The following is a 65,078-nucleotide window of genomic DNA, read 5'->3' as shown; positions in this document are numbered from 1 at the left end:
TGGTGAGTTCTACAAATACGTAAATAAATATCAATTCCTCACAAACTCCCCTAAACTTTAGAAGAGGAAACACTTCTTAACTCTATGAGTCCAATATTACCCTGCTATCTTAACCAAAGATATCACAAGGAAAGAAAACTACATACTAAGAATCATGTATGGATATGAATGCAAAATCCTCAAGACAATACTAGCAAAACTGAATCCAGCAATTTGTAAAAAAGTATTGTACGCCGTGACCAAGTGAGGTTTGTCCCAGGATCCAAAGCTGGCTCAGTATTGCCACTTCATGTCTATAGCACCACATGCTGTAGCAACAGGAAAAAGGACAAAATGACAAGATGAGCTCATTAGACACAGAAAAGGTATTTGACAAAAGTCTGCAATCCTTCACTTAAAAATAACAAAAATGCCAAGCTAGGAATGCAAGAACTTCTTTAACCTGATAAAGGCCATATAGAAAGAACCCACAGCTAACATCCTACTTAGTAGCGAAAGACAGAAGGATTTGCCCGAAGATGAGAAAAGAGACAACATGGCCACTTGCCACGTCTACTCAACACTGTACCGGGAGTTCTAGCCAGGGAAATTAGGCCAAAAAGGGAAATAAAAGGTATCCAGCTTGGGAAAGAAGAAGTAAAACTATTTGCAGATGACATGACCTTGTACCTAGAAAATTCTAGGTAATCCATTTGCCAGAAAACTTATTAGAACTAATAAGTGAGTTCAGCAAGTTTAGAGGATATGAGGTCAATACATAGAAATCAATCATTTACTAGCAATGAACAGACCAGAAAAAAATTAAGAAAACAATTTTATTTGCAATAACAGAGTAAGTACTTGGAAATAAATTTAATAAACAAAAACAAAACTTGCACCCTGAGAAGAATAGGACATTGAAAGAAGATGTAAATTAATGGAAAGACATTTCATGTTCACGGACTGAAATGCTTGATATTATTGAGATGGTGATACTGCCCAAATTAATCTATAGGTTCAATGCAATACCTCTCAGAAGCCCTGCTGGTCGGTCTTCTGTTTGTGGCAGAAATTGACAAACTGATGTTAAAATTCATGTGGAAATTCAAAGCCCCTCCCCCAAATAGACAAATTTTGAAAACACAAAGTTGAAGGATGTAAACTTCTTGGTTTTAAAATGTATTTATCAGAAAGCCACAGTGTTATATGACCATGTGATATTGGCATAAGGATGTTGTATGGATAAATGGCATTGAATTGAGAGCCCAGAATAAACCCTTATATTTATAGCCACTTTACTTGTGATGAAGTTTCCAAGACACTTCAATAGGGGAGAGAGTAGTGCCTTCAACAAATGGTGCTGGACAACTGGAAGTCTATAAGCAAAAGAATGAAGCTGGACCCCTACCTCATACCATATATAAAAATTCAAAATGAATCAAGAATTTAAATATAAGAGCTAAAACTTTAAAATCCTTAGAAAAATATATAGATATAAATTTTTCATGACCTTGGTTTTGGCACTAGTTTCTTAGACGAGACATCTTAAAGCATAAGCAACCAAAGAAAAAGACTAGATTACTTAGGCACTAGTTAAAAAGATTGAAAAAGACACAATGAAATGGAAAGATATTCTGTGTTTATGGATTGGAAGAATCAACATAGTTACAGTGGCCATATTATCCAAAACAAAATACAGATTTAATGCAATCTCCATAAAAACCCCAATGTCATTTTTTTTTTAAGAAATAGAACAAAAAAATCATCAGATTTGAATGGAACCACAAAAGACTCCAAATAGCCAGAGCAATCCTGAGGGGGGAAAAAAAGAACAAACCTGGAGGTATCACACTACTTGACTTCAAATTATATCACAGACCTACAATAATCAAAACAGCATGGTATTGGCAGAAAAACAGACCAATGGAACAGAATTGAGATCCCAGAAAATAAAACCACATACATATGGATGAATAATTTTTGCCAAAAATACACAATGGACAAAAGAAAGCCTCTTCAATGCATGATGCTGGGAAAATTGGAAAGCCACATGCAAAAGAATGAAACCAGATTACAGTTTGTCCCCATGAACAAAAGTTAATTAAAAATAGATCAAAGGACTGAATATAAGACCTGAAACAATAAATTACCTAGAAGAAAACAGGCACTAACCTTATGGACCTTGGTCATAGAGGACATTTTATGAATTTGACCTCAAAGACAAGAAAAGTAAAGCAAAAATAAATAAATGGGACTATATCAAACTAAAAAGCATCTGCACAGCACAAAAACTGAATGGGAGATGATATTTGCAACAGCTCCAACAAGGGTTTAATAACCAAAATATATAAAGAACTTACACACATCTACACCAAACAAACCAATTAAAAAATGGGCAGAGGACCTGAACAGACACTTCTCCCAAGAAGACATACAAATGGCCAACAGATAGATACATGAAAAGATACTCAGCTTCACTAGCTATTAGGGAAATGCAAGTGAGATACCACCTCACACCTGTTAGAATGGCTGTTACCAAAAGACAAGTAATAACAAGTGTTGGACAGGTGGCGGAGAAAAAAAAAAGAACCCTAATTTTCACTGCTGGTAAGAATGTAGACTGGTACTGCCACTATGGAAAACACTGGCAAGTTTCAAAAAATATTAAGAATAGAGTTACCATGTAACCCAACAATCCCTCTCCTGGGTACCTACCCAAAAACCTGGAAAACATGTGTTCACAAAGACTTATGTACTCCTGTGTTCATTGCAGCATTATTTACCATGGCCAAGGCATGCAGACAACCAAAGTGTCTTTTGAGAGAGGACTGGATAAAACAGATGTACATATACACAATGGAATACTACTCATCCCTAAGAAAAGACAAAATACTGTCATTTGCAATAGCATGGGTGGATCTTGAGAATATTATGCTAAGTGTAGTAAAGCCAGTGAGAAAAAGCTAACAACCCTTAGGATTTCACTCATATTTGGGATATAAAACTGAAACTCAAAGATACAGACAACAGGATGGTAGTTGCCAGGTGTGGGGGTGGTGGGCAATAAAGGGTGGTGGGCAATAAAGGGTAACTGGGGCCAAATAAATGGTGATGGAGGATGATTTGATTTTGGGTGGTGTGCACACAATGCAATATACAATGCAGTGCAGATCAGTATCATAGAAATAGACATCTGAAAACTATGTGATCCTATTAACTAACGTCACCCCAATAACTTTAATAGAAAACTGGAAACGTGTGCTTCAAAGGTAAAATGACAACTCATAGAATGGGAGAAAATATTTGCAAATCATATATTTGATAACCCTAGACTCCAGGATACATAAAGAACTCATAATTAAACAATGAAAAGACAAATAACCCAGTTTTAAAAATGGATGAAGTATGTGACTTCTCCAGAGAATTTACTAATAGGTATGGAGTTTCTTTCTGGGGTGCTAAAAAATGTTCTAAAATTAGCCAGTGATGATGGTTGTATAACACTGGATAGTCTAAAAACCTCTAAATTCCATTTGAAGAGGTGGGTGTTGATAGTATATACAGTATGAAAAAGCATACACAAACGAAATCTGTGTGTGTATCATTTTTGTGGGGGCTTGAATTATTTGGTCGATATGTTGAGATTCATTCACGTAAATGCATGAATTTGTAATACCTGTAGTTAATTTATTTTCCTTCTAGTGTGATATTGCATTGTATGAATATCCAAAATGTATCTAGCCATTCTTCTCTGCAAATATTCTTGAGTGGTTTATAATTTTCTTCCTCCTTCCCTGCCCCTTTGCACAGGATTCTGCTCAGAACCTCCTGGTGGGTGCGGTCCTGAGGGCTTCTCTGGAGTATGAATGGGAGGGTGGGGCTTGCTGGACGGTGGGGTGTGCACAGGGTGCTCTGTTGCATTGCTTCACCCCGTCCAAAGAGTGCGTCGCCTTTACTCTCCCCGCAGCAGTTCATGGGACTTTTTTTCATTGTTCCACACCTTTGCCAATGCTTGTTTCTTTTTCCGACTTAAGTTTTGGTAATCTGGTAGGTATAATAGTATTTCAATTTATATTACCCTTATTAATAAAAGGCACATTTTTTGGCTCTTTTACGTTCTCCTTATGGTTTTATGCTTCTTGAAGATTTTACTTTTTTTCCAGTTGACTCCAAATTCTTTACATTCTCAGACTACTTGTCCCTTATCACGCATGTGCATGTTTTCTTTTCATCTCTCCTTTTTAAACGTTGCATTTTGAAGTGTCTCTGACATACACCAGAGTGCAGAGAACGACTTCCTGGTGATTCCCCATTCCTCCCAAGTGGCCCCCCTGGATTCAGCCAGCCCTCCGTGGTGCCCACGCTGGGCTATTGTGAAGCAAAGTCCAGGCGTCCTATCATTTCATCTGTAAGTATTTCTGTGTATATTTCAAAGTGCTAAGCATTCTTTAAAAAATATTTACCAGTTTTCAAAATAATGGGTTGATTCCTTGTGTTCTCTAAAAATTACCATACAGATTTTATTCCCTGTATGAAAAACATGGTATTAAAAGACATGATATTTAATCACATTCAATGAACTATGGGTAAAGGATTTGCCTTATTATGTTCAAATTACCCCATCACTGGCCAGTGGGAGCTTGATTCAAACCAGTCCCTGTGTCTTTCAAGCACAGAATGGAGGGCCTCCTTCTATTCGGGTGTGAAGAAATGTCCTAGGTTCATCTTTAACATTTGCTGCTCAAGACCTGGAACTGGCCATTGCTTTAAAATTGTTTATTTGGTCTTTTATTTATTTTATTGATTTTAATATATTTTATTGATTATGCTATTACAGTTGTCCCATTCCCCACCTTATTCCCCTCTGCCCTGCACACCCCCTCCCACCCACATTCCCCCCCCCGCCCTGTAGTTCATGTCCATGGGTCATACATATAAGTTCTTAGGCTTCTACATTTACCATACTATTCTTGCCCTCCCCCATCTATCTTCTACCTACCATTTATGCTACTTATTCCCTGTACCTTTTCCCCCTCTCTCCCCCTCCCACTCCCCTGTTGCTAACCCTCCAGGTGATCTCCATTTCTGTGGTTCTGTTCCTGTTCTAGTTGTTTGCTTAGTTTGTTTTTGTTTTACATTTGGTTGTTAATAACTATGACTTTATTGTCTTTTTACTATTCATATTTTTTATTGTTCTTTTTCTTAGATAAATCTCTTTAACATTTCATATAATAAGGACTTGGTGATGATGAACTCCTTTAACTTGACCTTATCTGGGAAGCACTTTATCTGCCCTTCCATTCTAAATGATAGCTTTGCTGGATAGAGTAATGTTGGATGTAGGTCCTCCTTGCCCTTTATGGCCTGGAATACTTTTTTCCAGCCCCTTCTGGCCTACAGGGTTTCTTTTGAGAAATCAGCTGATAGTCTCATGGTCACTCCTTTGTAGGTAACTGTCCCCTTTTCTCTTGCTGCTTTTAAGATTCTCTCCTCTTTAATCTTGTCTAATGTAATTATGATGTACCTTGGTGTGTTCCTCCTTGGGTCCAACTTCTTCAGGACTCTCTGAGCTTCTTGGATTCCTGGAAGTCTATTTCCTTTGCCAGATTGGGGAAGTTCTCCTTCATTATTTGTTCAAATAAGTTTTCAATTTCTTGTTCTTCCTCTTCTCCTTCTGGCAACCCCATGATCCGGATGTTGGAATGTTTAAAGTTGTCCTGGAGATTCTTAAGCCTCTCCTCATTTGTTTGAATCCTTGTTTCTTCATTCTGTTCTGGTTGAATATTTCTTTCTTTTTTCTGATCCAAATCGTTGATTTGAGTCCCAGTTTCCTTCCCTTCACTGTTGGTTCGTATACATTTTCCTTTATTTCATTTAGCATAGCCTTCATTTTTACCTCTAATTTGTGACCATATTTAACCAAGTCTGTGAGCTTCCTGATTACCAGTGTTTTGAACTGTGCATCTGACAGATTGGCTATCTTTTCATGGCTTAGTTGTATTTTTCCTAGAGCTTTGATCTGATCTTTCATTTGGGCCATTTTTTGGGGGGTAGTCTCCCAGGCCTGTTATGTAGAAAGGGGCAGAGATTTAGGTGTTCACCAGGGCAGGGCAACCCACATTGCTACATTGTGAGGCTGTACATGGGGGTGGGTCTGAGAGGGAACAGTGCCACTTGCTCTGCTCTCTGTCAGCTTTCAGTCACTTCCCCTGCTTCCCACAAGCAAAGTGGGCCCTTCTGGTGATGATTCCCAGGTGGGTGGGCTTGTATACATTCTTGGACCCTGTGGGTGTCTCCAATGAACCTCCTGTGAGGCTGGGAGTTTCTCCTGCTGCCATCTCAACCCCCACAGGTGTTTTCAGTCAGAGGTTTGAGGCTTTATTTCTCCACTGGGATCCTGGGTTGTGGGCCTGTCTCGCTCCCCAGTTGTTCCTCCCGGTTTATCTGCACATGAATGTGGGACCCGGTCCTCCAGCTGCCACTCCAGCCTCTGCCTTGCCTCCAGTCCTCTTTGAGCTGCTGCCTGTCTCCGCCCCTCCTGCCATCTGGGTGGGTGTTCCTTCTTTAACTCCTTGGTTGTCGAACTTCCATACAGTTTGACTTTCTGTCAGTTCTGGTTGTTTTTTGTTTTTAAATGTATTGTTGTCCTTCTTTTGATTGTGCGAGGAGGCCCAGTGTGTCTACCTACGCCTCCCTCTTGGCCAGAAGTCTCTTTGGTCTTTTATATCATGTATAATCATTACATGGTTACTAAGTGAAATTAGCAAAATAAGGTATTTATTTTTAATCCTAACCTGGGGACTTTTTTTTTAATTGATTTGGGAGGGAAACAGTGATCAGTTGCTTCCCACACACGCCCCCACTGGGGATCGAACCTGCAAACTTTTGTTGCACAGGATGAGGTTTTAACCAATTGAGTCACCTGGCCAGGGTGGCAAACTATGATATTTAAATAGCTTTCTCTCCCCCATATCTCCCCTTCCCCGTGATCACAGTTGGTCTCGTCTCCTCGGGAATCTGCTGACAGTGGGATCGGCGATCGACAGTGGCAGGTAGCCTTGAGGCTTCAAACAGTGCTCCTGGTCTTCCTCTCCTGGGAAGCAGGGAGATTCCCCTCTAGGCTTTTCCTGGGAAGGCTCCCCAGGTGGCCAGTGGCTGGGCTGTCTCAGAATGGACTTTCATCTAGGCCCCAAGCCCACCAGCAGTCTCAACAGTTCCTATAGCAGACGATGTGCTTCAGTGATTTTGCTGAGTATTTTAACCCACTGCATTAACTGTGAAGCTCGTATCGGACAACCTGCCGAGAGCCCGGATGTGACACCTTGGCAGCGATGGAGAGCCAGGTCCTGTCCCTTTGCCTTCTTCCCCACAGATGCTCAGAGACCCATCTAACACTGCTGCATCTTTGTCTAGACCAGACCTTTGCAGACTCAGGACCCGTGAGAGTCTCAGGGCAATGTATGATGGTAAAATTTATTTCATTTTATTTTATTTTGAGATTTACATTGAATCTGGATCCAAGCGGCCTCCCTGTTGTAGCTTGACTATGAATATGTTAAAATGGCCAAAAATTAAATCCCTGAATTTTTTTGTCAAAATAAGGACAGAAAAAGGCCAGACCCATGCTTTAATGTAAAATAGATAAAATGAATTCAGTTTGTCCTCAGGTGTTGAGAGGCAAGACAGGGAGGGGCCTTCCCAGGAAACCTGAAGTGGATGCGTGCTTCTTACAGGGCTGTCATTTATCAGTGGCACAGGTGTTGGCTGGGGCGTGCTCGTGGGATGTGCTCCCTGAGACAGACCCCCGTGTCTGGACACCCCACCAGCACCAGGGTCAGTCAGCCCTCTGGCATAGCAGAGGGGTCGCAGCCAGGGGCTTTGCCCCTGAACGACAGGGATGCAAACCCTTGGTAGACTTCCTGCGGGCCTCAGCCCTGCCCCTTCCACGGGAGAAATCAGCAGTAAGGGAGGAAAACATTTTCACATATTAGCAACAAAGGGCTTTGTTTGTTGGGAGAGTTCTTGCCGCTCTTCAAAAGTTAGATAATTCCCGTGCTTCATAAACCATTACAAACCATAATGGCAAAAAAAATTCTCAATTTAGTTTTAAACCCAGTCTACCTTGATACTTGCCCAATCTGTCTCCTCTAATTGCTGGCTCTGCCCCATACCAGTATCAGTGGTTTCTCTCTCCCTCTCTGTCTCTCTGTCTCTCTGTCTCTCTGTCTCTCTCTCTCTCTCTCTCTCTCTCACACACACACACACACACACACACACACACACAGCCCTCCTGAGGAGTAGAGGCAGTCTTCACCCCTCCCCAGTCCAGGCCCAGGCCCAGGCTCCTCCTCCTGCAGCACCGTGGCTCCCAGCAGGGATGAAGGGGGGCAGGGGTGTGAAGGCAAGAAGGCATCAGCCCAGAGCTGCTCTTAACTATTTATTGACAGGAGGAAAGGGTGCGGGGCTGGGGCTGGTGTGGGTGCCCGGCCTGAAGGTGGCAGCATCTTGCCCCAAGGCAGGGATACTCAGCCGCTGCTCAGCCCAGGAATGTCAGGGCTCCCTGGAAGGAGAAGCCAAGAGTGAGTGTGTCCCCAGAGCAGGGAGGCCCGTGCAGCTGGGGGCTGTTGGGAGAGGCACTGCTGATGCCCTGGCCAGGTTTCTGTGGGGCTCAGGCTGCCTGCTGTGCTGGGACAGACATGGGTGGTGTCCCCTTGACGGGCGCATCCCCACCTAACCCCCTTGGGCCCTCTGCAGTGCCACATTGTTCAGATATGGTTGGTCCACCTGGTTCCCACCAGAGGCCACCGAGCTCCCGGGGGTGGGTAAAAGGCGGTCCTGTCGTGGGTTTACAGGAGTGGAGGGCATGTGTCCAGGGGGAAGGGCAGCACACACAGCGGGGTGGCAGATGCCCCCTTTACCAGCAGTGACTTCAGAGCCCCCACAGCCTCGGGGCCCAGCTCAGTTACACACTTCCTGGAGCCCTCCACCAGATGATGCACCGGGATGCCCAGATTGGTCAGCAAGAGCTTCAGGAGCATGAGGGGGCCGAAGCTGTTGAGGGAGGGAACGGGCAATTCCCCAGCCGGGGCTCCGGCCCCAGCCAGGGCCCCGGCCCCAGTCTCCAGGGCCCCAGCCCCAGCCTCTAGGGCAGGGGTGAGGACGGGCACAGCTGGGACTTCAGGCTTGATCCTGGAGCCCATGAAGAAGGCTGTGGCTGCAAACACAACAGAGAAGAGTGGCCCACCTGTGCCTGCCCAGGCCCCCAGGGGAACTGCTGAGGGCCCCTGTCCTCCGGGAGGGGACTGGGGCCTTTGGGACCTGCCAGCACTCCCAGCTACCCTCCCCCTCGCTCAATGACTGCACAGAGCTGTGGCCCAGCAGGGAGCTGGCTGAACACAGGGTCAGAGTCCCCCTGAGGGGTGCCTGGGCAGGCTTCCTGAGGAAGGCACTGGGCCTTGGAGGGTGATGCAGAGGGCAGGTGATGTTCCCACCCAGGCCAGTGCTCACACCAGCCCAAGGCTGGGAGAGCCTCTGGTTGGGGGAGGAAGAGAAACTGGGGCAGGCAGGGCCATGAGAGGAGGCCTGAGGACTCAGGCGGGGTACACCAGAGGACTGGCCTGAGGGGCCTGGTACCCCCAGTGGAGGCAACAGGGTCAAAACTGGCTGGACTGGGGCTGTGGGGCCCATGGCGAGTGGGGACCGAGGCTGGAAGACACTCACTGCACTGGCTGAGCAGGGCCACGCAGAGCACCGGCAACACGGCGGTGAGCTTCATGGTGCCAGGGGCTCAGGGGATGCTCCTGGAACCCAAGACGTTGCCCAGAGCCTGGGGCTGTGGGCTTCATATACCCCACCCTCGCCCCTCCCCAGGGCTGGGCCTCCCCCACCCAGTCCTCCTGAGAAAGGTGTTGTTTGCTCAGCTAATAGGCAAAGCCCTGGCCAACTTCCTGCTCAGTCTGGTGGGCCCTGGGAAGTTCACACCCCCCACCTGCCCGGGGTGCGGGACTTCCTCTTGGCCAGGTCCTTTGTGAGGGCAGCAGCGAGGCTGGGCTTTGTCTGCACGGGGGCCCAGCCAGGCCTCTGCCCTGCCCATGAGCTTCCTGGCCTGGCCCCACCTGGCCTCCGCAGTCGGGGGGTGGGGATGGGGGCAGTGGAGGAAGGAGCAGGGCTGTGACCCCAGACTCTCCCTGTTCTCAGGGCCTGGGAGGATCATGCAGTGGGGCCTCCCAGCTCCTGCTGGTCCTGGGGAGGCCGTGCAGGTGGGGTGCTTGGGCCTCCTGGCTGCCTCCCTGGTGGGGCCATGGGCAGCTATCAGTGCCAACAGAAAGACCTGGGACATTTTCCATCTTTGAAAGTAGTAGTTTTTTTTTTTCAGGGGCGGAGAAAGAGATAGAGAGACAAAGAGAGAGAGAGAGAGAGAGAGAGAGAGAGAGAGAGAGAGAGAGAGAGAGGGAAATGTCAATTTGTTTTGCCACTTATTGATGCACTCATTGGTTGATTCCTGTATGTGCTCTGGTGCCCTGACTGGGGATCGAACCCACAACCTTGGCCTATCAGGATGATGCTGTAATGAACTGAGCTGCCAGGCCAGAGCTGAAATCAGCCCTGGCATGATGAGTTTCACACATCTGTCTCCTGCAGAGCAAAATATACTTAACCCATGACGTGGTTCACCAGGGGACAAGCCTTTTCAGGGAGAGTCCCAGGACACACCCAACCCGGGTCACCAGGGGTCTCCAGCACCCCCGCCCCCACCCCGGCCCGGCCCACCCCAGCCCAGAACCCCTGGGGCCCGGCATTCCTGCTCTCCTGCCTGCAGAGGGCGTGGCTGACCAGTGGCCCTGGTTACTCGTGTGTGTGCACGCGCACGGGCATCTCCGTTCCTCTGGTCCTTTTTCCGTGACTGGTTTGGGAGGTTTGCGTCATAAATATGTGTTTTGTTGGCTGCTGTGGAAGTAATTTTAATAGAACACGCACTTCAACTTGTAAAAATTCACCTTCCAAGGGATTTCATCGAGGGAAGGCTGCTCACCAGGCAGGGCCAGGACGCGGCCGTGATGCAGCAGGGTGGGGGCCGGCGGTCTGGTGGCCTCACTACCCATGGTGCCCGGCCTCGTCCTCTCCAGGAGCACTTGCTGAAGGACACAGCTCTGGCCAACGCCCTCCCGAAAAACCTGAGCCAGCCTCGTGGGCTGCCGTCTTCCCGATAAGCAGGGGTTCTGGAGCCTGGGCAAGGCGAGGGCGGGGGGTGGGGGGTTCGCTGTGGCCCCTAGGCGGCAGCAGGGCTCCCCAGGGTGGAGGCTGGTTTGGGGGTGACAGGATGTCTGCACAAGGGGGATGAGGACGACATGGATGCGGCCAAGCAGCTCTTCCCAACGAGAACCCAGGAGACTGTGTCCGCCCCCTGCCCCTTCCTGTGGCAACACAAGTCTCTGAGCACCCTCGGGCCGGATGCAGGGCTACGGTGGCCCTGCACCGCGGCCCCTTCCGGAGCGCCGCCTCTGCTTGGTGGGGGCACCTGCCCTCAGGAGAAGCTGCTGGGGCAGCTGAGAATTGTAAGTTTCCTAAGTGGGTGTGTGTGGAGGTGGGGAGGGTGCCAGAATGTTCTCATTTGTCCTCTTGTCCCTTTGAAATTTGGGGACAGGGGTCTTTGCAAGGGGCATGGTCCCCGCCAGTGTGAGGTTGGGGGGAGGCAGGACAGTTCCCAGGGATGCAGCTGATAGACCTCAGACCCCTGGGGTCTCCTTTCGTTGTGGGGACCAGAGTCAGGCATTCTTCAGGAACCATGTGTGGGGGTGCTGGGTGGGGCTGCTCCCCTCTGAATCAAGTCCTGCCTGGGAGCGAGCCCCTGCATGCTGGGGCCGAAGACATCAGGGCAGGGGTTCACTGGGAGCCGACCTGGGACACCTGCCACTGAGCAGACGGAACCAGAGAAAGCTGACAGCAGGTGGGACTGACCAGGATGGAGCCAGAGGCCAGGAGGAGGCGGAGGCTGCCAGCTGTGCCTTCCTAGCAGCGCTGGCTCTTGGTCGCAAGCGCCCAGCGGTCCCCTGCCTAGCCTTCCTGGCCCTCTTCATCTCTAAAGCAACCCTCACCCCACTCTCACCCACCGTGGTTAGCGGGGGCCTGTCACTGGCTTCCCGTGAACCTGCACAGTGATGGTAAGCCTCCTCATGTGCACCCCAAATTTCTGATTCCACCAGTACACCCCTCCTCCCCGGATATCCAGCAAAGTGCATCTCATTGTGTCCCCGTTTCTCCACCAAGGAGACCAAGGGACTTGCCTCTGGCTCCTGAGTCCTGATGGTCAAGGCTGGGACTCAGTCCAGGCTGGCCCAGCCCCTTGCCCCACACCAGGCCTCCATGCTGCCCCTTCTGAACCATCTACGGCGGGGTTGGGGGCAGCTGGGGGGCATGTTGAGCCCGGGCGCCAGCCTCGTGGCCCTGGGACACCTCTGCATTTGTTTCCTGGGGCAGCTAATGACTGACCACACCCTCGGGGGCTGAACACTAAACCCACTTCCTCACCTGCAGAGCTGGAGCCAGAAGCCAGTGTCACCGGGCTGGAACTGAGGGGCTTCAGGCTTGGCTCCCCTGGGGCTCCAGCCTCTCGGCTCATGGAGGCCCCCCTCTGCTTGGCTGTGGCCATATCACTGCAGTCTCTACCTCTGTGGTCCCAGGGTGCTCCCCCCCCCACCCCTGCTCACCTTTGTCTCTGAAGTCTCTCTCAGCCTCTCTATTATCACATGTAATTGCATTCAGGGCGCACCGGATAATTGAGGCTGTAACCTCATCTCACGATAAATTACAGCTTCACCTGTGCCGAGACTCTTTGTCTGTTAACGGTGGCACAGGCTCAGGAGTTTGGTCCTGGATAGCTGTGGGGTGCTCCTAAGGCTATCCCACCCCAAGCTGGGTGGCTTCCTCCCGTTCCAGGCCAGTGGGTGGGTATCCCCACCAGCCGATGCCAGGAGCAGGTGCAGGGAGGGCAGTGGCCGCAGGGGCCCCCAGTCCCTGCTGCTCGCTTTCCTCCACTGGGGAGAGGCTGGGCTGACCCCGAGGTGCTTTCCTGCAGACTCTTGGCCAGCCCATCCTGGGCAGTGTTTGCAGGGCCTCCTTGGTGCCAAAGCAAACACGGGCCCCTGGCTTGTCCCTCCGGGAATGAGGCGCTAGAGGTAGATGAGAACATCGGCAGCCCCGGGGCATGGACCCAACACCAAACTGAGCTGTGGAAGGGCCACGGGGCTCACGGGCCCTGGGAGCCGGCCTCAGGCGGGGTGCAGCTGAGGCCCGTGCCAGCAGCTGAATGAAGCCTGGGCCTCCCGTGTGGCTCTGACGTCAGCAAGCACCTTCAGAGAGTGTGTGGCAGTTGTCCCTGCTCTGTGACACAGGCAGCAAGGCCAGGAAACCCTTTTTGTTTGGCTGGGGCCGCCAGGCATGGCACCCCCAGGTCCTGGGACTTTCCTGGTCTCTTCTCTCTCTTCCTGCCAGACCTGTGTCCCTGCCTCTGAGTCCTCTCTGTGGCTGAGGACCCCAGTTTCCCTCTTCGTGAGGATGTGGCCACTCTGGGCCACAGGTGTGGGCCCTCAGTCCCGGCAATCAACTTGGCTAGTGAGCATCATTGGAGTTTTCCTGGGGTCCTGGAGGCACCCTTCCCGGCTGCCCGCTCTGTAACTTGCCCTCATGTGATCCCCGTGCAGCCACTCGAGCTGGGGCTGGTGTGGCCGGCCCTGCGCGGCGCTGTGGTCTGGGGTCTGGCACATGTCTGCAGTGTCACTCGAGCATTATCTGCTCCTGTTTCAGTCTGTGTGGCCGAGGCCCACACAGGCCTGGAAACAGCCCCCTCAAGCTACAGGCAGTGGGCACAGAGGGGGGGCAGCCTGAAGACAGCTCCCCCACCCAGTAGCTTGTCTGGAAGAGCCCCAGTCACACGACCGCCCTCCCCTGGAAGTCCTTCCAGGCCAGCAGCACAGCAGCCAAGAGAAGACCCACCCTCCAGCCGTGAGTCATTGCCACGAGGACAGAGGGGCCTGTGGGCATGTGCAGGGCTCTCCTGGGAGCTGAGACAAGGCCATCTCCATGGAGCCTGGATGTGGCCCTGAGAGGAGCAGGCCAGGGTCAGGGCTGGAGCGGGAGGGTGGCCGGGCTCACCGGCCAGGTACAGAGTTGGTGCCCTGCCCAGGGGTCACACCATGACTTTGCCACCACCCACCTCGGTTCCTTCCTCTTCCTCATAGCTCGGTCATCTGAGCCCTGGGGCTCTGGGCAGTGTCACCGGCGTGTCCTCTTCCTGCCTCTGTGGGCACCTTCACTTGGGTCAATATTGACCTGGCTCTGGGAGCACTTCCTTCTGCCCCTTCCCTGACCAGAGCCCTGCCTCAGGGGTGGGGCGGGGCCCGCTGCTGCCCACAAGGTGTTTGCTGTGTGGGCTCCAGGTGAATGTGATTGGAAAGCATGGCTTAACTGCAGGGCAGACCGAGAGCTGTCTTCCTCAGGGTTACAGCGGGGCCGGTTCAGGCTCAGGGGAACGGGCTGCTGTCCCCAGGAGCCTCCCATGAGGTTTCACGGCGTCTCCTACTCTGAGTGGCTGTGCTGGCCAAGCCATGTCCTGCACAGTTAGGTCCAGTTTACGTGTGCGTGTCGGCCTGGGCTTGGGTGGGGCCCCACCCCCCATGGATTGGAGGTGCTGCCAGCACTGGTTCCCTAACTGCAGTGGGGCTGGGGGTGTGGGTTGTATCATCCTCCCAAAGGAAGAAACAGAGCTCAGAACATTGGTGACCTTCACAAGGTCCCCTGGGTCTCTTCCCAGGCCTGGTGCTGCTCAGGACTGGAAGACACCTGGGCTGAGAGGAGCCACCTGCCAGGTGAGTGGCGTGTGTCCCAGCCCAGACTCCAGACCATGGCCCCACTCACATAGCGATGTACTCACGGCCACCCCGAAGTGCGACCTGTTCGAAGCTGATCCTGCTCACTAAACCGCAGGGGGTAGCAGCAGCCTGCCCTGTCATTTCCATCTCTGAGAGGCCGCAGAAGGGGCAGTGGTACCTGGCTGTGTCCAGGGGGCCAGGCCCTCTGTTCTTGGGAAGAAGAGCAGACCTTTCCGAGGGGGCCACGCTCGGTGGCCCAGCTGCACAAAAGCAGCTCTGACAGACTCCGGAGGGGCACCAGGGTCCCGGGGTCCTGGAGCAGGGCTGACGTGGCCCCTGGAAGCCTTACCCACCCTGGCTCACTGCACCATCACGGAGGCTGCCCCGTTACCTCCCTGGCCCCTCGAGTCTCTCTCCTGGGGCTCTCGTGAGCTCCTCCCTCAGCCCCTGCAGTAGCCCCTTCTGATACCCCACACCCACACGCGCTTTGGGGCACACTATGCCACCTTTGCCTCCAGCTGGAGAGGAAAGGGGTCTCTCTCCCTTCAAACACGGACTCTGAAGGATAGTGGGACATGCCAGCCACTGAGACCCGGGATAGTGACACGCTGGGCAGTGCCGGCTGCAGCCAGCAGCTCCCACATCTGTGAGGAGCACAGGGGTGTTCACTTGCTTCCAGAACTCCCTGGCGGGTCTCATACAAGGAGTGCATTTTCCCTACTAATGTCACTTTAATGCGATTCCTTCTAAAAACAGGCTTCCCGCCCTGGCCAGTGTGGTTCAGTGGGTTGGGTGTCATCCTGCAGACTGAAAGGTCGTGGGTTTGATTCTCGGTCAGGGCACAAGTCTGGGGTATGGGTTCAGTCCCCAATTGTGGCATGTGCAAGAGGCAACCAATCAATGTTTCTCTACCTCTCTTTCTCCCTCCCTTCCCCTCTCTCTGGAATCAGTTAAAGAAAAAGAAACAGGCTTCTCACCTCCCCTACCTGTTGTCTTCACCGAAGACCCTGCATTAGCGGAGAACGCCTCTTTCCTTATCATCAATGGCTGCAGCCCCAAAGGGTCTCTGTGGTCCCTGACAGGGTGTTTCTGGGGGTGGGTGTCTGTGAGTAGGGGGAAGGGCGATGGGTGAGTGGGTGGACGGAGTAATGGGTGGATGTGGGGATGGGTGGATGAGGAGAAGGTGTCTGAGGGAGGAGTGGGTGGCTGAGTCGAGTTCCCTCTGGCCTTCAAGTAAAAAACCAACTCCCAATTGGGGCTTCTAGGCCCTCTGGGATGGGCCCCTGCCAACCCCTCCTCTGCTCCCTCCCTTCTTGCTGTCCTGGCTCCTCCTGCATCCTGAGCTGGCCTTCGCAGCCCCTTCCTCCTGTGCAGGGTCTCTGGCCTGTGAGCTCCCTGGGGGACAGTGACTCTGTCAGGGCCCAGGATACTATGTGTAGCTCAGAGCAGGGCCCAGGAACCCCTCCTGATGCCTAGGGCAGTGGGAGGTGGGGATGGAATCACCAGCATCAGGGGACGTTCAAGTACGCCTTTGACCTCTCCTGAAGGACTGGAATCTCGTGTCTCTGGCAGAAGAGGGGTGTGGGTGGGCATCCTGAAGAGCTTGGGCCTGAGAGGAGGACGGGGAGGTGGGGAGAAGATTCCCTGTAGGCAGGAGGAGCCGAGGGACCGCAGGATGAGAGCAGCGGAGGCTGCGCGGCATGCCCCCCACGCCCCTCCTCCTGGTGGTGGAGTTCTGGTTCTCACTGGAGTCCTGCTGGAGTCTCACTGGGGAGTGAGAGTGAGGTGTGGCTGGGACTCCGAGTGCAGCCCGAGCATCCAGCCCACGCAGGATCTGAGGAGCCCCGAGGTGTGAGTGCAGCCCAGCTGAAGCAGGCACGTGGGGAGTGGACCCACCTCAGGGTGCGCTGGGGCTGCCATGCCAATGCCTATGCCAGGGCTGAGGCGTGCAGGCTGGGAAGGCGGCTAAAGCCCGCCCATGTCCTTGCAGAGTCCAGCTGTCCAAACCCAACGGGAGGGCAGTCTTTCCTGTACTCATATTTACGTTTATTGTAGAAGTGAGAACAGCAGACCTACCACCTCCTCTCACTAGAGTTGAAAATGAGGCTTGAGCCATGGGTGTCACACCAGGGGTGGGTGGGTGGGGTGCAGGGCAGACACCTCGCAGGCCCTGGGCCCCAGAGGAGTGGGAGAGGCTGGGGTGGGGAAGGCACAGGGCCTGGCCCACAGGGTGGCCTCTGGCTCCTGACCTTGGCTGGGCTTCTGTTGCGCGTGGGGCTGTGCTGACAGCCCTGCCCGTGCCCCATGTGCCTGGCTGCAGCCACGGCCCTGTCCAGGTGTCATCGCTGGCTTTCCCTCCTGAGCCCCTGGGACTGTTGCTGGGTCAGCCCTTCCCAGGAAGCATTCACGGGCCACATGCAGATGGCCAGTGTCAGGCCCTGTCTGCAGCCACCGTCGTGCCAGCCCTCACTGTAAGGGGAGGAGGTACAGACACGACAGCCCCGCCACTCTCTGCTGCCCGGAGCTCGGCTCCCTGGGTGGGGATGGAGACCAGGGTCCCCGCTCAGACCTGGCCTCGGATTCCGGGGAGGTGACCCCGGGCTTGCATGGCACCCTTTTGGGCATCCGGAATGATCACAGGCACCTGCTCCCAGGGGGAGACGTGGGAGCTGGTCGCAGTGACGCCGCCTGGGCTGTGCTCCCAAACCCATTGCCTGCAAAGTGCCACGTCCCTTCAGACATATAGTAGATAGGGGAGCACCTTTCTAGCGCTTCAAACCCAGGATGGGTGCTCCCAGGTGTGCCGGCGCCCTCTGCTGGTGGCTTTGGGGAGATGGGGTCCTGGCTCTGAGGCTTCTGCTGCCCTTTCCTTTGGTGGCCTGTCCAGTGGTCTCATGGGTCTGACATTGATCAAGGGGAGGAATGCTGAAATCAAAGCTTTGAAGAGAGCTGGGACTTAACTGAGAACCCATTCACTGTAACTCAAAGACTGGCATCAAATTTATTATTATCTTTTGTTAAATATTTCAGAGCTTTTCGGAGCCCGTGGTGCACAGGGGCATGGGAGGTTTTCTCCCCAGTGCATGGCTGTGCATGCGGCAGCACATGGAGGGGCCTGGTGGGCCATGCCCTGCACCTGCGTCCAGCGTGTGGCTTCTCCACCTGAGACCCAAGTCTCGCAGTCAGGTGACATCAAGGAGCAGGCCCAGTGGGGAAGTGAAGGTCAGTCACACCTGGGACACTATGCGTATCCTAGGAAACAATACACAGTGGGGGAGGGTCTGTGTGCAGGCCCCTGCTTGCTGCACGGCGCCTGTCCTGCAAGCGACTGGTGTGCTGGGGTCAGTGCCAGCCTCTGTGGGGCTAACTGGGAGGCCAGTCTTTCTACTTCTGGGGGTGCGGGGGGCTGGGCAGTGTGAGCTGGGGTGGGGTGTGGAGCAGAATGGCCCCAGCCTCCAGAGGATCCTTGGCTGCTCCTTCCTGACAACAGAGGTTTGAGTGGCAGGGCGCCGATGTCAGGCAGACACCAGGAGCAGAAGACAGGGTCCCCTGGAGGCCACATGAACATTGCTGATTGCCTGGTGGCATGGAGCAGCGCCGGGGGGCCTCTGGGCCAGCCTGGAAGCCTCCTCGGTGGTCACCTCTCAGAAGGACCTTCACAGCTTGGGAGGTGCTCCGTGGCGGGCCCAGGACCCCAAGGGAAGAACCAAGTGATTTTTCGAACGGGGCTGCTCTAGCCCATCTGTCTGCTGCTGCATCCGGTCCTGGGCCAGGTGGGCAGGCAGGGCCGACCCTTCTCCAGAGGCACTGCGGCTGTGTCTGCTGTGTCAGCACCAACTGGGGTTTGGGGTTGAGGATCATCCGGATTCAGAACAAACTTCCCTGGGTTTCCTTCAGATGGAAGTTTTGAAAAGCGAATTCTTCACAACAGCTCAGTTTCTCAAGTTCTAATGAAAACAATCTGCAGAATCGTCCTTGCCCGCCGGGAGGGTGCGCTGTGACTGAGCTGCTCGGGGGCTCAGGAGAGGAGCCCCCCAACATACACACAATTCCTCACCGGTGCTTTGAGAGGGGACCCAGCATCCTCACTGCAGCCCTGCGAGGGCGAGTGAAGAAGGGCCCCCCCAGGGGACGGGCGGAAGGGCTGCTCAGGGATGAGGCCTTGGGGAGGGGCTGGGAGGCCGGAGCTTTGCCCTCATGGTCTGTGACTGTCGGGTCCTCCGGTTCCTCATCAGAAGTGGGGATCATGCCACCGCCCCCAGTGTGGGCGAGGCAATCAAAGGGCCACTCTCTTGGGCGTGCCTGACCCAGGGCTGGGCCCCGTGGACACTGAGCTACGGGGAATCTGATAGGAAGGGGAGAAGGGTCTGAAGGGTCCATGCAGAAGTTTTGGGCAGGTGTGGTGGTGGGGTTCTGGGAGCCCTGGAGCCTGGGTTTTGCTCTGCATAGCTAGGAAGGGGTAGCCAGGGAGGTGGAGACACCTCCCAGCAAAACCAAAGGAGATGTGGGCTCAGCCCCAGCCTCCAGCCCCCCACCGCCCCGCTGGGCCTGCATAGTGGGCACCTGGGGCCCTGGGGGCTTTGCCAGAGCCTTCTTAGTAGCTGCTGTCTGCGGAGAAGGGCACGTGGGCCAATGGGGTGTGGTCGCCCTCCCGGGGTGGCCCTGCCAGCTCCCCGTACTCGCTGTTACAGAACACCTGGCCTCCCTGTGCCCCGTGGTGGGGCCGCCGCCGCCGCCCCTGGGGGTCAGGGTGTGCCATGGTCACATTCCAGCCGGCTCCTTTACAGCTGCCGAGACAGGGAGGATGGCGTCAGCAGGGAATGGGGGGATTAGGGACTGAACCTGGGCGAATCCAATTGGAATCACCAGAGACAGAGACACACCTGAGTTTTAGTGAGTGTGAAGCCTATGGAAATACACACAGGTGTCACTTATGTCACCACCAGACTGGTGCAACTGTTGGCAAACGCTGGAGCTTTCCCCATCCTGGGCCCCGGGGTGGGACAACAGAGAACACCGAAGCTCAGCCCCCAAACCTGCTTCTCGCCCTGTCCCGCCATCTCTGTGAAGAGCACCAGTGCTGGCTCCATGGCTCAGGCACCCGGGCAACCTTGCTTCCTCCCTCCCCCGCCACCCTCACCCAAGCCACCCAGCAGCCCTGCCTGCTCTGAACTCGAAGTGCATCTCCACCCCTCTCTCCAGGTCTGCCCATCGCTGTGTGGTGTGCGCCAGCCTCCAGCCCACCCTCCCCTCTCCTCCCCTCTCACTCATCCGGCCTCTAGTCCACGCCTCAGAGATCCTTGCCGCCGGAAGACCTCCTTCCCCTCACAGCAGAGCCTGCGAGAGCTTCCCGTCACTCACAGAATGAAACCCAAGCTTCTCACACTGGCTTAGGGGCCTGCACGGTGCTGCGGCCTCTCCCGCCTCTCCGATGCCCTATGACGCTCCCTGTGATGCTCCCTCCGCTGCTCTGCTTTCTTTGAATTCTTGGGAAATGTTGCTTTTGGCTTTGCTTTGCGTGGTACTATTGGAAGACTAGATGCCAACCTGCCTCTTTCTTTGTGGGTCAGTCTTTTTGCCCGATTTCCCAGAACGTTTCGAGTCCAATAGTTCAGCCAGGATATGCCTCAGAGTTTACTGCCTAGCCTGGCTTCCCAGATGCAGACTCAGGTCTTTCATTTAGAAGGCATACTTCGAATTACAAGTTTAAAATATTTCATTCCATTCTACTATTCGCATTTTCTTCTTCAGAGACTCCAATTGTGTACATACTGGATCTTTCCCTATGAATTTCGAGATCACTTTCTTTTTTATTCTTTTTACCTCTCTATTAAACATTTGCATTTTATTTTCTTGACTCTTTTCGCGCCCATTTCTGTGTTCTCCATGGGAAGTCTCCCCCATCTGCTGTGCCCTGGTCGCTCTAGTTGCCACACAGCAGCCCCTCTGCTGGGTTCGCTGCGGTGCCCCCCCACCATGCGCCCGCGTCTGCACTTCCGATTCCTGGCGCAGCTGCGTGTCTGTCTACAAGTTCCAATTGTGCTGGAGCCTTTGTCAGTGTTTTTTTGTTTTTTTTTTTTTTGCCTCTGCTTCATATTTTTGAGTGTTTACATCTACTGGAAGTTTGTATTCCATTTTTCTTTTTAGTGCTCACGCTGCCTCTGGGTGGGCAACGCCTGTTTCTCCTTGCACGGACTGTGCGCACTGGGGCTCCTGCACCCCGCAGCGCGTGGCCCTGTAGAGAGGGCCGGGCCCGGGTGGCTTCCTCGGCGTCTTCGCTCAGGAGTGCCGCATCAGCCCCACATCTTTGGTGTCACTGTGAATTCCTTCAACTGTGTCCTTCTTTCCAAAGGCTCTACTCATGTCCCACACCCTGTCATATTGCCACTGGGGACTAACTAGCAGTCCGCTTAGCTGGGAGTGCGGGGCCTTCCTGGCCGCTGCCGTGCTGACCGAACCCAAGCCCAGGGTTTCCGGCCCTTCCTGTTGCCCACAGACTCGGGTGACGGGCCCCTCTGTGGGCACGGGAGCCGGCATCCTGAGTGGCCAGAGGAAGCTGGAAGTGAGGATGAGCTATCTCCCCAAGGGTGAGTGCTGAGCAGTGGTGAACGGAAAACGGGAAAGGACTGGAGATAAACGCCCTCCTCTCCCCGCCCCCAGGCTCTCTGAGGCTCATTCTCCGCGTGCCCTTTTGCACCCTCTGCGGGCCAAGTGCCCGCCCCTGGCAAAGGCCTGCCGCCCTGCTCTGGGGCTTCTATGACGCTGCCAAAGGGCACCAGCACGCAGCGTGTCCCTGCAACCAGGAAAGGAAGCTTCTGCAATAAGTGGCTCCCTTGGGTGTGTGTCTGTCTTCTGGATTCTTGATACGATTTTGCTTCTGCAGGACTCTCATCGTTTGTGTTTTCTTCTTCCTTTACCAGCAAGCATCGGAGGCGCACCCTCCCCAGGAAGCTCACTGCCCTTCAGAAGCGGTGCCTGCCCGCGAGAGCCACCCCTCCTGGTGCACGCAGCCCCTCCTCATCTCCCCGGCCTGGGGCCGACGCCCCGGGTTCCGTCTCCTCCGCAGAGGCCCAGCCGCGCAGTGCTGGCTGTGGCCAGAGTCCATCTCCTCGGTTCAGTCACAGGCTCTGAGGGCCTTATTCCATGTGTGAGCATTTGAATTTAAGTAGCTACCCTCCCTGGACCCTCTCACTGAATTACTTTTATTGAGAGACAAAATACTGTTTGGTAAAGAAGCATTAGGTAGAAACTATTTCTGTCCATGCAATTGGCAATAATTTCCTCAAACAGGGTCACGAATAGGGGTCGCTCAATAGAATCAATAAAAACAAGAGCAGGCCAACACGCCCATTTCAGCCGCATTATTCATGGGTGTTTGACCCCACAAATGCCAGTGTCCACAGTCCCTCAGACTCTCCCTTTGCAGGCCGCCGGGGACAATAACCAATAGTGGGTGCGGACGGACCCCACGAACAAATGCACCTGTTGAGAAGGGCTTCTGGGGGCTCCCTGGGCTCCAGTTTACAGACAGCCGAGCAGCTGCTGCTGCTGCTCAGGGCTTCTCACGCAAAGGGCACCCCAGGGAGAAGCCGGCACTGGACCGCCCACCTGCGCTGTGCCCCTGCCTGCTGAGCCAGCTCTTATACAGGAGTTCCTGGGAGTGTGCTTTAACCAGCAGGGCTGAGGCTTTGCTTGTTTAACCAGAGCTGTGCAGCTACACCCCCATCAGCACCTTCACGGACCATCCATCCAAATAGGACTGTGTTTTTTGGACCAATTAAACTGTGAGGATTTAAAAATCCTCATTTGCATGAGAACAGACCAATCAGGGACCAGGGCAGGGACTTCTCTCTAGATAAGTCAGCTCCCCTCTGGCGCACAGAGCACTTTGCCTTTCCCCAGAAGGCTGCATGTAACGGTGCAGCCAAGAGGGGAGCCCCAAATAGGGATCTGTAATAAGATCCAGAAGAGCTTGGAGATAATTGGCTGCACACCACAGGGACACACCTGCCCAGAATGCTGGCAGCTGTGGCCAGTTGTGAGAGGAGCTGGAAATGGGGCTGCAGAGGAAGATTGGCGCTGGGATTTAAACGGAGGCACAACAGCCATTGGGCATCTCTTACTTTTTGGGACCACGTGTCTGTTTAGGACCACGCGGCTTTGGAAGTGCTCCCTTTTGCCATGTGGAGGGTGCCAGGAGGACTGTGTGCATTTGTGGGGAACTTTAGTTTGTGCTATTTCAAATAAATAATAAATTCCTTTCCTTTTCACTGATCTCTGGTATTAATAGACATCTTTCCTCAGGTGGCGGGCAAAATGAACCCAGTAGGTGGGGAGGAACCCCCAGAGAAAAAGGGGGGTCTTTTATATCATTCCGCCTTGCCCCCCTGCTCTGTTCTGCAACAGGCAGACGGCTGCTTCCCCTGCTGGAGCCGAAACACCGAGGCCAGCTCCTGGGACCAGAGCCTCGCCTCGCAGAGCAGAGCAGAGCGGGACAGAGTGGAGCTGTCCAGCCAGAAAGGGGCCTTGTGCCCAGGGCCTCCTCACAGCCCTGCTGCTCCACGCGGGATGGGCTGCCGCACAGCTGAGCCATAACATCATTGAGCTTTCTCACTGCCGTGCTGTTTGGTAATTGAGCTGTTCGCACCAACCACAGTTTTCTCATTCACTGTACCCCAAGTTAGGGGTTCCTGTGGTCACCGAATTGGTACCAACGACCATTGCTAGACCTTGGTTAGGCTGTAGAGGTCATAAATTACTGACCAGAAAGGTGGAAAAGGACATCAACTATGCCGATAGCACAAATAAATCCTTGGGGTGACAACATATAAGTTGATTCAGGAACAGCATAGGTGGAAGGCGAGGTGGCTTTGGGCAGCTGTGTGGGAGGGAGCCCAGGGCGGTGTGAGCCGAGCGGAGCGGGAGAGAGCCCTGTTCTGAGCTGCGTTGCAGACACAGCCATGGGCGCGCACTGATAAAGTGAACCAGCAGACACTTAACTATTTTATCTGCAGCATTAAAAGTTTAAATATTCAGTATTTGGAGGGTATCTTGTTGGGCAAGTGGTGATCATCTTCTAAGCAGGCACCCTCAGTACAGGATTTCTCTGTCACTGTATTCTTATCAAAACAGAATGTCAGCCATGTCCAGGTTACACCATCTGCGGGGCTCCAGAGGCCACCAGGCGACGTTCCGGGGGCCCCGGGGCGGCGGGGGCCTACCCTGGCTGGGGAGGGCTGTGCGTGCGCACTGGGCATGGAGGATCACACTTGGTTTTACAAAGAGGTGGTGTCCGAGCATCTGCCAAATGGAAGAGAGGTGTGGGACCAGGCCCAGGTGTGCTGGGTCCGGACGGGGAGGGGGAGGGTGCTCCTGCAGAAGGGCTGGTGGGCCAAAGGCCTGGTGTCCCAGAGTGCATTGCTTTGAACACACAAAAAGGCAATAGGGAGCCACGAAAAGTTTCGGATAAGAAAGTGACAGGTACACGCAGGCCCGGCCCAGCCCCTGGACCCCTTGCAGGGGAGGGGGCGCAGGAAGCCCTACCTGAGCCCGGCTGCTTCTGTGTGCCTGCTCTCCAGCTGCTCAAGCTCCTCAGAAGCCAACACCATGCCGCTGTCTGTCTGGTTGTCCTATGTGGGGAGAACAAGCCAAGGCTCTGGGCCCCACCGAGGCCTGGCTGCAGGTGCCCGCCCTGGGTGGGATGGGGCCACATGCACCGCACCACTGCCTGCCTCACACCTCTTGTGAGCAGGGGACAGACATCCATTCCCTCCTCTGAGCACACGGGGGATGGTCATCAATCACTTCTGCACACAGAGAGAAACTGAGGCCTGGGAGCCACTCCTGCCCAAGCTCAGGAGGCAGCAAAAGCTAGAATACCCCACATGTGGGGACCTATAAGGCAGCCATGCATGTATCAGGGTGTTAGGACAGGGGCTTCAGGGTCTGAACAGCCCTTATTAAATGCTGCTCTTGCTAAATGTTACAACGTAGCACAGTATTTTTGCAGAGTGCTGTAAATAGGGTGAGCTTGGGAGGAACTCCAACAGATAAATGTAACCAATGCAAAGAAGAAATCAAGGTGCAATTGACCAAATAGTGTATAAAAGCAGGGGCCAAGCCTCCCTTCAGGGAGGATTTGGATTTGCCAACCACCTCCTTTACTTGTTGCCAAATAAACTACCTGTGACTACCACGTGCAGTTTCTTGAACAGAGCACCTCAAGCAGCGAACCCGTGAGTTCCGGAGCAAATCTGGTGACTCAGATGGAGTCCTCCTAAAAGGACACCCTCTCAGCCTGGTGGGGCAGTGGGCAGCGAGCGGCAGCTGTCCGGGGCTCACCTGCTTACGTCTCTGCAAGAGGAGGACCTGCTCTAGGGGACTCCTGTTCAGTGCTGACCACCAGGACAGCTGCCTGGCCACCTCTCGAGAAGCGAAGGGGCACCTGAACCTGCTTCCTGCTTCAGAAGGGAGTTGGCAGGACAGCCCCTGGGTCACTTTAATTAGTATTTCCATTCTCGTTTTGGGTGCAGGGTGGTCAGAAAGGTAATTTCAGTTCTGGTGAGGGCTTGGTTTCTGGTTGGTCAGGCAGGAACTGTCTGTGGGAGGCAGGACTCCGGGCAGACCTTGGTCTAACTGTGGAAGGCTGAGGGTCGCCTGCTGGGCAGTCCAGGACATCCCTAGGGGACCATCTCCAGTCCGGTGTCTGTCCTGCAGGAGTTGGGCTGTGTTCTCTGTGCCTTGTCTGGCTTACATGTTCCCATGTTGGCTACAGGAGACTCAAACCCAGTCCCCAAGGGCAGCCCCTGGGTGCATTTGTTCTTCAGAATTGGGCTGAAAGAGCTCTGTTAATTGGACTTAATGAAATTAAGCATGGACAAAAATGAAGAAATGTAACAAACGGGTCAGTGGTGGGAACTGCTCCATGCTGGGAGTCTGCTGAGCATTTGGAAGGCACTGCTTTCTAGGTACAGCTTTCTCGGGTTTCAGCCTTTACTGCCCACAGGTAAGCCCCTCTCCTGCACCCCCTCCCCTGCACCCTCTCCCCTACACCCTCTCCCCGGCCTGCTTCCGCCCAGGCAGGGCACTGTCTGGAACCACCATGCCAGGGCAGAACTTGTGATGGGAAATGGGAATGGCACCCCCGCAGTTCCAGAATGCAGAAAGGCCCCCGTTGGATGGTCTGTGCCACTGGCACAGAGGAGCCTCCTGGTTTCCAGGGGAGGTGACCTGGGACCTGCAGGATGGAGCGGCAAAGGCTTGGCTGTGGGACACGGGGGCCAGTCTCTGGCTACTGGTGTAAAGTCATGTGCTCAGGTTACATGGGAAGAACTACTGGTTTATCTATTAACTCTTCGCATGAGACGCCCATTGCTTCTCTTCCTCTGAAGGGTAAGGAAGAAAATGGCATGCCACATCTCTTCGGAGAGTCTCATTGGTGTAAGGAGGTGTTCTATTAGCAGGTGTGGCTCCAGAAATTTTACCAAAGGTGTGGTGATAGAGGCCAAACCTTCTAGGTGTAGGGAAAATGAAATGGAACTGAGATGACCTGATTGTATTGGTGCCGGAAAAAGAGAAAAGTCTGCTGTGGCTTAAAACTGCAGTTGGAGTCAGCTTTACTGGGCTTGCAGAACGAAGCGGGCAGAACCAGCCACGTCTGTGTACCGACCGAGTACGCAGGGCAAAAGGGCAGGCTTCCCAGTCATGTGGTGTGGGAGGAAGATGGAAAAATACAGGAAGGAAACTGAGTTGCTTTAGGTAAGATTTTCAAGTAATCTGACCAAGTGAATTATGGGGTCCCTGTCCCTTCACCTGCAGCATGGTTTTGAGGCCACTGACACTGGGCGGTTGCACAGCTACGCACTCACTGGTGCCAGAGCCCCCTCAGGTCCAGAAGATGCCTCAGACCTCAGCTTCTGCTCTGAGCAGCCTCCCATTAGCACGCCCTCTCCCCTCCAGAGCTGTGAGGTGGGTGGGGGTGCCTCCTCTCTGCATCCACAGGCAGGACAAAGTGCTTCTAAGCTGTGTCCCCCCTTGGGAAGTGGCCCCCACTCAGCCTGGGCACAGGCCCCCGTGACTGTGGGAGTCTGCTGACTGGCAGAGGAACAGGCTGGCCAGGCACCAGCCCTGCCAGGAAGCACAGGGGGCAGCTCCGTGCTTTGTTGCAGCAAAGGCAGCCATGGATGTTTAGGGACAGAACACCATGCTGCCGAGCATGGGCCGGACCAGAGAGGCAGAGGGGCAGCTGGGCCACCCAGAGCCTTCCTCTCAGCAGATTGCGCCAGGATGTTCTGGCTGCCCAGGCCTGTCCTCTGCCTCTCACAGCCCCACATGTGTGGGGTGTGAGGAGATTATCTCAGCCCGTGGTCTCTTGGACTCCTGAAGCCAGGGGCTGAGCAGTGCTGGCACCGCTCACTCTGGCAGAGGGCTGGGGCTGTGCGAGGGGGGAGGGTGTGGGCCCTGCAGGAGCACCTAGGCCCCAGGTGTCCCTGAGCTGGGGTGCATGCCCCCCTGCATTTACCGCGGAGGCCTTGTAGGTTGTTGGGGTCATGGGAAATTCTTCAAACGTCTTCATCCTGGAGGCGCCCTGGGTCTGCGCCCCTCTGGCCAGGCTCCCGGGAAAAGCCACACAATTGTAGTATCTGTGGGGAGCAAACAGAAAGTGCTGAAGATACTCACCCCGGGGCCCTCCAGAAAGTCGGGCCACCTCTCCCACCTGGTCTCCTGCTGGGCAGCACCCAGGCCTGGGGCTGGAGCTCTGCCCTGGCTCCTCCCTGGCACCCTCCCACCTCTCCGCAGAGGATGAAACCTGAGGCCACTGTGGGGAGGGTGCAGAGGGGAGCGAAGCCGCCAGCCGGGCAAACGGGGAGGCCTCCACCCCAGGATGGCCGCCCTGCGCACAGCAGGCAGTCCGAGGGCTGCAAGCCCCCACCTGGTCAGCACGTGCACACGGGTGTGAGCATTTGCGTGTGTGAATTTGCATGCACACATTTGCGTGCACTATGCCATTGGTGGAAGGAGCCTGGCAAGAACCAGCGGGCCCTTCCTGTCCCCAGGCCTGGCCCTGTTCCACACAGGGGCAGATGGGCAGGAGTCTCAGGACCCTCCTCAGCAGGGCCAGCGGGAACGGGGAGCACAAACAGCTGCCGAGAGGGACCTCTGGGACCCCAGACTACGTCTCAGTCACGGGCTCCAGTTAGTGGGGGCCCGCCCTGCTCCCAGGGTCTCTGTCAGTGGCCCTGGGGACTCATTGCCCCTCCCTTTTCTCCTCAGGCGAAGTGGAGCTAGCCTGGCCACCGCGCCCCAGAAGGACAGTCCCTCTGAACTGGAGATTGGGGGCAGAGGCTGGGAGTGCAGGGAAGACAGAGGGTGGACAGAGGGGCCGAGGGGCCACAGCTGGGGGCGAAGTGGAGGCCGTGGGCCTGCAGGGCTCTGAGGCTGACTGGGGACGGGGTGCTCTGCCACCAAAACCACTCTGCAGTTGGACTTGGCAGAGAGCAGTCTCTCCAGTCCTTGAAGTTTGCTTTTTCCCTGATGACTAATGTGGATAAGAGATACCATGTCCACACTGTCCTCTTCCTACCAGGGGAACCCCTGGACCTGGGGAGTGTGGCTGACCTGGCGGCCACGCTGTGCTGGAGCGGGGTCGGCCAGCTGCCCTCCTCAGCTGCCTCAGCCTTCACAGCATGCAGGGCAGTGGTGGACGCCTTCCAGAAGCTGCCTTCCTCTAGGCTCAAGCTGCAGGGCACCTCGTGGACTTCCTCTTCCTCCTCCTAGGGGCAGGAACCAGAGTGGTGGCAGGGGCAGGGCCACCGTGGACCCCAGCCACCCAGGCCCTCAGGACTGCCGGCATTCTGGCCAGAGAAGGGCTGGGCTCTGAGGGCTCAGAGGGGGCTCAGCCGGAGCGCCTTCTCCAGGATGCCCAGCTCTGCCACCCAGGGACCAGCACCAGCACCTCCCGCCTTCTTCTTGAGATACAACTGAGCACTAAGTGCCCTGGGGCAGGAGGTCTCTGGGCCCTGCTCCAGGCCCCAGAGCGCCAAGGCCCCATGTGCCCAGGGGAGGGACACATGAGGCGAGGGCAGGTGCAAAGGAACAGGAGGTGGGGCTGTTGGGGAGTGGGGGAAGGAACCTATCACTTCACTCAGAGTAAGGAACTCCTTGAGGGCCAGGAGGAGCTCTGACCCTCCGCCCCCAAATGCTGGCCAGAGACTGCTGCAGCAGGATGTGGCTAAGAGGGGCTCACCTGTGGGCCCCCGCTCAGAAGCAGGTCCCCCAGCATCTCCACCAGCTCAGAGAACGCAGGCCGCTCTCTGGGGTCTCCAGACCAGCAGCTCAGCATGATGCGGCGTCTGCGGGAAAGCGTGGCTGGACTGGGTATGAGGGACCGCACCCTGCACCAGCAGACCCAGCCGCCTCCCCAGCCTCACACCCACTGCACCTGCCCCCAGGGCTCAGGCACCCACTGTCCCTCCTGCCTTGGGGGAAGAGAGGAGGAGAATGAGAGACTGCCTGCCAGCCTCCATTCCCATGCCCACCTGCACCAACTCCCTACTCCTGCCCCCTGCCTGCACGCCCCGTTCCGCCCCACCTCTCCTGACGCCCAAAGCCTGCTTGGCCAGCAGGGACTCACATGGCAGGAGAGGCCAGTTCTGGGGCCTTCATCCGGGTGCCCTCTTTCAGCTGCTGGCAAAACTCCTCGTTGATCTGCACCCCAGGGTATGGGGAGGCTCCTGGCAGCAGGAATAGGGGGTGCGTGGGTGGGAAACAGGTAGCTGCTGCTCCACCCAGCTTCCCAAATCGCTCTGTCCTGGCCACCATGGTGGGTGCTCATCCTGCAGCTCCTGAGGGGCCTGGGCAAGGCTCTCCCCAGCCCCAGGGCAGTGTGGCATTGCCCTGCCCACGAGGCTTACAGTGGGCACTGGTGCTTTCCAGCCGTATCAGCAACAACAGGGCTCCTGAATCACCAGGGGCCTCGGGGCCTCTTGGTCTCCCTCTGCCTGCCCACAGCAGGCCATGCGGCAGTGCAAGTCGGGCTGCTCCCACCTTTGTGTGAAGCCCCGCACAGCTCCCCTTAGACGGAAACTCCAGGTCCTCGCCCAGCCCGGAACAGCCCAAAGGAGCTGCCAGGGCCACCTTTCCTCCCTCTCACTGCATCTATTGACCCTGGCCCTGCCTGCCTCCTATACTCAGGGACCATGGCCCTGGCCGCTGTCCTCCCGGGCCCACCTGCCTCTCTGTACCCCTTCACCAGCCCAGCCTCCCAGGCCCCTGGCTCACAGCACCAGTCCTCCCTGGGAGCTCCGTGCTCTCCCTTCAGTAAAAGCGTTCATCTCACTAGTTCACTGCTTGCTCCCTCCACCCCCAGTGTAGGGGCCTCTTCATCCTGGTGCCTGGGGGGCCCAGGCTCCCACATGGGGCTTGCATAAGCAGGCGAGCCCTCAGAGTGAGCCCCAGACAGGTGAGAGGGGTAATCCCCACAGCAGGTGAGGAAGCAGCAGCCACATCCCCACAGCAGGTGAGGAAGGGCTCCGTGGTGGAGAGAGACTGTGGAGGACCTGTTGGGCCTCGCCCGGTGCCCTCCAAAGGAGCTAGGGTGATCCACCTGGGTGGGTCGCAGGGGCTCTCAGAATGACTAGGGCGGAATGCCCCAGGCTGCCCAGGCCCCTGCACCACAGGGCTGGTGGGGCTTGGAGCCTGAGATCCCGCCGGTCCCCACCCCGAGCCCTGCTCTGCACTCACCCAGGGAGAAAATCTCCCAGAGCAGCACCCCAAAGGACCACACATCACTCTGCGTGGTGTACACCTTGTCGAAGATGCTCTCGGGAGCCATCCACTTCAGGGGCAGCCGGGCCTGCAGGCAGCAGAGGAAGTGTGGCTCCTGATTCTCGGTTCTGTCCCCAGCCCCCTGCCTCAGATGCTCCAAGGGTCACTTGGGTCCCTGCAGGTCCTCTGAGCTTCCCTGTAGACAGCAGGGCATGCCCCCCACCCCGCCACCGTCCAGAGGCCTGTGGCCCACACTCACACTGCCTTTGCGCACATAGTCGGGGTCCTTGTAGATGTCCCGGGCCAGGCCGAAGTCGCAGATCTTGACCACGTCGCTCTCTGACAGCAAGATGTTCCGAGCAGCCAGGTCTCTGTGGATGCACTAGGGGCACGAGCCCGTGGAAGGGTGGTCAGCAAAGGCCCCTGGGGCAGGGTCATGGCCACGGCCATGCTGAGGCCCTGCTTCTTCCACCCTGGATCTCTGGGCACCCCCAGGACTCGCCGTGCGGGGGGCTCGTGGAGGTTTTGGGACAGCGGAGGAGGCTGTGAGGCAGGACAGACTCTGATTTCACATCCAGCTCTGCTGCTGACTGGCTGGAAATCCCAGGGAGTCATTTCCCCACCACGTGGACTCGGTTTTCTCCACCAAGTGGGAGAAATGCACCTCGACCTCAGGGTCATTGTGGAGGGAGCTAGGACCGCTCACGTCATGGCGTGCCGGTGGGTCCCCTTCTCCCCTCTGAAGGGCCTGCGGGGGCAGTCACCTTGCGGGAGGCCAGGAACTCCATGCCTCGAGCCACCTGGAAACTGTAGCAGACAAGGTCTTCCATGGTCAGCGGGCTCAGCCATAGGTCCTCGGCTGTATAAAGGAGCAAGGCGGGCTCAGGGGGATCTCTTCCATGATCCCCAAACTCCATTTACCACCCCAAAGGCTGTTCACCCAGCCCTCGCTGCATCTCTTCTGGCACTGGCTAAAGAGCTGTGGGCCCTCTCCCCGCCTCAGCCTGCACTCTGCCACCCCCACTACTTCCAGGTCAGCGAGCACTGTTGCACCACTGGACCCTTGCACCTGCTGTATCTGCTCCACCTCCCTGTCTGCAGGGCAAACTCCTGCTCATCCAGTGAGGCCCAAAGCAAACCTTAAAAGCTTCTATGGAAACCGCCCCCGAGTGGTCCTGCTTTCCTACTGCGAACCCATTACCCCTCTCACATGCAAGTCCTGCCAGGAGGGCCCCAGGCCAGCTTATGCCACTGTCCCCTAACCATGCATGAGGTATCGTGGTGCCTGCCACATCTTGGGCAAGAGGAAGCCAGGCTTTTACCTTCTGGGGCCGGAGGGTCCCGCTCTGCCCTGCCCTTGCCCGTCAGCAGCCTCGTAAAAAGTGCCCTTTCACTGCTCCTGGGTTGCCGCCTGTCAGCTCGAGCGCCTGCCACCATGGCACGGAAGCGCCTTCGCTGCTCGGAGGATTTCTCCTGCGATACACAAAGTGGGTTCGAAGGGGGGCCTGCCACCTACAGCAAAGGCATCACCCCAGCCCACCTTGGCACCCCGCTGTCTCACGGCAGAGCTCTGGCCCTTGGAGGGTGCCCACTTACCGCATAGGGGCTGAAGGCCTCCCTCTTGGCGCGTAAAAAGTTGGAGAGGTTGCCGTATTTGCAGAACTCCACGATCACCATGAGGGGCCCTGGGGCGGGGCGGGGCGGGGCAGGGCAGGAGCTGAGTGTTTGGGAAGCCAGGGCGCCGGGAAGGGCTAGCACCGCAGCAACATCCCTGCCCGCCAGCCCTCCTCCACCCCAAGCACCCACAGACTCAGTGCTCCGAGGGCCTTGCCTCCCATGCAGGGCGCTCCAACCTCGTACCGTTAGGCTTGGTGCACGCCCCTAAGAGGTTGACCACGTTGAGGTGGTTGCCGATGTGGATTAGGATCTTTAGCTCAGACATCAGCGCGCGGTGCTCGCTAGCGGTGGCGCCCTCTGGAGGAGACACAGGGGCTTCGCGTGGTGCCGGGTCGCCCGCCTCGTCCCAGTCCCAGCGCTTAACTAAGGCACCTTCAGCGCTCTTGTGGGGTGGGGGGCGCAGGGTGCCCAGCACTGCCCAGCCGCCCCCGTGAGGCAGGAGGTTCAGGTGGGGTTGCGAAGGATGACTCAGCCCTGAGCCCCAGGCCCGGCTCGGACTCCCAGGGACTCCCCTGTAGAGCCTTGTGTGAGACCCTGGCTCTGAGCCTCAATTTCTCTTCCTGCACCACATCGCTACCAGCACACCCGGAGCTGCTGCTCCTCCCCTGCTCAGCGGCCCCTCCCTCCACTGGCCGAACCCACACCTTTCAGCATTTTCACGGCCACAGTGTCACAGCTGCTGCCTTTGTTGATTCCGAAAGCGGAGGCTTCCACCACCTTCCCGAAGGCCCCGTGGCCCAGCACTCTTCCTGTGGGGACAGGGAGCCGAGTCCAGGTGAGCTGCATGGAGGTGAGGGTGCAGAGGGACAGAGGCAGCCGGGCAACCGGTGTGGGGGCTGGGGAGGAAGGCCCAGAAGGGGGAGGAAGGGCAGGAGCCCCTCCGCCAAACAGGAAGAGCCTGGGGAGCAGAGCAGGCAGAGGGTGAGGACAGGCAGACAGGAAGCCCTGCATCCTCTCCCAGCAGGTGTGGTGGGCCCACCCTGCTCAGAGCAGCAGGACATGACCCCGGGGGGCCTGGGAACTGGGAGCCCTGGCTGTGGTTCTGGGGGTGCACTCCCAGATGGATAGGTCAGGACAGATGGGGGCCAGGCGGGACTTCCTGGCATGAGTTCTGAGAACGGGTGTATTTCAGGGCTCCGCTTGCTGCCTCCGCCAGGTAGGACAGGGCGGGTGGGGCGCGCTGGGTGCTGGCCTCACCGAGGTGCAGCCGGTCCCGGGGAAACTCCCACTGGCTTGCATCGTAGGACAGGTATTCGCACTGCTCCTCCAGGGGCACCTCCCCGGGGTCCATGATGATGGACAGGTAGCCGGTCTTGATGTCCGCGTGGGCTGGCTGGGGGTCGGGGTGGGGACAGCTCATTGGTTGGGCCCTACCTCCGTGGCTTGGGTACAACGCAGCCCAGGGCAGATGGGACTCAGTCAGGGAGAAGACAGTGGGACAAACCAGCTCTGGTCCCATAAGAGCCCAACAAGGAGGGGTCAGGGCAATTTCCAGGGAGGCGAGGGTGCAGGGTATCTCACGGGCTGGCCCAGGTGGAGAGAAGCCCCGTGAGGAGCTGGGGAAAGGAGTGCCTACCCTCCTCATGTTACAGAAAATGACGAGGAGGAGGACCCAGAAGAAGACGGCGATGACCCCGGTGCCAACGAGGATCACTATCTCCATGCTGCCTTTATCGTCGGAGCCTGAGTGAGCAGACGTGACCGTGTGTAGAGGGGGCGACAGCCCCTCCGCGCGAGCGCCCCCTTCTGGCGGGCACAACTTCAGGGGGATGGCCACAAGAAGGCACCAAGCGAGGGCGGGAGGTGGGCGGAGGCGCGCGAGGGCAGCCCGGACCTTCCACGGCCACGCTGGCGGAAGAGTTGACGCAACCCTTGGCGTTACACACGCTGCAAAGGTAGCGGCCCGCGTCCTCCTCACGCACGCGCTGGATGCTCAGCTTCTGGTTCGAGTCCGCCAAATCGATTCCTGCAGGAGGCGGGTTGTGCGTTCAGGTTCAGATGGGTCTGGGGCTCTGACCTCCCGAGCCTCTGCCCCACCCCACCCGCCTTTGGTAGGCTCCGCCCCCTACCGGACTCTTCCTCCAGCAGTCGCTCATCTTTGTACCACAAGATGCTGGGCACGTGTGTCCCAGCCACCCGGCACCGCATCTCCAAGGAGTCGCTCACGTTCACCAGGAGGTCGGTCAAGTTCTGTGCAAGCTTCGGGGCTTCCAGGGCTGGGGGCGGGAGTCAAGAGGAAACTAAGTGGAATGCAGAAAGCCAGAGGGCCCAAGGAAGGGGCCTCCAGAGAGCAGAGAGCTGGGTGGGAAGGCGAGGCTGTGCACATGGGTGGCCGCCCGGCGCCTGCTGGGCTGGGGGAGAAGGCTATGTGGGAAGCACTGCCGTTTCCCCCACCAGCCCTGCTCGCCTCACCCTGCACCGACAGGTACTTCTTGTGGCAGTGCTTGTCCTGGCTGTGCCGGTCCTGCACCTCGCACACGTAGTCGCCCTCGTGCTCGGGCGCCACACGGGGGATGATCAGACTGAGCGTGGTGTGGCGCGCCCCGGGCGCTGCCTCCTCCAGGCTGGCGGCCAGTGGTGTGGCAAACAGGTGCACGTTCTTGCAGTCGAGCATCAGGGGGTTCCCGTGCGCGTCGTGCAGCGTGGACAGGTTGAGGCGGTACCAGCGCAGATGCTCGTAAGTGTAGTTGTCTGCCTGACAGCTGAGGCGCACCGCCTGGCCCTCCAGGGGCTCTTCCGATGGCTCCGATTGGATGCTGAAGCCGTCGGGGATGGCTGCAGGGGCAGGAAGAACCACGGTGACTCTGCACCAGCGATATGGTGGCTCATCTGCCAGGTGCTTGCTCCTCGTTTCTCATTGGCCTTTGGGCTCACTCAGCTCTCAACCAAGGGACACCACCTCCCCTCACTGACCACCGGCGGTCACAGAAGTCAGCCCCACCAGCTGTCCTCATGCCTGCCTCCCCCCATCACCTCTCCTGGACATGCCCCACCCACCCCAGCTGCTGCCCCACTTCTCCCAGTGGGCTCCTCCTTCCCGGGCTTAGAGGAGGCCCCAGTCTTCATCCTGCCTTGCTGTTGACCACACCCCACCACTGCCCTGTCCTTGACACATTCTCACTGTCTCAGCTTTCCCTGAAGCTTTTGCACTCTGATTTCCTCTGGCCACTCCTTGTCAGGCTCCTGTGGGCGCCTCTCGCCGCCACCCCCAGAGTGTCCTCTCTGGCCCCATCTATCTTCTGGGTCCCCCACCACACTCCTAGGCCCAGTGACCTCCCTTTTGTCAAGTTCTTAGCTTCCTGAGGTCTCTAACATGTTAGAAAATCTGAGGAAACTAGGGACCTTCTCCCAGGGCAAAGCACACTGATGCACCACCTTCTTCAGACCCAGGGTTTGGGAGGGGGTGGGGAGAAACAGGACAGTACCCGGGGGGAGGCCCCTCCAGGGCTGAAGGCAGAGAGGGTGCTACTGTCCCCCAGGGGACTGGCACCCAGTCCATATGCCATGGTCGGCAAGTCTGTCCCTCCCGCCCAGATCTCTCTCCTGGGTGCCCCACGGTCACCAGACTTAAGTGGGCCCCAGCCCGGTCTCCTCCTCTTCCAGGCCTGCTCTCCTCTAGCGCCCACCTGCTCCCTGACACCCGCCCCCCCCCCCCGGGGCACTCACTGGTCACGTAGAAGTAGATGAGCCGCTCGTCCTGGCCCACCTTGTTGAAGACCACGCACTTGTACATGGCGGACATGTTGGCGTACTGGATCACCAGCTTGCTCACCGTCTGGGCAGAGCACAGGCCGAGAGTCCGTCTCCTGCCCCTACCCTCCCCTTCTGCAAGGAGGCGGCTGTGCCCACCAGGCATGGGGGAAACTGAGGCTCTGAACCGCAGGTGACAGAGCTCAGAGGCAGGGCCCGGAACGTATAGAAGAGGAAGTGAGGCTTCGGGCAGCAGAGGCCAGGGGTGGGGCGGGGAGGGCAGTGATCCTCGGAAAGGCCAGGCGACAGTGCTGTGGATGGCTGGCATCGCAGTGGATGGGGTCAGAGGATGGCCACAGGCAGGGCCAGAGAGAATTCTGGCTGTGGATGGGCTCAGGTTGTGGCCATCAGGTTGAGGAGGGGACAGGGGCCTGGAGGTGCCAGGTCAGTTCCAGCCAGGGTCAGCAGTCGGTCTATGGCCTAAGATGAGCGGCAGGTCCCTACTGGGGGCCTGTGTGATGTGTGCATGCCGGCCCCCGGGCTGCCCCCGCCACCTGTGGTCCCGGAGCCCTGGGCAGAGGCAGGGGGAGGCTGGGCCCTAGACTTCCAGAAGGACTCTGGCCTGGGGCAGTAGGAAGCTTGGAAACGGGAGGAGAGAGGGCCCTAAGCCCTGCCTACCACCCCAAGATGCACGCCGCCCCCCCAGCCCACTCGAAGCTGGGCACTTCCTGGCCAGGCCTGGAACAGGAAGAGGCTCTGGAGGTGTGCAGGAAAACAGGACGTGACTGTAGGAAGTGGGTGCCTTTGTTCGGTCCCCTCCCCCCCCCCTCCCCCCCGGCATCTTCTAAGCATTGCCCGCAAGGCTGGGCCAGGGGCTCGGCAGCTTTTGGTAGGGACCAGGCCAACCCCCAGCCTGGATCCCGTGGGCAGCTGGAGGCCATGGCCTGGCCAGGCAGCCTTGAACCCTATCTTCCTTGTTTGGGAAGCAGCTGGCCCTCCCCGCACACTCAGGCCGGGAGCTGAGGCCCGGAGATGCTCCCTGCAGAGCCCTGACGGCCTGGTGGGCGCCACGGAGGCCAGGACTGGACCCCCCTTACCCCCACTCTCCTCCTCTCCTGCCAGGTGGTGGCTCGGCTGGTCCCTACCTTGTTCTTCCCCTCCACAAACTCGGTCCAGGAGTCCAAGCTCTCGATGGGGTTCACAGCGTCCTGTGTGGTCACCTCCCTCCAGTCCCGGCACTGCAGCATGCGGTCCCGCTGCTGCCGCCGGCTGCTGGAGACCAGGGTGCACAAGGCCTGTCAGCGTCGTGGCAGGGAGGGGGCGTGTTGTCACGCTCAGGGTCCCCTCCTACTCTGTGGTGGGTAGGTCTGCCTTCGGCTGGGGGGAGCAGGGGCGCAGAGCCACTGGCTTCCGGAACACTCTCACTCTGTGCGCTCAGGGCCCTATGACTGTCCTGCAGGGGCTTCCAGACACTGCCTTCCAGAGGGGGCCAGGGCAGGACGCGTGGCACCGGGGGCGGCTCTGTGGCCCCCTCCTCGCATGTGCCCCTCCTGCAAGGTCTGCCTAGACCCCCGGGGGCAGCAGTTAATGCCCCTGCCCCACGAAGCCCTGTCCCTTCCTCCCCCCACAGACAAGGGGTCTCCTGCTAGGGTCTGGACCCCCAAAGGAGGCTCTTCTCTGTCCTGAGCAGAGCACAGTGGCCAGGGCAACTGTCGGTTGGTACCGGACATCAGAAGGAAGCAAACTTGTAGGCACCAGCTGTGACTCATAGCCTTGTGATCCGGAAGAATCTCTTGTGAGCCTTGGACATTGGGGGCTGGCTCAGACCCACGGCCACCCCTGCTGAGCTTCCCTCACTGACCACATCGGGACCACAGCCCCTCCCTCGTGCCGCTGCCCCGTCTCCTCCCTTGGGTCCCAGCTAACACCCCTCCCCAACCGTGACCCTCCAACCTCCTTGTGATAATCTCTTGCTAAATGGCAAACAGGCTCTGACACTCCCGCTCAGCACCCTTCCCTGGCTCCCTAGCGCCTTCCCAACCACAGCCCACCTCTGCACCCTCTTCTCCTGTGCCCTGCTGCCCCCAGCCTGTCCTGTTGGTGCCCCCTTAGGTCTAAGGGAGCATGGCCCAGCAGGTGGGCAGGCTCTGCTGCTGAAAGCGGTGACCTTGGGGAAGTCACACCCCTTCTTGGACCCTCAGTGTCCTCCTCTGTAAGGGCTGGGGGTAAGCGCTACGCAGAGGAGCTCATGAGCGTGGGCGAGCTTGGTATGCCACGCCTACGCTCAGTCCAAGTCTCTGGACCGTGGCCAGTTCCACCTGCCCGGCAGGAGGTGCCCTCCTGGACCAGTGGCATTGCCCCGGTTTCTCTCTGACGACACCAGTAAGTGCCATCCATGTGGGAGGGCTGGTCTGACAGATGTGGAGAGGCTCTGAGCCTTGCTGGGATGGATGGCATCAGGGGCTGGTTCCAGTGCAATGGAGACAGGGTTTGAGTTTAGAGCGGGGCTCTGGGAGAGGTGCGAGCCGTGGGTCACGGCTGTGGCTGCAGACAGGGCTGGGAGGCAGGGTGAATGGGCTGCAGCCCCACTCACAGGCTGCGCTGGGCGAAGGTCTTGCAGGGTGTCCACGGCCTCCAGTGCCACTGCACGCTGAGAGGAGGGGGCACCCCGTGGGCAGTGCAGGTGAGGGCCTGGCGGCTGCGGTGGGAATAGATGCTCGGGGAAGAAGCCTCCTTCTCGTGGATGCTGGGGGGCACTAGGAACACAGGCAGGCAGCGGTCAGCCGTCCACCTGACCACGCCCACATGCCCACTGGCCCACCTGCCTGTCCCACCTGCCCCTACCATTCACCACCAGTTCCAGACTGATGTTGCACTTCAGGCCGGCCACAGAGTTCCGCAGGGCAAGGGTGTAGATGCCGGCACTGGCCTCAGTCACCTCTTTGAGCACCAGGGCATGAGGACTATGGCGCCCCGGCACAGCCTTCCTGTCCTTGTACCTGGCCAGGGAAGGGAGTTCAGGTGCTGGGCAACCCGTGCAGCCCCACCCCTGGGTACTGGCTCCCTGCCATGCCCCGGCCCCCACAGCCGGGAGGTGCTGTGGGGAGGCAGCCCCCCAGGGTAGCCTGGGAGGCTGTGGGGTGCAGGGCAGGGCACTGACTCTGCTCTGGGGTGCAGATGGCCTAGAGACTTTGGGGGTGTCTCCAGGTACCAGTACGACCACAGCAGGCTCAGGAACACAAGGTCTGCGACGGCAGGCTCTCTCTCAACAGCCCTGCAGGGCTTCCACGGGGAGTGAGTCACCACTCAGTGCAGCTGCCTTCTCTGGGGCCTGCCTGTGGCTAGGGCCAGCCTCTGGTAGCCGGGCTCTGAGGCCCAGGCCAGGAGGGTCCTGCCCGCCTTCCAAATGGGCTCTGTCTCTTTCTCACAGGCTTCAGTGGTGCGTGCAGTGAAGGAGGGGAGGTACACTCCCCGAGCACAGCCTGGACCCTTACCTTGTGGGAGCCCTGGTTCGCCCTCCCCTGGCTCTGTGCCCCCATCCCTCCTACATGTGGTCAAGTACCCACTCAGCAGACAGGCCTGTCCTGGGGACCAGCAGGGCCCTTGGCCTTGTCTCTGCTGCCTGCTCACTGCACTCAGGTTTCCATACTGACTGTCTGTCTCCCCCATGGAGCAGTCCCCACTCAGGCAGCACCGTCCTGGGTGTGCGAGGCCAGAGAGACACCGGAGAGGCACAGACCTCAGGCAGAGACCAACAGCGAGGGGGACACAGGGGCCCTGCTCTCAACTGGGAGGGTTGTGACTCCCTAGGGTCACAGGGCAGGGCAGCACCAAAGCCACTCGGCCCGAGGGCTCTGGTGCAGAGTCCTGAGTTTGCCAGCCCCTGCCCCCCCACTGCACCCTTGACCTTGGCAAAGCCCCTCACTGCCTCATCTGAAAACAGAGGATGGAAGTGCACCTTCCAGCAGGGGGCGTGCCTGAAGTCAGGCACTTAGCGTCAGCCTCCTGCACTTGGGGTCGGCGCACCCTGGGGGCACTTTGGGGCCTGTCTGTCCACTAGATTTCCATCCATTCGCTCCCTCATGACCATCGCACACCCAGAAGAGGGGGCTGCTGCCGGGCTGCAGTGTCCACTGGTGCCCTGGCAATGTCTGTGAGCCGCAGGGCTGGCTGAGCTCTTCTGGGAGGAAGATGTCAGCCAAGTGAGAAGAGAAAGGCCAGATGTGGCGGGAACAGTGGTGTGCAGCCAGCTGTCTGCAGACCAGGCCTGGGCAGCCCTTGGTGCAGCAGAGCCAGCCCCCCAAGTGGGACAACCCGATGGCCTCGGAGGGCAGGGGAGAGGGCCCCAGGGGTCTTCAGGAGGCTACACCTGTGAGGGAGTTCTTATACCAGGGGTCCCCAATGGACCCCGAAGTCTGTGGCCTCAGAGGCCGGGTCGCACCCAGCCCCGTGCCCTCCCAGGAGAAGCTGTGTCCAGCCTCCGGCCAGCGGACTGGGCTGCCGGCTGAGAGCACCTGGAACCTCTGCTTGCCCAGATCCAGGCTGCCTGAAGAGACTGTTCTGCCTGAAGGGGGTGCCCCATGCTGGGAAAGGTGAGGCTCCAGGCTGGGCAGGGCCTCCCAGCAGGCTCTGAGCTCAGGCAGCAATGGTTCCCCCTTTCCTGGCCTCTGCTTCCTCCTCTGTATGATGGGGTTGGGGAGACCTGATGTCCCAGGGGGGACCACTCAGGTGACGGGAGGGTGCAGGGGGTGCTATGCCTTCCCAAGGCCTGGGGGAGCTCCCCTGAGGGGCTCTTGCTGGCGCTCGGCATCCCCTCACTCTCAGGCCACAGACTGAAGCCTGTGGGCCTCCTCAAGGCCCTTCCGGTCCCCGTGTTGGGGCCTGGCGCCACGGCAGTCTGTGGAACCCCCATGGCGTCTCCGAATTTCTAGACAGGAGGGCCCTGGGGCGGCAGCTAGTTCAGAGTGAGGCCGAGGAGGCCTGGAGCCATTGCTCTGGGTGGCAGGGCCCTCAGAGGCATGGAGCGGTTGCAGGAAGCAGTTAGGTAGAGTCCCATGTTGACCCGCCACCCCCGCATGGAACGGGGTTGGGGGGGCCGCACCGACAAGCACTCTCAGTTCAGCAGCCTCCAGGGCCAGCCTTCCCACTGGCTGAATGATCGCACTGTCAGCACGTTCCTTTGCGTGTCTGCACAGCGGTCCCCACGGGCTCTCAGGGCGCTGCCCTTCTCACCCCAAGGTTAGCTCTCGAGCTAGGCCTGGCAGGTGGTGAGGGGCAGGAGCCAGGACTGTACCATTGGAACTCCGGCGGGGGGTACGCTGCCAGCTTCACGGGCAGCTTCACCAGTGTGTCTCCAGCAGTGGCTTCCAGGATGGGACCTTTGAGCCACTCGACGCTGATGAAGGGCTTTTCTGCAGGACAGGAGGCATCGGTGTGAATCCAGGGCCCCCACCACTGCCCGGGCACTCCCCGTGTGGCCCCACACCCAGAGGACAGACACTTGGGGACCGGGGCTCCTTCTGCCCACCAGGTGTGGAGACCCAGCAGGCTGTGCACTCAGCCCCTCTTCCCTGGGGCTGGACTCCACATTGCTTGGTGCACTATGACTTCTGACCCTGGGCCCAAGCTGCACAAGGACCCTTGCTCCCCAGGCTTGAAGACTGACTCCCGGTCCATCCAGGCCCTGCGGGGCACGCAGAGCCCAGCCAGGATGTACCGTGCACGATGACCTCGGTGCTGTCGTGGAACAGGTGGATGCCATTGTTGGCCTTGCACGTGTAGGTGCCCAGGTCCTGCTGGCTGACATTGTGGATGGTCAGGATGCTGGAGAGCTCCGTGTGAGTCTGCTGGGTGCGCCGCTCTGGCACCCACTTCCCCCGCTCGGCCTGCCCAGGGAGGTCCAGGGTCAGAACAGGCAGGCTCTGGCAAAGCTGACCGCTGAAGGCACACACCAGCCCAGCCAGCACTGGCTCTGGGAGCCTGGGACCCAGGCCCAGAGTTGTCCTCAGGGCAGAAAAATTTCCCCCTCAGACCAGGGCGCCCAGGGCAGAGCTCAGGCTGCACCTTCTCTCTGCAAAGGCCAGTGTGTGCCAAGCCAGGGCGGTGTGGGCAGTGATGGGGACTCCTGGGGGTGGCTCAGGCACAGCCCCTGGTGGAGCTGCCGGCCTTACCTGCTTCCCTGGGTAGTCCCAGTCGAAGGTGACGCCGGAGTTGAACTCAGCCCACACGGTGCAGTTCAGGACCAGCTTCTCCCCCACTAGCAGCTCTGTCGACTTTTTGGGGAACAGCTGGATGTCATAGAGCTCGTTGCCTGGCAACACATAAAGAGTGACCCCCAAGCCCCTGGCAGGACGGAGCACAGAGTGCAGGGCACTCGACGAGACCAGCTATGGCACCCACAGCCCCATCACCCGTCACTGGGGGTGGGGGTCCCCGCCTTCCTCCTGCGGTCCCCTTCCCAGGACATGGGAGCAGTCACTTGGCCATGACCCTGTGGCCCTGGGCAACCCCCACCTGTGATGTGCACGATGAATGGGTTGGAGTAGAAGGTCTGGCTGCCCCAGGTGGTCTTGCAGTGCACATACAGGGCCTCACGCAGCAGCGGGGTGGGCACCCTCATGCCCAGGCGGTCATCCCATACCACGTCCCGCCCGTCAGGCTGCAGCACTGAGCTTTGCTGCGGAGACACAGCCATCAGCCCCCGGCTGCCCCTTCCTCCTGGCCGGGTGGATGGCTGCGTTTCCCAGGGGGCAGGGCTGGAGTGCTGGGTATCACGGTGGGTGGGCACGGGGCTGTACCGAGCGCAGTGTGACGTTGAGGCCAGGGGTGGACACCAGGCAGGGCACCCACATGGAGTCCTTCCTGTTGACCAGGAGTGTGGCCGGCTTATTGATGAATGGCTGCTTCAAGTCTGCAGAGAGGGAGCAGTTTGTGGGAAGGGCAGGCGGGGCTCAAGCGGCCTCTGAACCCTTGGACCAGGTGGGGGGAGCAGCGGGGCAGTCCCACGAGGTCCACAGAGTGGGGATGGGGGTGCTAGCTGCTGTCTGGGCCTTAGGACTTTGCCCACCCACACTCCTTGCTGGCCACAGGAGCGCACGGGCTGGGCCCCTCACCTCTCACGAACACATAGGTGCTGGCTGCCGTAGTGCCCTCGATGCGGGCCTTGATGTACTTGTAGTAGCAGCTGTAGCTGCCGGTGTCGTTGGCGTGGGCTTCAGGAAGCAGCAGCACCTTACAGTAGGGCTTGGCATCTGTGCCCTCGCAGTCTTGAACTAACCCTGTGTCTTCGCTGTCCTTCCCTGTGGCTGGCACTTCCTCAGCCCCTTTTCCTGTGGCTGGCCAGGCCCACTGGAGGGGGTGCTGCCCCCTGGCAGAGGATATGGAGGTGAAGGGGGGCCCCTCTGCAGTCCTGGGGCCCAGTCTTGCCCACAATATGTCTCACCCAGAGTGCAAGACAGCCCAGTGCTGGGGCACCCAGCACCAGCCCAGTGCCCGGCCGGCACCGGCACCCCAAGTCCCTGCCCGCCACCTGGGCCTCCGTGTGGCAGGCTGGCTTGCAGAGCAGCCTCGGCCCTGGTCAGAGCTGGGCTGCAGGGGGACTGGGCCATCGGGTACCTGGCCTGGGCTGACGGTGGCTGCTGAAATGGGTGCAGAGTGACCTGGTGGTGAGTGGGCAGGGGGTGGCTGGGGCTCAGTGCGGGGTGACCCAGGGGTGGGTGCTGGGTGCCTGGGGCTGCAGGGGCTGCAGCTCCCACACCCAGGCTCCCGGGAGACCCAGGAGCTGGAGACCCAGGTGTCCAGGCCTGTCTGTCCCGGCGAGGGGCTGCCTTCAGGGCTCCCACCACCACCGACTGCCTCAGGTTTGCGGCCTCCTTGGCCTGATGACAGGAGGGACCCAGGCCCTCTGCTCCTCTGGCAGGGGGAGGGCTGAGTACCTGCAGGAGATGGACAGGTTGTCCCCGGAGTCAATGATGTGTGTCTCCTCCGTGATGTTCAGGGTCGGGGGGGTCATGGAGTAGCCACTCACCAGGCCTGGGGTGGGAGATGGGTTGGGGCAGCGATGCGTCATAAGTTCACACGATCATGCCAGTCAGGCGCAGGTCCCTCCCCAGGGCAGGGCCCTGAGCGACTCCACAAGGCTGGGCCAGCCCTGGGCCACCGACTGGCAGGGCCCACCCAGTGAGCCCTGGTGGAGGCCTGGCCTGGGCCCACACCTGCGGTCCTACATGAGCCAAGCTGCCAGCACGATGCTGACAGAGGGCAGTTCAAACCCCGCTTTACACTGGGGAGGCCTGCAGCCTGTCGCCTGGGCCTCGTGACCCCCATGTATCCGCCCAAGGGCCCCTCCCTTCTGAACTGCAGACACACAGCCCCTGCTTGTGAGGGGTTCTCGCACGGTGCAGGCTTTCCCCAAACATGCCCAGAACTGACGGCCTCGCCAACATCTCTCCCCTCAGCGCTGCCTACCTCATGCTCTGCCTGGTCTCAGAGTCCACTTTGTCTTTCCTTGGTTCCTCCAATTGCTGTCCGCCCTCCAGGCCCCTGCTGGCTGCCCCAGCTCTTTCCACCTCCACCTGCCTTGGCCCCCATTCCTCCTACAGGCTTGTCCCCAAACACACAAATGACCCCACTCACCTAGTTGAAAACCCTCCCACAGCCCTCCAGGACCCTGGCCTCCTCACCCACCACCTTCCTGCCAGTGTGATGGCGTGTGTGCATGCGTGTGTATGTGTAAGTATGCACGCCTGTGTGTGTGTCTCCATCTGCAGGCATGAATCTGTGTGTCTGTGGGGTTGGTGTAGATGTGACATGTCTCTGACATGTGTGTGTGCGTGTGTGTGTGTGTGAGAGAGAGAGAGGTCCTGGCATGCTGGGGAGGTCTGGGTCTGGAACCCTGGCAGGTGCATCCTGCCAGGGCCATCCTGAGACAACAGGAAGACAGGACTGGGTGGCTAGAGGCCCTGGGCTCTGTCCTGTCCCTCCCTGCAAGTCCCTGTCCTCCTGGGGGGCAGTGCCCACTCTCTCGCCCCAGCCCCTTTTGTCCCCCCGCCAGTGCAGCTCCTCTGCGCTCCCTTACCCCACTCTAACCCCACACCCCAAACTGCCCTAGAAGAGGCACCTGGGTGGCACCCTCATATACCAGGTCTTATTTCAGCACCCCACAGGCAGTGCCAGGGCTGGGAGGTCCTCATTAAGCATCTGGTCCCACTGTGCAGATAGAAACTGAGGCACCACCACCCTCAGAAGGCAGCCCCTCACTGGGCTGGCACTGTACCTGCCACAAAGCCTGAACCCAGGGCCCCTCCTGGCATCCAGGCCAGGAGCATGGCGCTCCCTGGGGCCCCACAGTGGGAAAGCGGCCCTGGGCTCTGCTCCCAGGTGACTCCTCCATGTGGGTTCTGTGGCCAGACCCACACATCACCAGGTGGGCACCTGGCCTTCCATGCACACCAGCCCCCCACCATGCACCCCCTGTGTCATCGGAGCAGGGGCACCCTGCAGTGGGGAGGCCTTCCTGGGGTTGTGAGGGGCTGGGGAGGGAAGTCTGGAGCAGTGGACAGGGATTAAAGGCACACCGGGCAGACAGCTGGCCTCTGAGCTGTGCAGAGGGGGACACGATGGGCTTGGGGTGGAACCTGTGGGGGTGGAGAAGCTGGCCCTCCCAATGGCCGGCATGTGGCCCCCGGAGGACAGCCTCGGCAGCCAGCGCCCACCTGCCCAGCCCAGGGACTGTGCGTTCCCTGCAGCAACACTGACGGTGTTGCCCTGAGACCCTGGAGGGGGTGAAGGTCTCCCCTTTGGGTGCACATCCAGGCACACACCCAGTACCCCAGCTCTGAAGCTGTGGCAGAGGGCACAGGTGTCGTAGGCTCCTCTTTGCTTCCAAGGTGAAGTGGGCCAGTCAGGCCCCTCCCGTCCACCCACCCCCTCCTCCCCAGCTTCGTCTCTTGGCACGGCTCCGAGAGGTGTCATCGCAAAGGGCCTGGCTTTCCACACCTGGGGGTCTTCCGCCTAGGACACTCGGGCTCCTTCCCCTCGAGAAGCTGTCTCGTCCCTGTCTACCCCGTGCCTCTCTGCCTTACTGGAGCGGTCACTGTTACTTGGACGGTGTGCCTCCTCGGGCCCCTGCTGGGTGGCGGGGTGGGTGAGTGGGTGAGTGGACGGCTAGAGGAGGGGGGCCTGCGGGAGCTCCCTCCCTAGAGGCCCCTGCGCACCAGGGAAGCACCGGCCTGCACTGAGGCTGCACTGCAGGAGAACCACCCACCCTGCTGCCAGCCTCTCACTGTCCCTTGAGTCTCTCCCTTGCTGCCAGGTGCCCTGACCTGCCTAGTGCCCCTGTGTCTTCACTCCTCCCCTGGAACCTGCGTGAGTGGCGTACCTGGCTGTTGGCGTCACTGTCTCCCTGCGTTCCCCCTGCCTTAACTGAGACTGGGCTTTCTGAGGACACCACTGCCCCTGAGGGTTACTGCTCTCCACTGCAGGTCTGACACCGGAGAACTGGTGGCCACCTCCCCTCTCCGAGGGCACCACCCCCGCCCCACTAAAGCTGTCATCGGCTGTTGTCTTGGTCACTTCCCTTCATCCTGTGCTCCCGGCCCTGGCCTCTCTGCCTCAACTTGACTTCAACAGCCACACGATGACTCGCCAGATGACTCGCCAGCGCCCTGGCCTTTTAGGTCCCCATCTCCACTGTCCTCCCCCCACTCCCCGGGCCCCTTGCTTCCTGGGCACACCCCGAACCTGGCCCTCTCCACGCTGCTGTCACTGAGTACTCATCTTCCTGAACGCCGCTCCAGCCCCCACTGGGGAATCCTCCAGCAGCCCCTAAACTCCCAGGCCAGGGACCCCCCCATCGCCACCCCCTCCTGGCATCACCCTTTTCTTGGCACAGCATGGCCCAGGGTCCCTTACTGCCCCTGGCCCTCCACCACAACCCCGGGACGCCACTGTTCCCTTCAGCCACTCAGCACCGCAGACAAAGCCGGAGCCCTGCAGCGCAGCACAGCACAGCCTCCCCTTTTTTTGCCTGTCGGCAGACCCAACCAGGCCCTGGGGCTGCAGTTCGAGGGGATGGGGGGGCTCTCCCGCCCTCTCACCCTGGCCTCCCAGCACCGATGAGGGAAACCATCGTATGGAGCTATCTCACCTTCCCACATGCAACACCCCCCCCCTTCCCGCCAACCCCAGACCCTCTGACCCTCCCTGCCCCAAGGAAGGCCTGGCCTCCCATTAGGCCACCAACCCCAGCCCCTGGGCCTGACTCCCACAGATAACTTCCCCCCCTTCTGACCACCAGCATTTCCCAATGGGATCACCTCCTGTCTTACAGAACTGCAACACCCGGGCCCAGCGTTCCCTTCCCATCACGGCCCCCATCCCCATTTGGTTCGAAGCAAACGCTCTGCTCCCCATTCCTCTCCTCTCACATTTGCTCACCCCCCACTGGGAGGCAGCGCACCCCCCCCCCCAAGACGACCCCCAGGCTCCAGGACAAGGGGCACTGGTGGATGGGGGGGGGCGGGGGGGGGGAGCTGTGAGCCACCCTGCCCTCGCCTCCCCCTCCCCCTCTGCCCAGCCCCAAACTCTGTGGTCTCCCCAGATGGGACAGGAGGCCCGCCTCTCCCACCCCAGCCCTTCTGCCCGTTCCCAAAGCATCTCAGAGCCAGGCCGCTGGCCTCCTGGGGGACGGGGCCTGCCCGCCCCCCACCCCCACGCTTGTCCCCAACATGGCTCCTCGTCCACTCCTCATGTAACTGTCAGTGGGAGTTTAAAAGCGTGCTGTGCTTTCCTACCCGTGGCTTCCTGCTGAACTGCCAGGAAAATCCAAACCCCTGACCTTGGGCTGGCCCTACCCCTCTCCATACCCTCCAAGTCCACTCTCACCTGTGTTCACACCCCCCAGCCCCCGCAGCCTGCACGCTCTTCCACGACCTGCACACCCGCCTGTGGAGCTCCTTCGCAGCCGGCCCGCCCTCGGCAGGCACCTCTCCACCCCAGCCACCTCCCTGCCCGCGCCCCGCACACAGGGCTGCTTCTCGCCTTCCTTCCGCTGAGACAGGACTTCCTTGCTCGCCTCCTCCCAAACCTCAGCGCCCCTGCAAGCACCCATCTCAGCCTCCCGGTTACTCTCTTCATCTTTCTTGTCATAATTAGTAGCGACCTCATTTACTTATTTGTTTCACTTATGTCTTTCCACTTCCTTCACTGGACAGTAAGTTTCAACAGGGTCAGGACAAAGACAGCCCCCTTTTCTCCACCACCCCAGGGCCTAGCATGGCACCTGGTGCAGTTAAAGCTCCATAAATGAGCCTTGTCCACATCTGTTTAATGAGTAAATGGGTAGGTGGATGGATGAACGGACAGATGGATAGAAGGATGGATGGATGGGTGGATAGATGGATGGGAAGGCTGAAGGAAGGGTGGCTAGATGGAAGGACACATGGACGGACAGATGGATAGAAGGATGGACAGACTGATGCCCAGGATGAGTGGGCGAAGGGACAGCTGGGCGGCTGACGGGCTGGCTAAAGAAACTTGCAGGTCTTTCTCTGGGTTGCAACCGTGTCAGACCCCGCTGTTCCTTTGGAAAAGATGTTCCAGGTTTAAGGTCAGGACCCCTGGCAACCTGTGTGCCCAGGTTGCTCCGCAGCTGGGGTAGACTTGGGCCTGAGGGCTGCGGCGCCCACAGGCTCCCTGTTGCCCAGCCCCCACCCACAGCCCCGAGAAGGCGCATCCTTCCTGCCTGGCTGTCATCTGTCCCGTCCCGGCAGTCCTTCCCTTCCCGCAGCAGGAAGCACTGTCATCCTGGCCTCTGCCGCGCTCCCCCTGCCTTCCTCTTCCTGGCCCAGGAACTGGCTCCTTCCTTCCCCTGGCCAGCGGCCCTGGCCCCCTAGCCTGCAGCAGAGCAGTTGGGGCTGAGCCGAGGTCAGGGAGGCCAGAGTGCATACCTCTTCTCTGTGCTGTCAGCAGCCTCAGGCAGCTGGGACCCTGGCGTCAGCCACAGGCGGCTGGCTGACCGTGGGAGCAGCCACTGGGACCCCGGGTGAGGGGTGGGCAGGAGGGGCAGGAAGGCTTGTGGGTTAGGCACTGCATCATGTGGTCCTCACTCAGCCTGGGAGGGGGCATGGGGTTCGGGCAACAGCAAGGAAACTGGAGCTCTGAGCCCCACGGCGGTGATGGCCAGTAGCAGCGCAGGAGCCCGGGCCTGCTGAGCCCAGGCCTTTCCCTGTCCTCTGCCGCCTCTCCGTCCCTTTCTCTCCCACAACTGCCCTGAGGGCCAGCCTGCCTCCCTGGCCCCAAATGGCCTCCTTCCCCTCCTCCAATCTATCCCTTAGCCCAGAGGGGCGACCCTCAGCTGCCTTCTCTGGCTCTTCCTGGCCCTCTGGAGCTGTACATGACCTTGGCCTGGCCTCCAGAGTGCAGTCCATTCCCAAAGCACCTGCCCTCCTAGACAGCTTCACCTCCCAACTCACCAACCACACCCACTGCCCATCTGTGGAGCCCACCAGGCCCTGGCCCTACCTCCTGGCCAGACTCATGCTGTGTCCCCTGCCCTTCCCTGCCCCCTGCGCCCTGAGAACTGCTACTCCTGCTCCAGGGCCTGTGCAATGTGCCCGAGACCCGAGGCTGTGAGCACTGTATCCCCCACGCTGGCTGGAGCCTTCACCCACCCCCCAGGGCAGGACTGTGTGTCACTGGGCTGCTCCCGGGGGTCAGGATGTCAATGACCTATGTCTCTGTCCGCAGGTCCAGGAGGACTGCCCAGCAATGACATCAGGATGGTCTGTGACCTCAGAGGGCCCCCTCCTTGCCCTGGCAGAAGGCGGTAGTCACCCATGGGGAACCGGGCTGTGTGGCAGCCCTGCCAGTCTGGCCCACCCTCTTCTGAGCATCCGTGCCCAACAGGACAGAGGCTGCCAGGGTCAGGCAGGGACTGCGGGGAGAGAGCTGAGGCAGCGGCACTGGGGGACAGCTGGCCATGCAGGGCTGGGCTTGGGGTACCCATGCGTTGGCTCAGGGTGGGGCAGGGTGGGGGCACCCCGCTCCTGAGCCCTCGCCTTCCACTCTCAGGTCCGGTCTGTGTACAGACCTGGGGGTGATGCAGGGCTGCTCTGTCCTGGAGACCCCCCACCTGGCTGGCTGCCTCCATGCCTGCAGCGACAAAGGGTGAGGGTTGAGAGGCCATCAGTGCCCGGCATCCCCAGGATGGAGACGGCTGCGGGGAGGGGCCCCGAACCTGGCTGCTGGACCACAGTGCTACTCTCTGGCTGCGTGGGCTTGGGCGAGTCGCTTCCTCCCAGCCCCCACCTTCCCACTTGTGAAAGGTGAATTGTCCGTCAAAGTGTTGAATTACTGGGAACCACAGACCACAGATACCATAGCACCACACCAGGAACCACTGAGAGAACATAGTCAGCGGCTGCGCACATTGGGCCCTCCTTTGTTGCTGCCTGCGGCCTGTCTTGCCTGTCACAGCTGCTGCATCTCACTGTGACCCTGTGCTGTGGTCACAGTATGGAGGGGGGTGGGTCACAGAAAGCCTTCCTATTGGGAGGGATACTCATCTGAGCATCTGGGCTTCGGAGATTGAGCAGGAGTTTGCCGGCCCAGGAGGAGGGAACACAGGACAGAGAGACTGTGCGAGGCCAGAGCGCAGGAGACCTTCTGCTGTAAGGCAGCCGGAACAGGTGGAGCATGGTGGGGGGCCCTGAGGCCACAGAGGAGGGCCCCTGCTTGCAGCCCAGCCTCAGGCCCTTGGCCAGCTCCTTGCATTCGGGACTTGGCTCTGCCCACCCATGGGCTTCCTCCTCCTAGAAGTGGCCCAGCCCCCAGGGCTTCAAGGCCATCTCTGAAGTCCCCACTGTCCCTGGCAGCTCTGCTGAGCTCTACTCCTGGGAGGCCCTGCGCTCCAGATGTCTCCTGTTGGGTGCCCCCCAAGCCTCGGACCTTGTCCAGACCAGATCCCACCCCCGGAGAAGACAGCCAGCGCCACAGGACACACACAGCCATGTGCCCGGGGCCCGGATGAGCAGTGTGAAAAGGATGGAGAATCCCCAGTGTTGGAGAGAATGTGGGCAAACAGGCCTCACAGGAATTAAAAAAAAAATGCTCGTACACTTTGACCCCAATTCTGCTCACTCCAATGCATCCTGTTGCAGCAGTGACAGTGAACGCGTGTTTAGCACTTGCAGCGGCGCTCCTGGAGCCTGTAACGCCCTCCCTCACCGCCCGCCCCACCGCCCCGAGGGCACACTATTCTTGTCATTCTGCAGATGAGAACACTGAGATACGGAGGTCAGCCTCCTAGTCGGAGATGACCACTGGGGGCGGGACTCTGGAAAGCTACCATGTGCTCCACACAGGTCTGCATCAGCTGCGTTTCTGCAGTTTACGGGTGTAAACGCCTTAAACCCAGGACAAGTCTATCTTCCATCCGCCTGGAAACGCTACTTTCCCACCCGTGACATTCACAGTCCTAGTGGCAGACACACGCCAGGTGCCCAGACTCCACTCATCCCTCATAGCCAGCTGGTCACCAAGTCACGTCCACTCTCAGGTCCAGCACCAAAGACAAGGGTGTCCGGAGTGCCAGGCCCACCCTCTCCTCTGCCTGCCACTCTGGCCAAGCGCTCTGCACTCCCGGCGCTCAGACGCCCTGCCGCAGATGCCCTCCGGCCACTCTGGACACCGCAGCCAGCCCTCCGCAGTCCCCTCCGCTCCTCCCCACTGTCAGGCCAGCCTCAACGCCCTTTTTTCTGACTCAACACACCAGTGTCTCCCCACTGGTTGACACCTTATCCAGTGGTCAGAGGATCATTCTAGAACTCAAGTCCTTCTCCTGCTGAAAACCATTCCCTGGTTCCCCGACTTTTAGGGGCAGATTCTGAGCTTCTCCCCTGACCCTCTAGCCAGCTTTGTTACCTGCCACCTGCTTGATGCCCGTTCCAGCCCTGGAACCGCAAGCTGAGGCCCTTTCCTGAGGGCCCCCTGCACGTCCCCACAGCCCACAGCTCCAGGCAGGGACTGGCTCACTGCACTCGGCAGATCCTTAACTGGAAGACTGGGAGGTCCCCTTGTAGTGTGGGCCCAGCGTAGGGCTCCCCTGCGACTGCCCCCGATGGGCTCTAAGGATCTGGGGCACAGAGACGGCGCACAGCATGTGGGCAGGTGTGGAGGTGTGGGTGTCTGGGGTCAGCCAGGGGTAGACCTGGGAGAAGGTGATGAACCTGTGGGGCATGACCTTGGGAAAGACCTCTGGGACATCAAGGTGAAAATGTCCCCTAGGTTGTCAGGAATTTAGGATCCCACATGCCCACCTCTCTGGAGCTTCCCCAGGGAATGTGGACCATTGCTGGTGTGCCTGCCCCTTCCCACCCCCTTGGCCCCCATGCCACCTGGGACCAGTCACAAGTTCTGTCCCTCAAAGCCACGCTAGCACCGAGTGAGCCACTTCAGCCCTCTGGCTGTAACTTCTCACTCTCCAGATGGGCACAAGGAGCCTGTGCTGTGAGGTCGAAACCTTCACACACCATAGTGTAAAGCAACCGATGAATCATTGTGAACAGGGGCAGCTGGATCCCTGACAGTGTGGGAGCGCGCCTGAGCCTGAGCACATACCGCCTACATCACCCAATGCAAACGAATCTCCCTTGGGTGAAGTTTAGGGTAGCTCAGAGCAGAGTGCTTCCGGTTGAGTGAAGACAAGAGCTTCCCCCAAGCCCACCTGAATGCCTGAAATCCAGGCTCTTGGGGAGCACAGCAGTGGGAATGAAGCTCCCCACCTCCTCTCCCGTCCCCAGTAGGCCCTTGCCGCTTAGGGCAGCCGCCACACCCCTGCCTGGAGCTCTCCACAGCCCTGGAAAGGCAGGGTGAAGGGCAGCGCAGATCTGGAGTGTGCTGGGGCTGGGGTGTGTGGCCGGCGCAGGCTAGGTGGACATGGGGCTAAGGATGCTCTGGGGACTCCAGCATGAGGACCTTCAGCACCTGTCCAGGAAGCTGGTGCTGATCACTGAGGGGCAGCTGAAGGCTCAGGTCTTTGCTTCAGAGAGCTTGCCCTGGGGCAGCACCCAGGCAGCTGTGGGAAGTAGGGAGCGGTGTTGAGGCTGCGTGACAGCGGGGACTGCCTGAGTACCCCGGGAAGGACGGGGAGGGAGGGAGGAGGGAACCCTAGCAGATTCTCAGTTCCCCATGCAACACAGCAGAGTGCAGCCAGCAGTGCCGGGCAGTTGCCCCGCCTGCCCGGGTCAGGACGGGCGGTGTTATCAGACAGCCCAGCTGGCTCAGAGGTGGCCCCCTCGAGCTGCTAAATCGGGGCTGTGGGCTCCTGCTGCAGGAAGAGGGAAATACAGGCAGGATGTCCTCTTCTGTGGCCGACAAGTCCTTTCCCATGAACCCCTGCTGACCTCGCTGGCCACGTGGCGGGGCTCCCCCACTCACCACCCTGGCCTGAGCCCGTCCGCCTGTCGGAGGGGCCACCCACACCCAGCCTGGCCTGCGGCAGGGAGTGCCTGGTGTCTGACTGCCCGGTCTCAGCCGCCCCGAGATGCAGACCAGCACCTTCCTCCCCCAGACTTGTGTCTTCGGTGTGACCGGAAAACCAAGATCCCAGAGGAAGCCAGTGTCTGAAAAGGATTGAAACTCAGGAATCCCTGGCTGCTGCTAGACATGTCGGCAGGGTCTTGCTCAGGGGTCGATGCAGAGGGTGCGAACAGCTCCCTGGACCCTTCTCCCTGCCTGCTCTCCTCTCCCAGCGACATCCCAGAGGGCTGCAGGGCTCACACCAGGCCTGGGTGGAAAGCAGTCCGCCACTGGGAGGATAATACCCAGATGACAGCAGGAGGGGTGTAAGGCACACCTAGAGAAGAACTTCCCCTCATGGCTAAGACCCCACTTAATTTCCCTGGGTTCCCCGATTCACCTCAGCCCCATACTATTCAAGTGCTCCCAACCTTCCTCTTTCCTTATCTGGCCGAACTGCACCAGCCGGGGTCTCCCGGGAAGTCTTGCTGGAGGCCTCCACCCAGAGGACCTGCCTCCCCCAGGGAGCACCTTGACTTTCCCCACACTGGATCCTGCTCCCGGGGTCCCCATCTGGTAAACAACCTCATGGCCCCTTCCATTGCTTAAGCCAGAGACGGGCCCTTGTCCCACTCTGCCTGACATTGCTGCTGCCTGCCCCCCTGGTGCGTCTCCTGGTCCATTCACAGTCTCTTTGCTACCGGCTCGCAGCGGGTCTGTGTGTCTGGCCGTGTCTTCATCAACCCTGGCCAGGTGGCCCCCTGCTCAGCGCCTCCTCTTTCCAGATGTGCTGCTGGCTCCTGCCGCCTCCACCTGCTTTGTCCCTCCTCCCTCACCCCAGACTCTAGCTGCATCTGGCCGCCCACAGATCCCCATACACCATCTAGAGTTTCCTGTCTCTGGGTCTTTGAGGGTTTCTTGGCTCTGCCTAGAATTCACTGCCCTGGAGTCTGCCGGTCCCTCCAGGAAGCCCCAGCTGGAAGTGCTGCTGCCTTCCTGTGCAGCCACAGCCACCAGCTGGGCCACTGGGGTCACTGAGCACTTGTGTCCCTGTGCTAGACATCCAGTGCCACATCTGTGTCCCTGGTAGTCTGACACTCAGGAAATCCCCGCAGGACGGACCCAGGTCTACAGCCCCCGGACCACCCTGAGCACTGTGGCCTGTGACTTGCACAGAACTGCAGTTGCCTTCTCTGGGTTGGGGGGCTGCTGCTTGGGGGCAGGGTGGGGAAGGCACAGCCAGGAGCTGGCCAGATGGTCCCCTATGACACCTGGAGACCACTATGCTCTGGGGAGGCAGAGCCCCTCAGCCACACTGACCCCAGAGGTCTAGCGGGTGTGTGACGGGCACCTGCACTGGCTTCCCCGGAGCCCTGAGCTGGGGCCAGTGGTCCACAGGCACCAAGTAATGTGGGCCCAGGCCCTGCATTCCACCTGCACCAACTGGCCTCCCCGACCCAGCCCCACCACGCCCCACACACCTGGGTCTGGCTCAGGGCTGGGGGGCTGGGACAGTGCAGAGCATGGCCACTCAGCTTGCGGCAGGGGCCATTGTCCTCAGGCTAGTGCAGCTAGGTGCCCGGCAGTCACTTGCCTCCCTTGCATGTCCCTGAGCCGACTACCCATTGTCCAGCAGTACAAACAGCCTCTCTAAGCCCAAGAGACAAAGCCCGTTGGGGCTGACCTCTGCCACCTGCCCTATCTACAGGAACACTGCCAGAGTGAGGTTTTTGAAGGTGGACTGAGACGCCAGGCCATGAAGTCCAACCCAAGCGCAGCCCCTCGGTGCTTGCCAGCCTGTCTCACTGCCACCCCTGAGAAAACTGAGGTGCAGAGAGAGGCAGAGAGGGGCCCGGGCCAGACAGCAAACACTTAGGGGGAGAGCTGGGACAACGGTCTGGTTCTAGGACCAACAGCACACCTTTGAGGGGTTGGCTTCAGAGACCCAGGCTCCTCTCCTGCCAGCGCCTCCCCTCCCTCGCTGGCTGGGCTGGCACTCAACTGAAGCACGTCTGCCTGTGCCCCTCATCCCCCATCAGGCTGAGTCCTCCTTGCCCAGCAGTGGGTGGGGCAAGTGCAGGGCTCAGGGAGGGCAGCAGTGGCCTCCTCCTCTCTCCAGGAGCATCTTCCCACCAGGGGAACTCAGATCCAGCCTGGGCCACCCCTCCAGGAGCACTGACCAACTTCGGCAAAAATCATCTGTCTTCACAGCAAGACTGGCCTCAGTGCCCCCCAGCTCCCGAGCACCAGGACAGTGGCCTCTGCAGTGTCCCCGTCTCCCCCTCTGGCCCCTCTGTGAGAGGGTGCCCCATCCCGGACCCTTTCGACTCCCTCTCATCACCCCAGCCCAACCTCTCTCTCAAATACTGCACTCAGCTGCCTGCCAGATGTCTCATCATGGCAGGGCCTCCCACAGTCCAGCCAGGGACCGATTCTCTTGCCCACCGACACTCATTCAGTCACTCAACAAACACACCCACCGCCTGTGAGAGCCTGGGCCTGGGCTGGGTGCAGGGCCGTGGGAAGGACCCAGGGGTGGCAGAATCAGTTCAGACTGGTCCAACCTGAGGTCCAGACAGATGTCCTCCTCCCACCTCCCTGGAGGTTCTCCCGCCTGTCCCCTTGGCTCTGAAGGTTCTTAGCACAAAGACATGGGCTCACCACTCCTTTACTCTGGCCTCCTGGACACCCTGGAGATGTTTATGTAATGCCTGGGTCCACGCGTTCCTACGTCTAAAAAACGGGTCTAACACTCCCTTGTGAGGCTTAAAGGAGATGAAGCGTGTAAAGCCAGTATTTAAGGCCCACAGTTTTCCCAAACGCTGAGACCCCACCTCTCCCTTCAGACCTCCCAGCACTCCTCCCCCAACCCTGGGAGCCCATGACTGTCCCTCTCACCGTCTGGTTTCCAGGGTCCCCAGGCCTTGAGTAGAGCCCCAGCTCATGCCTCCCGCGCTGCTGATGCTTTATCTCTGCCCCTTCTCACCCCACTCTCTCCAACCCCTAAATGGCAACCTGCGGTCACGCTCCTGTCGCAAACTGGACCCAGCCTCCCCTGTGCTTAGCACCCTTCTTGGTGGCCCCTGCCTAGTGGCCAGGACCCTTAGCTCAGCCTTGAAGACCCCTGTACCCCCAGACACAGGGAGGGCCGGCCTCCTGCTTCTTCTGTCCTGCTGATCGCTCACAAGTTGCCGACTCAAGATTCGCTTCAAATTCCAACACGTACCTGCGCCCAACCCTCCCGAGGGCGCGCTTGTATGCAGCGGTCCCCGAACCGCTGCCCCCCACGTTCCCTGGCCTGGGCAAGGTAGGCGCCTGCTGGCAGCGGCCTCTGGGGGGCCGACCTCGAGCGCTGACGGGAGGTGTCGGGAAGTGCGCACCCAGGTCTGCGGCCGGGTGGGGATTGCCGTCCCGTCGCCCTAGGGTGATCGTGGGCGCTCCGAGGCACTCCAAGGGCCCGGACTCCGCGGGGGAGCGAGTGGGGAAGCGAAGGACCTAGAGTGAGAATGCAGCGCGACTGGGCGGGCGCGGAGGTGGCTGGTGCACGGCGGGTGCAGCGAGAACCCGGGCGCTACTCTGCGCGGCGGTACAGCCGGAGCCCCGTCCCTGACCCGGCTGCAGTCCCCGCCCGCCCTTTCCTCATCCCGGCCGCCCCCGCCCGGCCCATCGTGCTCCGTGCGGTGTCCCCACACCCGGTCCCCAGCCCCGTCTCCCGGGTGCCCCAGGCTTGCAGGCGCCCTGTCCCCGCCCGCATCCCGTCGGCGCGGTCCCGCCAGTCGCCCCGGGAGAGAGAACCCCGCGCGGCTAGCGGCGCGCTCGGGCGGACGGAGAGCTCACCGCGCTCGCTGTGGAGCAGTTCGAGGCAGAGCCACAGGCGCAGGCACAGCGCGGCACCCCGCTGCATCTCCGGCCGCTGCGGCGCGGGTCCGACCTGCGCGGCCTCGCCGGCGGATTCTGAGTGTGAGCGCTGCCCTGAGGGGCCGGGCCGGGGCGGGGACCAGAGGCGGGCCCGGAGCCTCGGCCCGCCCCTCGCACCTCTCAGCTCCGCCCGGGCCGAGGGGGCGCCTGAGTCGCCCCCCGGCGGGGGGCTGGTGAGCGCTCGCTCCCGGGGAGCGTCGCTCCGAGACCCCAGGGCTGCTCGGCGCGGAGCGCGCAGGTGACACGCACGGTCGCTCGCTGTGCGCTTCGACCCGGACCGACGGCGTCCGGCGGGCCAGGTTGAACACAAGGTGGCCCCGCTTGCTTTTCTGCATTTTCTTCAATCAGTGAATACCACATTTAAAGTCAGGGGGGAAAAAAGGCAATAACTATGACAAAAATAGCTATATGTCAAATCTTTGAGAACATTCCGCAGACTTTATCTTGCCCCCGACGTGTTGTGGACGGAGGTCCAGGGGCCCGGTGCACCCCACCTGCGCCCGGCAGGCAAGCTCCTCTCCAGATCTCCCTGGAATACTTTTTTGCTGAGCTCATTCATAAGTCCTTTTATCAGGTGGCACTTTACTCTCTGACTTGGCAACCCTCCCGCAGACTTCCTTTCTCTTTTCAGCTCTAGAATTTTCCTATTTACAATAAATCCCACGATGATGGCCACCTCCTGCCCTCGCTTTTATTCTATTTCATTCACACTTCGCCCACGCTCTCCCCGTCCATCCGCTGGTCCTGGCCAAAAACCAGGACGAGGTTGTAGCTAACGACCAGGACAAGCCCTCAACTGCAAGTAGGAATTGAGTATGTTATTAAGCTGGAATCACTAATCAGTAGGGACAGTTTTGATGATTGAATAAAGTGGTGGCCGCCCTGGTTGGTGTGGCTCAGTGGACTGAGCGCCGGCCTGCGAACCAGAAGGTCACAGGGTAGATCCCGGGTCAGATCGCGGGTGGGAATGTGCGGGAGGGAACCAATGGATGTTTCTCCCACGCATCGTGTTTCTCTCCCTTTCTCCCCCTCCCTTCCCCTCTCTCTAAACACAAAGTAAATAAATGGAGGAAACTAGGAAACCAAATAGATTTTTTCCTACCCATATATTGATTTTCTTCCAATATATTTTAGTTTTAAAATAAAAAAATCTCGTGTGGTGTAACACATACAGAACGTATATATGAATGTGTTATAAGTGTAAAATGTAAAGCAAACCCCCGTATGTTCGCCCCCGGACCAAGGGGTACAGATCCATCGGCACTGGGACCTCAGAGGCCCCCCTTTGTCATCGTGAACCCCTCCCCAGGCCCCAAATCTTGGCTCTATCATCCCCCTGCTTTTCTTTGCCAGTTGATTACCCAGAATACATATTTTGTTTGTTTTTTAAACCTTATTTATTTCATTTTTAACATATTTTATTGATTATGCTATTACAGTTGTTCCATTTCTCCTCCCCTTTGCCCATCTCGTCTTTCGCTTGGGCTCTTCTGTGAGATTCCCGTGGACCGTTGTGCCTGCCCACCCCACTTCGCTCACTCTCCTCGTTGCAACTTCCCACGGCGTCTGTGCTCTGTGACGGGTGGAAGTTTGGGCTGGGACCAGCTTCCGACTTCCCCTGTTAGCAACACTCCTGCACAGGTTTCTTGCTGTGTGTGTGCCCGGCGCTCTAGGGTGTGTTTAGGAGTGCCATTGGTAGGTGACAGAATGTGCGTCTTCGGCGTGGTGGACAGTGACAACTCTGTTCCCATCGTTTGCACCATTTTGCACTCCAGGGGGACCAGTGTCCTGGGCCCCACATCTTTGCCAACACAGTGCTGTCCATTTTGATTTTTAAAATTTAGCTATTCTTGTTGGTTTGTAGCAGTATCTATCTCATTATGGTTTTCAGTAGCTTTTCTTAAATTACTGTTGGGGTTGAGCACGCTTTGTAATTGCCCATTTGGATGTCGGGTCTTTTGCTATGTGCTACTGCTCATTGTATTTTTCTTATTGATGGGCAGGAGTTCTTTTACATATTCTGGATATGAGTCCTTGCCAGTTCTGATTATTACTGCTGTGTAACAAATTACTCCAAAGTGCGGTGGTGGAAAACAGCAGTGTTGTTTTCACTCACACTTTCGAGAGTTGGGAATTCGGGAAGAATTCGAGGCTGGGCACTTCTCTTCAAGGGTCTCTCCTGCAGTTGTTGCCAGCCGACTGCGGGCTTGGCGGGATGATGGGTGGCTGGTGGCTGATGCAGATCCGCCTGGAACTGGTCTGGGCTGTCAGCTGGCGAACCCATTCACGGCTTTTCCAGCACTGGCAGTCTTCCTCAGGGCAAGCTTCATGCAGACTACGATTTCAAAGTCGTCACAGCCTGCCCAGGGACGTGCTGTCCAATTCTTGGAAGGGGAGAGGCCAGGTCACCTGCAGAGAGCATGTGAGGCTGTCTTGGGGAAACTCACTGGATCGCACCACGTGCTATAGGAGCCCTCTCCCATTCAGAGACTTACTTTCCATTCTCTTAATGGCATCCTGTTTTTTTTTGGGGGGGGGGGTGAAGAAATCTTCATTTTAATTCAGAACCCCTATGAGTTATTTTCCTTGTGGATGGGGCTATTTGCATCCTTTCAAAGAAATCTATATCTTGATGTAGTGAAGATTTTTTTTTTATCATTCACAGTTTTTAGCTGTTTTGTCTGACATTTAGATCCTTGGGCACCTGGATTTGCTTTCTGTGTCCTGTGAAGAAACAAGGCAAGTTTCTTCTCTTCCCTGGAAGGACATCGAATCATCCCAGGACTATGTATGAAGAGATCTTTCCATACTGTTCTCTTGCTCCATGCTGGTCATAAATTACAGTCAGAAACCTACATTGGTTCGGTCATTTTCTGGGTTCTGTGTAGTTGTCTATTTTTATGCTGATATCATGTTTTAATTGCTTTAGCTGTATAAAAATCTGCATATGTTTTTTTAGATCCTCATCTGGGGATATGTTCATTGATTTTAGGGTGAGAGAAAGGGAGAGAAAAGGAGAGAGAGACATTGGTCAGTAGGCTTTCTTTTGCTGTTATTAAGCCCTTCTAATGAAATTTTCATTCCTGATATTGTAATTTTTAGCTCCAGGATCCCATTTGATCTTTTAAAATATCTTTCATTTCTATGTTTATTTCATTAATTTGTCTTCTTTTTGAATTCTTCAACATATTTATAAGTATTTTAAAGTAGTTGTCTGCTAATTCCATCATCTCTCTTGTTCATGGGTTTGTTTATGTCGACTGGTTTTTCTCTTGGTTTTGTGTCAAATCTTCTTCGTATATTCAGTAATTTTTGTGGGGCATTGGACATTTTTAATATCACATGGGTGAGTGTCTGGGTTTGTTATGTTCCTTCAAAGGGCACTAACACTTGTTCTGGCTGAGAGTTAACTTACTTGTACAGCAGCTTGTTTCTTTTGCCATTTATTTTAAAACTTTTTTGTGGAAAGGTGGTACCCACCTTCTAAGGCTTCATTGTTTTTGGGTTTCTGCTGAATGCACAGGAATGCACCAAGGCCTCTCTGTTTTGACTGTGATTTCTAGCCCTTTCGGAATTGTTGGGATTGCTCAGTCTGTAGACCATTGCCCATCCTCCTGGGATTTGCCTCATGCACACAGAGGCAAACACAGCTTCATGCTACAGAAGATCAGGTGACTCCTTTTCTGGTCCTGAAAGGCGTTTTCTGCATAAGTCGAACTTGTAACAAAAAGTCCAGCTGCTTTGGCCTTCCTAGTTCTAAGATCTGTGATCTCAACTTCACAGGTCTACCGTGCTTCGTTTGATCTGGAAAGTTGAAAACTGTGTAGGACACACCCATTCAGAAAGTGGAAATATATGTAGGAATCACCTGGCTTGTTGTTCAATATCTGAAAAGCATAGTTTCATATGATTTGTCCAATTTTCTAGTTGTTTATGGAAGGAAGGAGAATTTGTTGTGATGAAGAGTTGTCATTTTGATCAAACTTGCATTTATATGCACATTAGCTATTTGGTCTATTTTCTGATTGGTTGTGTCTTTGTGTGGTCAGTCTGTGGAACTCTTCACACGTTCTGTGTGCAAACACTTTGACAGCACACTCGTTGCAAAAACCGTTGGCTCAGTGTCTTGTCTTTGTATTATTTTGATGCTACCTTTGATAAATGGAAATTATTATTTTTAGTTACTGTAGTCCATTTTATAATCTCTTCTGTTTGTGGATAACCTTTTTGTGTTCTGTTCTGAAATGTTTCTGCCTCCTCCAAAGTCCTAATGTTGTCTTCCTACACTCTTTCCTCAGTCTGTTAGTTTTCCATTTGCACAGTTGGATCGACAATTTATCTAGAATTGATTTCTGTGTATGATGTAAGGTATGTATCAATATTCAGTTGTTCATCATGCTATTTAATTGACTTAGTATAATTTATTGAAATTACCAGCCTTTCTCTCATTGCATCATTGAGGTACATTTGTCATAAACCTTGTCACCACAGATGGATGGGTCTGTTTCTGGACTGTTATGTCTCATTTGTCTACCTGCCTACTCTTGTCTCAGTACCACACAGGTGTAACTACAATGGTTTTATAATAACCTTTGATGTTTGGGAATGTTAGTCTTTGAAATTCATGCATTTTTTCCCAGAGTATCTTACTTTTTATTGGCTTACTTTTTATATTAATTTTAGAATAAGCTTGGTAATTTTCAGAAATGAAAAATCTGCTAGAACTTTGATTGGAATTACATTGAATGTATTTGGTGAAATTACCATCTTAGCAATTTTTAATCATGAACATGCTATGTCATTCATTTATCTAGTTTACCTTTCATTTCTCTATATAATGTTTTGTAGTTTTTTTGAAATCCTCACCCAAGGATAAGTTTATTGATTTTAGACAGAGAGGAAGGGGGAAAGAGATAGAGATACAGATAGAGAGATAGAGAGAGAGAGAGATAAAGAGGGAGAGAAGCATTGATGTGAGAGAGAAACATGGATCAGTTGCCTCTTGTACATGCCCCAACCTGGGATTGAACCCACAACATTTTGGTGTATGGGATGATGCTCCAACCAACTGAACCACCCAGCCAGGACATGTTTTGTAGTTCTGATTTGCTATATTTTATTATAATTCAGATCATAGCATTTTCTAATTTTAAGTATAATTTCTTTTTTGAACTATGCGTTATTTAGAAATATGTTGTTTAATTTACAAATACTTGGGGATTTTTTTTAGTTATCTTTGATTCCTGGTTTAATTTGCCTGTGATTAGAGAACCTATTCTCACTGAGTTCACTTCTATGAAATTCACTGAAATTGATTTTAGGCTCAGCATATGGTCTACCTTGGTAAATATCTGGTGTTACTTGGAAATAATATACTTGAAAAGGTCACTGAGAGTAGCGTAGCACTATGCGTGGCCCCTGGCTCGAGCTGGTGAACCACGTTGTCCACATGTCCTACGTCTTTAACTGTTGTTCGTTTGTTTTCTTGTTTTGTCCATTCCTGAGGGAGGTGTGTTAGAATTCTAACTATAATTTGGTTTTGTCAGTTTTCTTTTTTAGTTTTTTTTAATTTTTGCTTTGTGCAATTTGAGCATATAATGTTATGTGTTTGTGTATTTGCTTTCAATGGGTTAACAAAGTGCTTTTTGTCCAACAGATCAATCAAATATTTTTGTTGTTATACATTTTTCTTCTGTTTATGTAGTAGATTGCAAAGATAATCACCATCCTTTACTTCTGTCTGTGACTTGGAAGTTCCTGTCACCAATTTTATGTGTTTTGATCAAATATTATTACTGGCATGCCTATTTAAGATCAATGCATCTTCCTGTTGAATTGGCCCTTTTAGTTGTATGTGATATTTGTAACTTTTATCTGTTGTGATACATTGTAGCCTAAACCCTACTTGGTCGGGCATTATTCTAGACACAGAAGCTTTCTGTAGGTTACTGTATGTGTGGTCCTTCTCTTACCATCCTTTTACTTGCAAACCATAGTCAATTCTGCACTGGTTCAATATTTGCATTTCTAAAAATTACTATACCACTGAAAATCTCCCAAGAGAAAACACAGAACTTGTGGAGGAAATGAGACCAGGGACTCAAACCTTCAGCACTCAAACCTTCATCAGCAACACATTGAAAAAGGGACCGGAACTCAGTAAAAGTGCTAGCGCAGAGTCCATTTCTGTCACGACGACACAAGGAGAGATATGGACACTGGTGAAAAATTACTTTGAAACAACCATTTAAAGCTTCCGGAAATGGGCCAAAGGGCATACAGAAGATGAAGAAACATTTATTCAGAAAAACCTACTAAAACTCAGTAGGAACAGCAAGAGTCTGTGGCAATTGAACTACAACCTGCTTCCTTCCTCCCCTCCTCAAGCTCAGTGATGTTGTAGAAACTCCACTCCAGACCGTGTAGCTGAGAATGCAGGCGCCCTCGCCACCGGCCCTCAGCAGGTCGCTCACCGCACCTTCCCAGCAGGTGCAGGGCATCAGCATTTCTGTCCTCGCCTTGGTGCCCACTTCAGAGGCTAAGTCCTGGGTGGGTGTGGCCAGGAGATGGCTACTGTCTTCCGTCCAGCCCTCCTCACTGGGCAGAGGCTCTGCCGTGGGGGTGGTGCGCTGAGAACGCAGGGGTCCTGAGTACCCTCGCCCAGCCCGTTTGTGAAGCTGCGGCCCCGTGCCCGGACATGCAAGCGAGGAAGAACAGGGACTGAGGGCTCTGCCCTGTTTCCCGGAGCTCAGAGATCCCGAAGCAGGTGTTTCTCCCCGAGGCACGCATGCCACTCTTGCTTCTCGGCTCTGGAGGCGAGGCCGAGACTTTTCCCCGGAGGGAGACGGAGGTTACTTTGAAGATCTTCCAAAGAGAACTGAGTGTATTTTCAACAGAAAGTAAGAATGTTCAAGCCTAAGGGTATGTTGAAAAAACAATGGATGTCGTGATACAAAATAATAAAGGGAGATACTGGTAGATTTATTAGAAATAGAAGCTAAACCACAGGGTCCCTAGTTTACCAGAGAGAACCAGGAAATGAAACAGCTACGAGGCCTCCCTGGGCCAGAACAGATCTCAAACACTGACTTCAAAATCCACCCCTGTAAAGGAGCCCAAATTTAATTTAATCAATCTGTGCAGCAATTTAAGCCCCAGGGTATTGTTAGAAACAATAGAGCGATCAGTCAGCAATTAACAGAGCTTAACATCTGGGTGTGGGCAGGGAAAAGATGGTGGAAGAAGTGTCACCCCAGGGTGACCTGCCGCAAGTGCCCCAGGGTGTGCCCACCGAGCAGACAGCCGCATGGCTTCAGAGGGAAGAACTTGGCATCACTAAAACAACCCTCATCACAGATAAACAACAGCTCACAACAACAGTCTGAAGGGTGGAGACCAGTGCCCAGAGTCGCTACAATATGCTACCTAAAATGTCTAATTTCCAACAAAAAAATCACAAGATATGAAAACACAAACAAACAAACAGGAAAGTTTGACCTGTACATGGAGGGGGAAAAAAATCAGGCAGCAGAAAGTTCCTGTGAGCAAGAGCAGGTGTCTGATTCAGAGTAGTTGCAAATATCTTCATAGAACTGAACTAACTCATACTTAAAGGTGGTAGATGACTATGTTTAATTAAATAGAGAATATCAATGAGAAATATAA

The 65,078-nt window shown here is 57.1% G+C and overlaps 2 protein-coding genes across 6 annotated transcripts; both read right to left on the bottom strand.

Moving 5' to 3' along the window:
• Positions 1-8,404: 8,404 nt before the first annotated feature.
• SCGB3A1 (secretoglobin family 3A member 1) lies at positions 8,405-9,838 on the bottom strand. 2 transcript variants are annotated; one of them, XM_045828519.1, is made up of 3 exons: positions 9,700-9,838; positions 8,898-9,193; positions 8,405-8,539 (listed from the first exon to the last, which is right to left on the bottom strand). In XM_045828519.1, the coding sequence occupies exons 1-3, from the start codon at positions 9,752-9,754 to the stop codon at positions 8,516-8,518; spliced, it is 375 nt and encodes a 124-aa protein (XP_045684475.1). In that variant the 5' UTR covers positions 9,755-9,838; the 3' UTR covers positions 8,405-8,515. The 2 variants fall into 2 exon arrangements, with proteins under 2 accessions (XP_045684475.1, XP_045684482.1); XM_045828526.1 differs by having other exon boundaries at positions 8,950-9,193.
• Positions 9,839-17,840: 8,002 nt separating this feature from the next.
• FLT4 (fms related receptor tyrosine kinase 4) lies at positions 17,841-57,436 on the bottom strand. 4 transcript variants are annotated; one of them, XM_045827175.1, is made up of 30 exons: positions 57,333-57,436; positions 43,913-44,009; positions 43,091-43,344; positions 42,776-42,888; positions 42,492-42,654; positions 42,149-42,288; positions 41,695-41,863; positions 41,272-41,389; positions 38,823-38,977; positions 38,572-38,734; positions 37,124-37,250; positions 35,955-36,063; positions 34,701-35,063; positions 34,358-34,504; positions 34,123-34,254; positions 33,865-33,971; positions 33,486-33,621; positions 32,933-33,037; positions 32,472-32,585; positions 32,208-32,296; positions 31,934-32,084; positions 31,376-31,470; positions 30,871-30,993; positions 30,588-30,699; positions 29,479-29,578; positions 29,092-29,197; positions 28,464-28,618; positions 27,367-27,487; positions 24,390-24,475; positions 17,841-19,633 (listed from the first exon to the last, which is right to left on the bottom strand). In XM_045827175.1, the coding sequence occupies exons 1-30, from the start codon at positions 57,397-57,399 to the stop codon at positions 19,441-19,443; spliced, it is 4,110 nt and encodes a 1,369-aa protein (XP_045683131.1). In that variant the 5' UTR covers positions 57,400-57,436; the 3' UTR covers positions 17,841-19,440. The 4 variants fall into 4 exon arrangements, with proteins under 4 accessions (XP_045683131.1, XP_045683137.1, XP_045683146.1 ...); XM_045827181.1 differs by having other exon boundaries at positions 37,124-37,247; XM_045827190.1 differs by lacking the exon at positions 57,333-57,436 and adding an exon at positions 47,862-47,959.
• Positions 57,437-65,078: the final 7,642 nt, after the last annotated feature.

The sequence above is a fragment of the Phyllostomus hastatus genome, unplaced genomic scaffold, assembly GCF_019186645.2.
Source record: "Phyllostomus hastatus isolate PE091 unplaced genomic scaffold, TTU_PhHast_1.1 phas_contig_150, whole genome shotgun sequence".
Taxonomy (NCBI): Eukaryota; Metazoa; Chordata; class Mammalia; order Chiroptera; family Phyllostomidae; genus Phyllostomus; species Phyllostomus hastatus.
This window is presented reverse-complemented; position numbering and strand designations above follow the sequence as displayed.

What these genes read in the sequence shown, in the direction of transcription:
- SCGB3A1 (XM_045828519.1), bottom strand. Translation starts at nt 9,754, where the DNA reads ATGAAGCTCACCGCCGTGTTGCCGGTGCTCTGCGTGGCCCTGCTCAGC. An exon ending in GGCCCTGCTCAGCCAGTGCA is followed by an intron (nt 9,194 to 9,699) that starts GTGAGTGTCTTC and finishes TTGTGTTTGCAG; the next exon opens with CCACAGCCTTCTTCATGGGC. An exon ending in GGGCTCTGAAGTCACTGCTG is followed by an intron (nt 8,540 to 8,897) that starts GTAAAGGGGGCA and finishes TTCTCCTTCCAG; the next exon opens with GGAGCCCTGACATTCCTGGG.
- FLT4 (XM_045827175.1), bottom strand. Translation starts at nt 57,399, where the DNA reads ATGCAGCGGGGTGCCGCGCTGTGCCTGCGCCTGTGGCTCTGCCTCGAA. An exon ending in ATTCATCGTGCACATCACAG is followed by an intron (nt 42,289 to 42,491) that starts GTGGGGGTTGCC and finishes ATGTGTTGCCAG; the next exon opens with GCAACGAGCTCTATGACATC. An exon ending in TCTGGAACTGGTGGTGAATG is followed by an intron (nt 38,735 to 38,822) that starts GTAGGGGCAGGT and finishes CTGTGTTCCTAG; the next exon opens with TGCCCCCCAGCATCCACGAG.